General features: G+C 35.2%; 6 protein-coding genes and 2 long non-coding RNA genes across 10 annotated transcripts; 5 read left to right on the top strand and 3 right to left on the bottom strand.

The window, feature by feature from the left end:
* Nucleotides 1-6,515: 6,515 nt before the first annotated feature.
* LOC110601534 (DEAD-box ATP-dependent RNA helicase 14) lies at nt 6,516-14,654 on the top strand. Its single transcript, XM_043951097.1, has 9 exons — nt 6,516-6,678; nt 7,432-7,774; nt 9,182-9,334; nt 10,093-10,161; nt 10,700-10,969; nt 11,497-11,847; nt 12,002-12,279; nt 12,710-13,105; nt 13,578-14,654. The coding sequence occupies exons 2-9, from the start codon at nt 7,457-7,459 to the stop codon at nt 14,278-14,280; spliced, it is 2,538 nt and encodes an 845-aa protein (XP_043807032.1). The 5' UTR covers nt 6,516-6,678; nt 7,432-7,456; the 3' UTR covers nt 14,281-14,654.
* An 8,375-nt stretch (nt 14,655-23,029) lies between these two features.
* LOC110602015 (transcription factor MYB98) lies at nt 23,030-26,212 on the top strand. Its single transcript, XM_021739446.1, has 3 exons — nt 23,030-23,691; nt 23,793-23,919; nt 25,509-26,212. Exons 1-3 carry the CDS (start codon nt 23,030-23,032, stop codon nt 26,079-26,081), a joined length of 1,362 nt encoding a protein of 453 aa, XP_021595138.1. The 3' UTR covers nt 26,082-26,212.
* Nucleotides 26,213-28,246: 2,034 nt separating this feature from the next.
* LOC110601121 (phosphoenolpyruvate/phosphate translocator 2, chloroplastic) lies at nt 28,247-31,496 on the bottom strand. Of its 2 annotated transcripts, XM_021738136.2 has the most exons (9): nt 30,668-31,489; nt 30,105-30,227; nt 29,872-30,024; nt 29,569-29,654; nt 29,299-29,383; nt 29,072-29,191; nt 28,893-28,970; nt 28,552-28,681; nt 28,247-28,461 (listed from the first exon to the last, which is right to left on the bottom strand). In XM_021738136.2, exons 1-9 carry the CDS (start codon nt 31,043-31,045, stop codon nt 28,385-28,387), a joined length of 1,230 nt encoding a protein of 409 aa, XP_021593828.1. In that variant the 5' UTR covers nt 31,046-31,489; the 3' UTR covers nt 28,247-28,384. The 2 variants fall into 2 exon arrangements, with proteins under 2 accessions (XP_021593828.1, XP_021593829.1); XM_021738137.2 differs by lacking the exon at nt 28,552-28,681 and having other exon boundaries at nt 30,668-31,496.
* Nucleotides 31,497-34,508: 3,012 nt separating this feature from the next.
* On the bottom strand, nt 34,509-37,743 carry LOC110601411. Of its 2 annotated transcripts, none has more exons than XR_002485824.2 (4): nt 36,908-37,466; nt 36,308-36,513; nt 34,734-36,199; nt 34,509-34,633 (listed from the first exon to the last, which is right to left on the bottom strand). It is a non-coding gene; the product is annotated as an uncharacterized LOC110601411 (long non-coding RNA). The 2 variants fall into 2 exon arrangements; XR_002485825.2 differs by lacking the exon at nt 34,509-34,633 and adding an exon at nt 37,500-37,743 and having other exon boundaries at nt 34,865-36,199; nt 36,908-37,135.
* Nucleotides 37,744-37,906: 163 nt separating this feature from the next.
* On the top strand, nt 37,907-38,750 carry LOC110602503. The gene is made up of 4 exons (XM_021740037.2): nt 37,907-38,090; nt 38,205-38,310; nt 38,399-38,476; nt 38,563-38,750. The coding sequence occupies exons 1-4, from the start codon at nt 38,028-38,030 to the stop codon at nt 38,652-38,654; spliced, it is 339 nt and encodes a 112-aa protein (XP_021595729.1). The 5' UTR covers nt 37,907-38,027; the 3' UTR covers nt 38,655-38,750.
* A 1,408-nt stretch (nt 38,751-40,158) lies between these two features.
* LOC110601932 (probable NAD(P)H dehydrogenase (quinone) FQR1-like 1) lies at nt 40,159-43,477 on the top strand. Its single transcript, XM_043951253.1, has 2 exons — nt 40,159-40,998; nt 42,924-43,477. Exons 1-2 carry the CDS (start codon nt 40,454-40,456, stop codon nt 43,180-43,182), a joined length of 804 nt encoding a protein of 267 aa, XP_043807188.1. The 5' UTR covers nt 40,159-40,453; the 3' UTR covers nt 43,183-43,477.
* A 1,896-nt stretch (nt 43,478-45,373) lies between these two features.
* On the bottom strand, nt 45,374-47,144 carry LOC122721937. The gene is made up of 2 exons (XR_006348781.1): nt 47,007-47,144; nt 45,374-45,796 (listed from the first exon to the last, which is right to left on the bottom strand). It is a non-coding gene; the product is annotated as an uncharacterized LOC122721937 (long non-coding RNA).
* Nucleotides 46,971-51,789, top strand: LOC110601931 (dolichyl-diphosphooligosaccharide--protein glycosyltransferase 48 kDa subunit). The gene is made up of 13 exons (XM_021739344.2): nt 46,971-47,318; nt 47,397-47,533; nt 47,686-47,811; nt 48,102-48,155; nt 48,257-48,370; nt 48,802-48,857; nt 48,944-48,985; nt 49,529-49,604; nt 49,862-49,933; nt 50,025-50,150; nt 50,236-50,340; nt 51,129-51,212; nt 51,547-51,789. Exons 1-13 carry the CDS (start codon nt 47,048-47,050, stop codon nt 51,592-51,594), a joined length of 1,311 nt encoding a protein of 436 aa, XP_021595036.1. The 5' UTR covers nt 46,971-47,047; the 3' UTR covers nt 51,595-51,789.
* The last annotated feature ends 12,641 nt before the right edge of the window (nt 51,790-64,430 follow it).

The following is a 64,430-nucleotide window of genomic DNA, read 5'->3' as shown; positions in this document are numbered from 1 at the left end:
AGATATGGGCATTTTGAGTTCCTTGTGATGCCGTTCGGGTTAACTAACGCCCCTGCAGCATTCATGGATCTCATGAACAGGGTGTTTAACCAGTACCTGGATCACTTTGTTATTGTCTTCATAGATGATATCTTAGTGTATTCCAGGAATGCAGAGGAGCATGCCCATCATCTGCGATTGGTCTTGCAGACTTTGAGGGAACATGGCTTGTATGCCAAGTTCTCTAAATGTGAGTTCTGGCTGAGGAGCATTTCGTTCTTGGGGCATGTAGTGTCAGAGAATGGTATTGAGGTAGATCCCAAGAAGACAGAAACTGTGGCTAACTGGCCTAGACCCACTTCAGTGACAGAGATTAGAAGTTTCTTGGGTTTGGCAGGTTACTACAGGAGGTTCGTTCAGGACTTCTCTAAGATAGCAGCTCCTCTGACCAGACTAACCAGGAAGAATCAGAAGTTTCTGTGGACCGACCAGTGCGAGGAGAGTTTCGAAGAACTCAAGAAGAGGTTGACTTCAGCACCAGTGTTAGCTCTGCCATCTAGTGATGAGGACTTTACAGTCTTTTGTGATGCGTCCCGTGTGGGACTGGGTTGTGTACTGATGCAGAATGAGAGGGTGATCGCTTACGCTTCTAGGCAGCTGAAGAAGCATGAGTTGAATTACCCCACACATGACCTTGAGATGGCAGCAGTAATCTTTGCACTCAAGATGTGGAGGCATTACCTCTATGGGGTGAAATGTGAGATCTTTACAGATCATAAGAGCCTGCAGTACATCTTGAGTTAGAGGGATCTGAATCTGAGGCAGAGGAGGTGGGTAGAGCTGCTGAGTGACTATGATTGCAAGATTCAGTATCATCCGGGTAAGGCGAATGTCGTGGCAGACGCCCTAAGCCGGAAGTCACTAGGTAGTCTATCCCACATCGCGGCAGAGAGGAGACCAGTGGTGAAGGAGTTTTACAAGCTTATTGAGGAAGGTCTACAGATGGAGTTGTCTGGTACAGGAGCCTTGGTGGCCCAGATGAGAGTGGCACCCGTGTTTCTGGAGCAGGTGGCTCAGAAACAATATGAGGACCCGGAGTTAGTGAAGATTGCCCGGACTGTTCAGTCAGGCAATGATAGCGAGTACAGATTCGACAGTAAGGGGATCCTCCGCTATGGGAGCAGACTATGTGTACCAGATGACATTGGGCTAAAATGAGACATTATGAGGGAGGCTCATAATGCAAGATACAGCATTCACCCCGGAGCCACCAAGATGTATCAAGATTTGAAGAAAGTTTATTGGTGGCCAGCGATGAAGAAAGAAGTGGCACAGTTTGTGTCCGCCTGCGAAATATGTCAGAGGGTGAAGCTGGAACATCAGAAGCCGGCAGGAATGCTTAACCCGCTACCTATTCCAGAGTGGAAATGGGAGAATATAGCTATGGACTTCGTAGTGGGGTTACCGGCGACGTCCAACAGAGTGGACTCCATATGGGTGATTGTGGACAGACTCACCAAATCTGCTCACTTCATTCCTGTCAGGAGTGGCTACTCTGTGGACAAGTTGGCGCAGGTGTATGTCGATGAGATCGTCAGGCTGCATGGGGTTCCTGTTTCGATAGTGTCAGATAGAGGGCCCCAGTTCACCTCCAGATTTTGGCGGAGTCTGCAGAATGCCATGGGTACTAGGTTGGATTTCAGTACTGCCTTCCACCCCCAGACTGATGGACAGTCAGAAAGGACCATCCAGACTATCGAGGATATGCTCAGAATGTGTGTGCTAGACTTTGGCGGTTCTTGGAGGCAGCATCTACCTTTGGTGGAGTTTGCCTACAACAACAGCCATCATGCTAGCATCGGGATGACTCCATATGAAGCTTTGTATGGAAGGAAGTGCAGATCACCTGTTTGCTGGGAGGAAGTTGGAGAAAAGGCCTTGGCAGGGCCTGAGTTAGTAGAGATCACCAGCAGGGTGGTACCCATAATCAGAGAAAGAATCAAGACTGCTGCAAGCAGACAGAAGAGCTATGCAGACATCCGCAGAAGACAGTTAGAGTTTCAGGAGGGGGATCTGGTATTGCTCAAGGTGTCTCCAATGAAGGGAGTGGTTCGCTTCGGGAAGAAAGGTAAACTAGCCCCACGATACATCGGACCCTTTGAAATCTTGCAAAAGATTGGGAATGTGTCGTACAAGCTGGATTTACCTGCTTCGATGGAAATAGTCCATCCGGTTTTCCATGTTTCAATGTTGAGGAAGTTTGTGTCAGATCCGAGCAAGGTTCTTAGTGAGCCTGATGTGGAGGTCCAAGAGGATCTCACCTATGTTGAACAGCCAGTACGGATCATAGACACCCAGATCAGAAAGTTAAGAAACAAGAAAATCCCGATGGTGAAAGTCCTGTGGAACCACCACAACTTGGAAGAATGCACTTGGGAGACACGAGAGTCTATGCTCCAGCAGTACCCTCATCTCTTTTAAGGTTAGATCCCTATGTGTTTATGTGCCTTGTATATGTGTTATGTTCTTTGCCATGCTATGTGTGCTAGTGAGGAACATTCGGGGACGAATGTTTTTAAGGGGGGGAGAATGTAATACCCGGCTAGACTCCGGTATCGGAATTCCTACCGTCCGGTGGAATCTCGGATGTCGGAGACCTCTAGAAGGGTAGAACCATGCTTTCATAAAATGTTTTCATGTTTTTAATGGTTTTAAAGTATGAAACTAAATGAGTTTTTGCATGAAAATAGCATTGGAGGAAAACCCAGGTTCGGCCGCCGAAAGTCAAGTTCGGCCGCCGAACATGCATGCGTTTTGGAGGCACGTTAGGCCCCTGAAAGCATGAGTTAGGGAAGTTCAGGTTCGGCCGCCGAACATTGCATGGATGCGGAGGCACATTCGGCCCCCGAACGTGGCCTGGCCAGCCACCTATAAATGGGGCACTTAGCCGAAATGGGCGAGCTTTCTCCCATTTCCGGCCACAGCAAGCTTCCGACCTTCCCTTTGCAACTCTTGTGCTCTTCCTCCAAATCTCTACCATTTTTCTTGAGTTTTAAGCTTGCATTGAAGGTTTTGAGCTTTTAAACCAAGTTTTGGAGCTTTGGGAACTCAGGAGCTCATTTTCGTGGATCTCCAAGTTTAGGTCGTCTCCCTCTCGATCTTCAAGAGGTAAGAGCCGATCTTAAGCTCCTCATGTGTTTTAAGTAAGTTTTAAGTGATTTTATGGGGTAGAATGGCATGTATAGGGTTGTAAGAGTTTTTAAGCAAATGTTAGGTTTTATGTGATTTATGAACAATGTGGCATGTTTGAGTATGCTTGAAGTGTTGTAGTTGGGGTAATTGATGTTTTGAGGCCCCTAGGATCTTGTATGCATGTTTTAAGTGAGGTATATGCATGATTGGTGAGTTTGGAGACAAAAATGCACAAAGGAACCGAGTTTCTGCCCTTTGGCAGAAACCAGGTTCGGCAGCCGAAGGCACTTTCGGCCGCCGAACATGGCTGGGGAGGCAGGCCTTTCGGCTGCCGAAGTTGCCCCCGAAAAGAGACTTTCGTCTCTGTCTGGGACTTTCGGCCGCCGAAGGTGCCGCCGAACCTACCTGAGTTTCGTCTCTGTCCAGGACTTTCGGCCGCCGAAGGTGCCGCCGAAAGTGCCATGTTCAGCCACTTCATGCATATCTCTATGTGATATTTTCAGGATGTTTTAGGGGATTTTTGGGGAATATATTAGAGTTATGTTTTTGTGTGTTTGGTCCCTCATTGGAGTCCACCTGTGTAGGTTCGGACCCGAGGAACCAAGGACCCCAGCAGTGAGCCAGCTGCTACAGAGTTTGTCAGGGTCAGCCAGAGGTGAGTGGAACTAACTTAACTTTTTTTAAATTAAGAAATGAAATGCTTTTATCATGCCTCATGCATCATGATCATATTATAGGTTGTTTGCATTAGAATTCACGACTATGCCGCATTGTATTGTTGTGATAGATGATAGTGGATGGACATTAGGATGATTCATTAGCCTTCTATATACGAAGTCCTGTGGTGCCCATAATAGGGCCGGGCAATACGAAGACCTGTGGTGCCCATAATAGGGCCGGGCAATAACTCCGAGTACGAAGTCCTGTGGTGCCCATAATAGGGCCGGGCAATACGAAGTCCTGTGGTGCCCATAATAGGGCCGGGCATGGAGTTGAGGGATTTTTGAATCAGTCCATCCGTGGTGTGATTTGATTGTGCAGTGACGCATTTCATGATAGCATGTTTTAAATATTCTTTTTTACAGTTCTACTCACTGGGCATCTAGCTCACCCCTCTCCCCTAACCCCCAGGTTTGCAGGTACGGGATAGATAGAGAAGGCAGACGAGAAAAAGTCATATGTATGTAATAGTTAGTTTGTGGACATGACAATTGTATTATGATGAAATGTAAAAATATTCAGGATGTTATGTAATGAGGTTATTGAGGATAGAGTTGTGCTTGACCATAATGTATTGTTAATCCCTTTTGTATATACATGATCTTATGTTATGATGTTTATGTAAACTAACTCAACACAGGTTGTTTTGCCTTTAAGGCTTGATGAGATCCCACAGAGGGACTATGTTATGTATATGTTCAGAGTATGCACAGGTTGAGTTAGTAGATGACAGTTTGTATGAAGAAAAGTTTTAATTTTTATGCATGTTGTTGATCATGTATGGGATTATACAGGTTTACAGGTTATATGTCAGGCTTGCTACGGGTCCCGGCGGCCTTAAGTCGACCCGGATCCTAGCGCCGGTAGCGGTCCGGATTTCCGGGGCGTTACAGTGGCTGATATCTTGACAAAGGCACTTCCTAGAGAGAAGCATGAGCATCTGAGATTGTTGCTTGGGGTCTATGATTTTGCATCAAGGGGGAGTATTGGAGACTGATGCCAAAATCTTATCTCAAGACAGTTGTCACTGCACATTTTTTGTATTGCTGTTTGTTTATTTTCTTCTGCATGTTAGGTAGTTTCACAAAACTGCTAGGATGTTCCTATTTCATGCAAGATGTGATTTTAATTTTCTGTTGTTATTTTCCACGTTGTAGTACGTGTACTACACGTATTATCTCTTGTTAGCCTTATTTAAAAAGGCATTTTACATTAAATAATAGTGCAGTGGAGTACAAACTCAAAAAGAAAGGTGCAGTATTGTCTCTTTTATCATATTTTATACTCATAATTGATCTAATCCCAACAATTAACTCTCTCGCCTTGTGACACTTCTCTCGGCTGTATAAACCTAGATTTGAAGTGAGAACCATATCTTAGATATCACTTGTTAGTTCTTTGACTCTTGTAAACCTATCACCTCCTTACCTTCTAAGCTCTTAGTAGTCTTCCAAATCCTTTTGTGATGTTTTGTTTAATCATTACCATCAAAATTGTTCGGCAATATACTCAAATGTAGATTCCGGCCTAGATTGAGAAATGCCATACATATAGATGCACTTCATAAAATGACTCATGAGCATTGAATCACACCATCAATGCTCTTCTCAAACCATGAATGACATATGCACTTCATTTAAATTGTTGTTGTAAATTTGGACATATTAAAAATTCAACTATTCAATATTTTCCTAAATCCACATTTTCAATTGAACTAAACCTAATCATTTCTATTTAATTTTCGTTATTCAATTTAGTTTCAATTAGTATTCTAGATTGATATTCTGAAATCCAGAAAAAATAGGATTTACAATAGTTGAGTGGGTTTGGTCTGAGAGGAGGGTGCTCCTCTCCTTTTATTCTTTTTCTTCTGTCTGCTAGTGACGTCTAACGGCCTTGCAGCTACTAGGCCACTTGTCTCTGTTATACGGATCCATACGTACGAAAGCGTCAGACGTCTGCTCCATGCTAAACGACCATTTAATTTCCCCCTGACATGCGTGTAGATAAGACTGCTAGGTGGCTGGGCCTGTTGTCCCCTCTCTTGTTAAGTCTCATGGCAGAGCTTGGAGTGGGGAGACTAAGGCTTAAGGGAAGTCCGATCCGTTTAGCAAGACTGAGTCAAGACCGAATGGGCTGGGCCGGTCCACCCTTGAGGTTTCGTGAACTTTGGACTAGTGCTGCCATTGTGGATCCGGCCTCATATTGGAGTGGTAAAACTCATCGGTCATCATAGATCAATTTAATTTTTAATTTATCAAAATTAAATTGAATTGACCAAATTCATCACCTTAATTTTAGAGCTTAAATTGAGTCTTTATAATTGTTGATTTATTTAATTAAAAAAAGCTTATATTGAAGTTACTTAACTAGCCGTGAATATTTTATAAAAATTTCCATTCTTAATTTCATTGGATGAAAATTTATTTTCCTTGAAGAAAAGAAAAGATAACTTTCCATTATTTCGTTTTTCCATTCTTCACACGTTATGAAGACCTAACCCATGGTCAAAGAACAACTGAAGCAGATTCATTAGAGAAAGGGTAAACTCGGGAAATCAGAGATGTTTCAATCAGCCACCAGTCCCCCACTCAGTTATAAATATCTCATCTTAAGGCACAAATTCTCTTTCTACGCTTCTCTACCCTCCAGAAGAAAGCCTATTTTTCTCTCTGCGAGGTGATAGAGAATCGGGGAGAGAGAGAAGAGAGGGAAGTTCATTGTTACGTTCAAAGGACCAACGCGTTTTTCGCTTTGATTGCTTCTCTCCTCAACCTCTACCGTTTGGTACGATCTCTATATTCTTCTCTTCCTTTATCATTAATCCTCAGATCTAAATCCATTCCTTTTTCCGCTGTTCTTCGCGATAACTGAGCCGAATCTAGGGTTTATCTTATATAGAGCCATTGGAAAATAGTAGAATTTTCGGTTGCATGTTTTCATTAGTCCTCTGTAAGATCTGGCGGACCACTTACTTCTTCGTCCGTTCATAATTTGGGGCGATTTGTAGCTTAGTGTTTTTCATTATAAGGTGATTATATAGTTTGTATGAATTTAGGTCTGCCCCAAATATGTTATTGATGGATTTCGTTTAGGTTTTGCTTGTTATCGGCTTTTTTTATTGTTGCGTGAATTTTTTTTTTTTAAAAATGTGTTATCGCTTATGTTAAAATTTGATGATAAGTAATCATTTTTCACTTTTGTTTCTCCTCATCCTGGTTGGTTTGTCTTCTAGGTGAAGTTGAAACAAGTGCTTCGATGTTGTAACTTGAATTTTTTCTTCTTCCTGACAATTTTACTTGATTGAGTTTGTTAGTCTACTAGTTGTTAGTTGTGTTTTTGAAATTCATGCTTTTTCTATTTAGTATCTCGTGTATAATCATGTTTACTTTCTTATTGGTTTAAATAACTTAGTTTGTTTAGTTTTATGTTTGATTATTGTAGATATGCAATTACTGGTTCAATATACCGGCCTTGTTACTAGTTTCCTACAAATTGATATATGCATATTGTTTTTGTATTGTCATTTTCTTGTTGCAGGCTTGTGTTGGTGGGTTCCTGTGCAATGGCTGCTACTGCAACTGCTTCTTCTGCTGGTCCACGGTATGCACCGGAAGACCCTACTCTCCCCAAACCTTGGAGAGGTTTAGTTGATGGCAAAACTGGTTACCTTTATTTTTGGAATCCGGAGACTAATGTTACTCAGTATGAGAGGCCTACTATCTCAGCTCATTCATCAAAGTCTTCTTCAGTGCCCATAAGTTCTTCGGTTCAAGTTCAGCAATCTTCTCGTTATGGCTACAGCCCTGTTAAAGAAGATGATAGGTATGGCCGAGGCAGTAATGGTGGATCAAAATTTGATGCTGGAGTAAAGAGTGGCCAGGCATGTGTTCTGTTTCATTTTGTCTTTAGACCTGTAACTTGACCTTGTGAGTAGTACTGTGATATGTTTCTGGTTTTAGCTACAAATGACAGCCGTCTGCTATCTATAACCTCTTGCCTATAAGAACTGAAAAGAAGTACTGGTTGTCATGTAACATCTAAAGAACCTGCTATTTAAAGCTGTTTGTTGCTAAGTGCCCTGGGCCTGGACTCACTTTAATCCATATTGTTAGGAGTTCTTGTTCACATGGCAAAAAAAATCTAACATTAGCTTTTACGATATCAATAAAATTGACAGTTCAAGCATTTCTGTATTTAGCTGGTCAGTTATCTCATATATGTTAACTTTTGAGCATCTTTTACCTTCAGCCATCTTAAACAAGTAGTAAATTTCTAACATGTATGTTAAGTGATGCTTTGTCTGTGGTGTGGAGCATAGTTTTTGGTGCTCCTACATTTCGAGGCCAGTAGGCATTAGGCCTAGCACATCAAGTGGCAACTCAATTGGGAGTTAAGGCACACATCTTTTTCCATGCTCAAGAGTGAAGATGTGTGCCTTTATTGTATGTTAGCTGCCATTGTTTTTTCTGTTTTCTTGGATGTTATTTGTTTCATATTATTTATATTGATTGGGTATTTTTATATGGTGTCTTGTCTTGGCACCAATTAGATTGAAAGCAACAAAAAAGGAGCAAAGAGAAGATTGGATAAATGTTGTGACTTCTTCAATTGAAAATAACACCATAAAATGTGAATTGTACCAAAAAAGAAAGAAAGGACGATGATGTTTCTATACCTCTTGTAAAGAGCTCTGCACCCCCAGCATGTCTGTTTGTCTAATGTTCTCTCCATCCTTATGTAATCACTATTCACTAATTAGGTTATTGCCTTCTGTTTTTGCATTCCCTTTTACCTCCCCCCCCCCCCTCTTATATCCTCTCTCTTGCTCTCTTGTACTTTTGTCTCTTCCACTATTTTATTAATTCACCTACTTAATCTTCATTTTTTTTACCATAAGGAGATGAGTGCCATTCTTTTTTTTTTTTTTCTTGAATATTCATTTCAATATTTTTTTCTTCCCTATATCTCTTAGTCCTGTGTTCTAGAATATGGATCCTAGTAATTCTAGCATTAATAATTCCATAAGGGATCCTGCATTGACACATTCTTGTTAAATCCATAGGGATTTGTAACTGCAGATTAATTATATTAGTAGTTGTCTTTTGAATTTATTCTTGTAATTTTTCAATTGGTTTTTTCTTTGGAGCTCCAGTCTCAAAGGTGTGTGCATTTGCCATATGCCTTGCATGTAGGTTCTGGGATTCCATTGCCAGTAGGGTACTTTCACCGATAATAATTATTTTGTGCTAACATGGGCTGATGTTTTGTGCTCTTAAAATTGCATCAGATTGCGAGAGGTGGAGCAGTTCAATCTCAAAATTTTCCAGGTGGAACTGACAATGGACCTGCTGGATCTTCTGCTAGAGGACATGGATCATCTGCCGGAGGAAGTGTTCTCCCTGTGGAGGCTTATCGTCGTCGGCATGAAATTACTGTCACTGTGAGCTTTGGAACTTTTTACTGGACTTTGTTTTGGTGGTGTTTACTCATTTCATGTGTTGCTTACACCGAGCAATTTTACTTTTACATATGAGGCATGAATTATGAGCGCTTAGTTAATTTATCTTTTTGATAATTAGAAGAATTCACTAAAGGGAAATAGTGGAGTCCAAACTCAAATAATTAAATTCATTTGCAGCAGCAGTAACCAAGAAAATCTACAACATCCTAGTTTTCATGTAGAAGCACTTGAACTATTCCAAAAACTAATGTTGCCTAGACTAACCAAATGTTTAGTTTGAACATGGGAACTGCTTCTTTTTTTGCTCTTTTGGCACTTCTCCTGTGTTAAGGCTTATAGAATCTGTAACACTTGGTTGTACCAGATGTTTTGCATGGTCATTATTCCACAGTTCTTATACTATGTTCTGTATAATGATTTCTATAATGCCAAGAATAAGATGGTCCTGTTGTTAGCTTAAATCTCCCTCTTGCCAAAATTCTCTCTTCTTCTTGGTCCTAGTTTCCACATTATTACAACCTGTTTTTTATTTTATTGGGGCATAATAATTTGTCTTTTCAGTGCATGTATAGTTGGATGTAACTACTTCTAACATGATAGTAGGTGGTTGATGGATTGTTTAGATGCATGTTCGTAATTTATTTATTGTCGCTGGCTATTGGTCTTGCTTGTTTTGTTTTCTTTTGGATTTTTTTAACTCTTCCACAGATGCTAATTTGTTTAAACCCTGATGTTAGGGAGATGAAGTGCCCCCACCTCTTACATCATTTGAAGATACTGGTTTTCCTTCTGAGATTCTGAGAGAGGTATGGACTTCCATTTTCTTTACTGTTAGTATCTGCATGCAATTCTTATGGGCCAAGTTTCTTGTAAGTTAGCAAAAATATGAGTTTTTATTTGTTTTGTGCAAAGTTCTGTATTGCTGGAGGTCCAGTGTTGAGTTTCAGATTCGTTAATATGTTTGCCATCTGTACTTTTTGTCGCAGGTGCGATATTTGCTCCTCGGAGGAGCTAATGTCGTACGCTGTGGTGCCCTCTCTTTGGGGGCCTTGCATATAATTTGGAGCGCCCTTATTCGGTCAACCATTTTTGTGAAGGGCTTTCCGAAACACCCATGTTCGTGGCTGGGACTGCTGTTGGTGATGGTTTAGTCTGCCACTAGGTCCAGACGGAAGAAGAGGCCTCCTCATGCTCCAGCTTGCATCAGCAAGCATTTGCCGACTGCATATGGGGGATGATGCTTCTTCTGCCATTACCACTGCTCTATAAGCCCAAAGAAAATCAACCAGAAATCTTAAGCCAGTATATTGGCTTATGGGAGTTGCTGGATTTTTGCTTTTCCAGGTACACAATGCAGGGTTCTCTGCCCCAACTCCAATTCAGGCACAATCGTGGCCAGTTGCTTTGCAGAGCAGAGATATAGTTGCCATTGCTAAGACAGGCTCGGGTAAGACTTTAGGTTACTTGATTCCTGGGTTTATGCATCTCAAGCGCTGCCGTAATGATGCACAGCTGGGTCCAACTGTGTTGGTATTGTCGCCAACAAGAGAGTTGGCAACACAGATACAGGATGAAGCTGTAAAGTTTGGGAAGTCATCAAGAATTTCATGCACGGTATGCCACTCGAGGCTATTTTTTAAAATGTATATATTTGGGTGCATTGTGATTTTTATGATTTATATCATAGATGTCTTCCTCGGATTCTCTTTTTGTGTCAGTTGATGTCTTTGCATATGCACTCAGAGATACAAACACATGGCCAAAAAAAAGATAACTGTTGCTTGGACAAGTCTCCTTTTATTTGTCTTGTTATCTTGCTAAAGTGAAATTATGATCACACGTTACAACCTGATGTTTTAATTAATCCTTCTCTGCTTTTCTTTCTCTTGATAAGTTAGTATTTTACTAAATATCATTTATTTTGAATGAGCTTTCAAAGGAATACAATACTCGTACTTTTGGAGAAAACTAGAATACCTTGAACCAATTCTAATGTGTAAGAATTCATAATATTGGAGTTCAGTGTACTCATGCATTTTCAGAGTCATTCTTTAATTGAGAACTCCTTGATTTAATCTTAGATGTTTATGTCTGTCATTGAGTTATTGATGTTAGTGATATGATTTGTTTTTGTGTTGAAGTGCTTATATGGAGGAGCACCAAAGGGACCCCAGTTGAAAGAACTAGACAGAGGAGCAGATATTGTGGTTGCTACACCTGGCCGTTTGAATGACATACTTGAAATGAGGAGAATTAGCCTTAGCCAAGTTTCTTACCTTGTACTAGATGAAGCTGATCGGATGTTGGACATGGGTTTTGAACCTCAGATACGTAAGATTGTAAAAGAGGTGCCTGCTCGTCGCCAGACTCTCATGTACACTGCAACTTGGCCGAAGGAAGTTCGGAAAATTGCAGCAGATCTACTGGTCAATCCTGTTCAAGTTAATATTGGCAACGTGGATGAACTTGTGGCTAACAAGTCAATAACACAGGTGTGCAATAAACCATTCATGATCAATTCTTGATGTATGTTAAACCAAATAAACATCTTTGCTATGCTAGAAGTACTTGTCTGCCTGCATGGTGGCAATGATTGATTGTTAAATAATTTAGTCATAATGTTCCATTTATGCTGCCGTCTTGCAGTATATTGAAGTATTGGCACCCATGGAGAAGCATAGAAGGTTGGAGCAGATATTACGGTCTCAAGAACCTGGATCAAAGATTATTATTTTTTGTTCAACAAAAAAGATGTGTGATCAACTTGCTCGCAATCTTACTCGCCAGTTTGGAGCTGCTGCTATTCATGGAGATAAATCGCAGGGTGAGAGGGATTATGTTCTGAATCAGTTCCGCACAGGAAGGTCTCCAGTGCTTGTAGCCACAGATGTTGCTGCTCGAGGACTGGACATTAAAGACATCAGGTTGGTTGTTGTGCTGTTGTCATATATGCTGGTATTATTAGGATGTTAGGAAGTGCAAGTTATAAAATGGATCTTTGCTTGATAGAGTGATAAAGTTAAGCAAGTTGTAACTGGATCTTTGATTGTTTTATCTGGAGAAAATAATTTACTGGGTAAGTGTGGGGACTGGGGATATAAATGAGATGATGCATCTTCATTTGAGTTACCAAGCTGTGACCAAGCGAGACAAGGGAGTTATTTTATGCATGCTTAAGAACAATGCAATCCTCTTTTTTTTTTTTTTTTTCATAATTTATTCTTCCTTCCAACCTGATACTTGGGGTCTGCATTTCTCATGCGCTAATGCAATTACTTATGTCATACCTTTTCATTATCCCTGTGGGGAAATAAAAATAAGTCATGGATATAACCAATTGTTGATTTATTACAGGGTGGTCATCAACTATGATTTCCCTACTGGAGTGGAGGATTATGTTCATAGGATTGGGAGGACTGGGAGGGCTGGTGCTACTGGAGTTGCTTACACGTTCTTTGGTGACCAGGATTCTAAGTATGCTTCAGATCTCATCAAAGTCTTGGAAGGGGCAAACCAGCGGGTCCCTCCAGAGATTCGTGATATGGCTTCTCGTGGTGGTGGGGGGATGGGCAGGCCTAGACGTTGGGGTTCTGCTCCTGGTGGACGTGATGGGGGGCGTGGTGGACGTAGTGATTTTGGTTATGGGGGACGAGATGGGGGAAGAGGCAGTAGTTGGGGAATGTCTAATTCCTCTTCCAGCAGGCCAGAAAAAGGAGGTGGCCGTGGATATGAGCACGTGTCCCGAGACAGGTACATGGCTATGTTTATTACCCTCTGAGTTTTTTATTATGATTTGGATTGCTCTTGGAAGTAAAGTGAGTTTAATCTACTATAACAACCCCCCCCCCCCCCCCCCCCCCCTGTTCTTTGACAAGGGTTAGCTGGCAGAGCTTTTTTTTCCCTATTGTTCCTTTTGATTAGTTTATTTATGGAGTAGCACCACTATTTTGCCTTTTCATGGAACAATTGTCTTTTCTTTTGGCCCCCTAAATTGTTCTGTGTATTTAATCTCCAAATTCTATGTATTGCATGGCTTTTATTCTGTAAAATTTTTATTTTTCATGTTGTTATCAGAATATTTCCATTCCTTCTCTTGTTGTGAAAATTGTATTATGGTCTATGCTATGCGCTGTTCTTATTTTGAGTGTGAACATGGAAGTGCTCTCGTGGTGTTTAAATATTTATTTCTGTTGGAAATGGCTTCTCTGCTGTGTATGGACAGATATGGTGGGTACAGTGATAGCTATGATAGAGGTCGTGGTCATAGTCGGAGCCCTGATAGGCATGACAGGGTTCCACCAACACGTGAACGGTCTCCAGTGCAGAGTTTTCACCAGGCAATGATTGAAAGAGGTCGAGCAACCTCACCAGCACAATACCAAAGGGAGAGGTCAAGATCCCCTCGTGGTGGTGGCAACAATTCTCACAAGGTACCCAATCGCGAACGGTCTCCAGCCTGCAGTTTTCACCAGGCTATGATGGAAAGAAGTCAGGCATCCCCACCATCTCATACCCAGAGTGGGAGGTCAAGATCCCCTTATGGTGGAGGCAGCAGTTCTCAGAAGGTATCCACTCGTGAACAGTCTCCTGTTCGCAGTTTTCACCAGGCTATGATGGAAAGAAACCGGGCATCACCACCATCTCATAGCCAGAGTGGTAGGTCAAGATCCCCTTCTAATGGCAGTGGCAGTAGTTTCCACACAGCAATGGCAGAAAAAGGCCGTTCGTCATCAAATGATGTCCAGCAGGATCGAGGAAGATCAACTGGAAGTGAACACGAGGACAGAGCATATAATGATGCGTCAAGATCTCGTTTTGGAGAGGAAGAAGAGGAAGGCATGATTCCTGCTGATGAGGATGGCATAATACCACCAGATGATGAAGGCATGTATGGAGGGGCAGATGGAAACTTCCATTGTTCTTAGATCATAGCTTATAACCTTAATGATGATTTGATATATTCCTGGTGCCATCCTCTTCTCCTCTTCTTTTCTTTTTTTTTTTTTTTTCTGTTGGAAGTAGGTGTTGAAGTGTTAACAGAGGGAAGTGCTGGGATGGATAGAAACTAGTTGATTTTTAGTGATGCTCCACCTAGTTTTAAGGGTAAAAAAACCAAGGCAGGTGCATCCTTTTGTCACTGATTCCGTTGGTTGTTTTTTGGGGGGAAAGTATGGGAAGTGTATGTATCACGAGGATGAAATGTAGTATAAAGATGATGGATAATATTTGTCTTGTAATGTTTTTATCACTCAGCATAATGATATAGAAATCCTCGTCGGATTGTGGAATTCTGTGCTAATCTGTCTGCAAGACCATCAACAAGAATATAATGTTTTGTCGAGTGAGATTAGAACTTGCGCCTTCTTTATACCCTGGCTCTTCGGATGTCACATTCGTGAGCCTTTTTTCAAATCATGCAAAAATGAGAAAATATTATTAAAATCATGCAGGATCTGAAAATATTTTCGAATCTTGTGTGTCAACCAAGTATGTTCGGCAGTCAGACTGTTGAACACGCAAGTTCGACACGCAAGTTCGACAGTGAGAGAGTCGAATTTCATGTTGTTCGCCAGCCATGGTGGCGAACAAGCAGAACAGTGAATTTCATGTTGTTCGCCAGCCATGGTGGCGAACAAGCAGAACAGTGCCGCTCTCTATCTGATCGTCATCTCTCTTTTTCTTCTTCTTCTCCACCTTTCCTCAGTTCGTTTTCTCTGCAATCTCTCTGATCGTCATCTCCCTTTTTCTTCTTCTTCTCCACCTTTCCTCAGTTCGTTTTCTCTGCAAAATGATGAGAAATCAAATATAGTCTCTGCAAATCCCGAGAAACAATCCATCAATCTAATATATCTATCTGATATATATTTTTTATTGAATTTGATGGGCAACGGCGTTACCAAAATCAGCCACTGTTGTGTTGTCTCAGGGGACATCTCTCGCCGGCATGACATCGCCGTTTATGTCAGCGATCACCTTCACAGGTCATTCCTTCTGTTATATACACATACAATCTAATCCATCTCGCTTATCCAACTCAAAAATCCACTCCGACGAAACGACGACATTCGTCTCTATCTCTGGTGCCTCTGTAAGCGCTAATACTTCAACGACTCTGAGGCTTCCGCTTTTGAAAGCTTCGACTCTTTCTTTTCAGTCCCTCTTCAGCCCATCCCTCTGTAATCGCACGTATCGCCCGCTTTAATCACTCTTCGGCACCGAACATGCCACTGCTCCGGTGGCACTGGTGCCGAACAAGCAGTGTTCGCCACCCATGGTGGCGAACAAGCAATGTTCGCCACTATGGCTGGCGAACAACATGTAGTTCGACTCTCTCACCGTCGAACTTGCGTGTTCGGCAGTATGACTGCCGAACACGTATGGTTGACACACAGGATCCGAAAATATTTTCGAATCCTGGATGATTTTAATAATATTTTTTCATTTTTGCATGATTTGAAAAAAAGCTCCACATTCGTCAATTTCGTTCAATCAGACGACTGGATTATGTAAGCTGAAATCTATTGTCTTGATAATAATGGTAGATAGGTAGTTTTGCTTGTTCTCCTACTCTTAACTGTGTTTCGATAAGCTCTTTGTATCTTAAAAAGGTCCCGAACTTTACAAGTATTGACATATTTCAATGTAAGATGTGAAATGAACTGAAATTAGTTCATAAAAAGTACAAATTATTACTTAGTCCAGTGATTAAAAAAGAATCATTAGTTGTTTTTAGATCTCAAAAAATTTATTAAATTTATTAATTAGTTTTTTCTTTATTAGTTTTAATTGTTAAGTGCAATATAAGGTCATAAGTAATTAATTTATCCGTTAATACTTAAAACTAATAAGTTTTTTTTTTTTTTTTAATGTTATTGAGACCGAATAATATTTACTAAGTGTTTTTTTTTTCGATAATTTGTGGTTCAATTCTATTAAAATAATTTCGTCAATCCACTTCCAATTCAATGTTAGATCGACCCGCCCGTTGATAACTCATCTTAGGATGTGCATCGTCCAACTATTATTATTATTATTCTTACCACAATCAAAATATGATTCGACTGAAAAAGAAATCACAGATTTCCTCTGCTCGGTTAAAGAGAATCTCTTCAAACTTTTAAGCTCATTCTCTTCGGGTCTAGTTGAAGTTTCGGATAGGGGTTGCTTTGCCCCATGGGGCAGGGGAAATCAGGTCCTTTTAGCCAAATGGGAGATTTATCTCCCTTGTATTTTCTTTTGCAGATCTAACCCACGGATTGAGAGGGCTCTTTTGGGATCTATTTGTTTTGATGCAAGAAGGCCCTCCAAGCCTGGTTAGTGGTTATAGGAGGCTTGTTGAAGGTCAGAGGAAAACATCTACAAAATGTGTGGAAATGGCCCTCCATAGCTATAGGAGATGCAACTGCACTGCCTCTAGTTCTGAGCTATTGCAGACTGATACTTCATAGCTAGAGAATTGCAATGGATCTGTTCTCTAGGTATATTTGTTTTATGTTTGTTTTTTTGTGCAGTGGGGCATGCATGAGAAAATCTGAAGTTGGAATTGAGGCTCGTTGTGCCAAACCATGGTCGTGAACTAAGAAAAGAGTCCTTCCATTAGGCTGGAAATGGGCAACTGCATAGTCATTGAGCCGTCTTTGTTTTCGGAGATACTTGCGTAGATCTACTACGTCTCGGTCTGGAATACTTGCTGTTCATGGTTGTTAGAGGATGTTTTCTCCAAGGATGTGAGATTGTCGTGAGGAGGATATCTCAGGGATTTCTCTCTGCCTGATCTCATTGATGAATTCTATCCTTCGATATTGAGGCCTTTACCGGTTATTCTGTGGTTTCTTGAGAGCTTGGTTACAAAGTGCAATTACTAATTTGGCCTTCAGTTATCACAAATTCTTTTTTTTTTTTTGGAACGACGTAAAAATGCATTACAAGACCGTAGAAATGGAATTAAAGTACAAAATCTTAATAAATAAAGGCTATTGGTTAAAAAACACCACAATTTTACATTTAATCAAATTTTTAATTTTAAATAAGAAAATTTAAACTTTTAAATTTGTTAGCCAATTATTAAAATAATTTATCAAATTGAATTGAAAATCTAAAATTTTACGTTTAATCACGATTATAAGTATAATTTTCTAACATTGGATTTAAACTTTTTATTTTTTATTTATAATTATAGCCAATTCTCAATATAATTTTGATAAATATTTAGTTAAATACATATAATTAATTGTAATTAACCACAGTATTTAACTTTTATTATTTTAATAACTAATGTTTATAATCTAATTAATTATATACCCTAAGAAATATTTAACTTATTCTAATTCCTAATTTAAAATTTTAAAATTTCTAATTTAAAATTAGTTAGATTTAGAAATTCATTTAAAATGGAGAATTTTTATCATCTAATTAACCATATACCTTTTAAACATATTTAACTTTTATTGTATTAATTTCTAATTTAATTTTTAAAATCCCTAATTAAAATTAGTTAGATTTAGAGATTCATTTAAAATGTGAAATTTTTATAATCTAATTAATCATATACCTTTAAAAATATTTAAGTTTTATTGTATTAATTCCTAATTTAAACTTTTGAAATCCCTAATTTAAAACTAATTAGACTTAGAGATTCATTCAAAATAAATATTTCATATTTCAAATTAGGGATTTGAATAATAAGAGTTTAAGTAAATTATGTGGTTAATTAGAATTAAAGAATTTAGTATATATATTTAATAAATATTTAAAAAGGTAAATTAGTATCATGTAGTATGAGATTTGCACCTATTTCAAATTGGTTAAAATTATTTTGAGAGTTGGCTATAATTACCAAAAAGGTAAAAGTTTAGATCCAATATTAAAATTGTGGTTATAATTGTGATTAAATATAAAATTTTAGATTTTTCAATCCAATTTGATAAATTATTTTAATAATTTGCTATAATTACAACAAATTTAAAAATTTGAGCTTTTTTATCCAAAATTAAAAACTTTTTATTATAATTGTGTTTTTTTAAGCCAATAGTCCATGACTCATAACCAGGTAAAATGAGTTCTGAAAAATTTTTTACATCTTTAAACACATTTTTATTATAGAATGTATCTGTAAATCGCCTTATTAGATTAATAGATATACACTCAAATTATAGACACATTCTAAAATGTCAATCATATAAGTTTGGATATTCCATGGAGCTAGATTAGGAGAATGTGAAAAAGAAAAATATACCATAAAGAAATCTGTCTCGCAAATGATATCGTGAAAACTCTAATCCAATAACCTAACTACTTTTCTAAGCGCAAGAATTTCTCAAACTGCCGGTAAATAATACTAAATTTTTTTTGCCAAACCAATGAGAAAAGTTTCAATTTGATTTCTTGCAACTACAACAATTACTTTCAAAAAAAATTGACTTGTCCAAGTCATATCGTAATTAAGTTTAATGATGTCAAGGAAAATTGACTTGTCCAAATCATATCGTAATTAAGTTTAATGATACCAATCAGAGGAGACTCCAGTTAATCAATTTAAAGACACGATGAAAACAACACTACAAAATACCCGCTAAAATCTATTGACAATACTACGGTTTTAAGTGACACTATTGATTTGGTTCATGGTTGCATAAGGGGCAATAATATATTTATTTTAATAAAAAAATAATGTTGGTATATATTTTAAACTCTAAGTGTTGAAATAACTAGAAGAGAAAAAGGGCTAAGAAGCAGAAGCGGAAGCAGAAGCGGAAGCAAAAGAAGGAAAGGGCGTAGGAAAGGATTTTGCAATTTAGTGACTGAGGTTTGGTAGCATCCGTCGTCGTTTCAGTGTTCTTATCTTGCTTGTTGTTTTTGTTTGATTTCATTTTGGTTGTTTCCCCTGCTTAGGATAAGGGTTTGGCCTCTGTCTCCTCTTAGTTGACCCTCAGCAAGAGTGGATAGGTGTTATTTTTAGTTTAGTTTTGTTCTTTTCATTCTTATAGGCTCCTGGCATTTGGTAACAAGGGAGTCTGTCTTTCTGGACCTGAGATGAGGTGAGTAGCATAGGCCTCCTTACCATGTGACGTTAGCATCTCGGGATCATACTGCCTGCCATGTCCAGTGACCTTTGCTCTTTTGCTCTCGGGTTGAGAATTGTGGATTATTTCATGAGTTGTGGATATATTGTGGGATGGAGTTATGGTCGGTTATATTTTTAATCAAGACACCGAATGGATAAAAAAATAAATAGTTAATGATTTTTTTCAAAACTTTAACTACAAAGAAAATAATAGAATTTAAATGAACTGAGAGGTATGGATGTGAAAAAGAAAATAATTATAAAGAAATAGAAGAGGGCATGATAGTGCTTATCTGAAACCCGCCATAGGTTTTCAAATAATTTAAATGGAATTATATATTTTAATTATAAGTGAAATTTTGATGTTTGGTTTACGAGAAAGTAAAGGAAAAGTAGATTTTGATGAATTAAGGATTTCAATTCATTTAGAGATTTCAATTTAGTTATTTCGAAGGTTTTAAATAAGATTTAACCGTAGTTTAATTATTAAAGTTGTAGTTTAATTGTTCACGGTTTAAATATTGAGATATAAAAATATATTTTTCTGAAAATATTTAAATTATTTTATTTAATAAATTAAAAATATAATTAATTAAAAAATTCACTAAATTCTAATAAAATTAATTTGAGCTCGTAATTAAAATTATAACTAATATTAAAATTATGATTAAAATTAAAAGAACATAAAAGTGTGAAAAAAAAAATTGAATTATTTTTTCTAATATGACATAAACAAAATAAACGAGATGAAACATTCATGAAAATTGCTATTCCTTTCCTACTGCTAGACTCAAGTTTAAATTCTCACTTCTTCGGTTTCTTCCTTAAAAATAAAAAAAAATTATGATAAATTATATTTTAATCTCAATAATTTGATAAAATTTACACATTAATCACTTTAATTTTTTAAATCATGCTTTTATTTTTATAATATTTTAAAATATTAACAAATTATTATCTATACAGTGAGTTAAATTCTTTTATTGTATTTACGATTTTATGAGCGTATACGAATCGAGCTGAATTTAGTTTTGAAGAGTTGTTTGTTAAAATTTTTTTGTGCTCGAATCAAACTTGAGATTTGTTTATTTTAAATTCGAGTCAAATATTAATAAGTTAAAATTTGACTAATTTAGCAAATGAGTGAGTCGAGTTTTTATTTAGTTTAATTTTAAATATTTTATAAATAATTTAATTTATTTAAATATAATGAGTTTTAGTCAAAAATTAATTAAAACTAATAAATTTAAAATTAAATAATTTTAGTTAAATAAATATATATACACATTACATCACAAACTTATAAAAAATAAATTCTTAAATTTTAATCATCTCAATATTTACGAGTTTTAAAAGTATAATTACACTTTGTATAGCTAAATTTTAAAAATTTTAAATTTGACTAAAAAAATATATACAAGATTTTGAATTTATTTCTTTTATAATATTAATCTTAAACTATTTAACCAAACTATTCACAAACTTATTCCTTAACTTGGTCAAAAATTTATAAACGAGCAGTATACTATGGAGATTAAATTTGACTTGTTTACTAAATTAGCCTAAAAATTAAATTTGAGTTTGACTCATTTAAAAATCGAGTCGAGACCGATCAAATTTTTATCAAATCAAATTTCAAATATCTCACAAACATATTTATTTATTTATTTATAGCCCAACACCATTTAATCCAGATAATTTACATTTCAATATTTTAATTTATATAATTTAAATATATAAAACAAATAATTAAGTGCTTAAAAAATAATACAACAATATTGATTAATTATATTTTTCATTGATTTTTTCTTAATTAAAAGAACGAAATGGCTGGAATGAAAACTAATGTGTAAGTTTCACAGTAATTAAATTGTAATTTACCTAATAAATAATAAACTAAACTGAATTTATATCTTTTTTAATTTTCCTATTTTCATTTTTATAAGAAAAATCAACCAACTGAATATATAATTTACATTATTTTTATAATATACTATTTATATTATTAAAGTTCAGTTAATCCAACCAAATTTCTTACTGAAAATATTAATTTTTATTTCATTTGATTAATTAGTCTAATTCATAAGTTGTAATCACCTCAGATATTTTTTAAAGAAAATTTAATTTATAAAAATATCTTATAAATATAAATTTATAAATATTTAAACTACAAAATAAACTTATAATGAGAAATAGTGTAACCGTATATATTTATTTAATTATGATTTAATTTAGTAATTAATGAGTGAGGGATTGAATTATAAACCAAATAGGAAAGGCATTAATGATTCAGTTACAAACAGAAAGATGCTTTTGCTTTGACAAATGGCTCAGACAATCCTTCTTCCAGGTTTTTCAACCTCCTCAATTTAAAATAAAATAATAATAATTAAAAAAAAAAAAAAAAACAAAAGACAAAGAATATGGTTACAATTTTTCAATAAAGAGCTACCTACCAAATTCCTCAATTTCCCTGTCATAAAAAAAATATTTTTTCTATTTATACGAATAAGTGAAAAATATCGAATTATTTATCTCAATATTTATTAATTTTTAATAGTAATAAAAAAATATTATTAATATTATCTAAATATAAACATTTTATTTTGAGATAAATAATAATAATTAGGTATAGCATAGACTTGGAATTTTTATAAATGATGGATCAAATTAAGTATATATTTGTTGGGAGTAATTTCATTTTTTAATAATAATAATAATTTTACAGTAATAATCAATACTTTGACCAAAATTTCCACTTGTCATATAGAGTCTTTGACCACATACCTTAGTTTCCAAGTATGAAAAAATAGCATTTAAAGCAAAAATAACAATTTTCCCTCAAGATTTGTTTCAAAGGGAATGAGTTGGCAACTGTAAATTAACTTACCATTTGGGAAAACTCATTTAAAAAATTTACCCAGTTTTCACCAAAATCAAAATTCAAGAAAACTATTTTCTAAATTTTTTTTAATAAAATAATATATAAATTAAAATTATGATATCTCCTATCTATAAGTAAATTTTGATAACTTAATATTTTAATAAATAAACGTATAAATACGGGTAAGAAATTTCCATAATTGTATTCTACATCGTTTAATCTTCACCCTGTGATGGTAATCTATAGTCTTTGTGATCATCAAAAAGCTGAGGTTTAAACGATAAACAATTTTATTTATTTATTTATTTTTTATTACTTACCTATCTGTTGAAGCTGTAACCAAGGGCTGCACATGGTCGCCAAGTGTCCTTAAATCTGACCCGTAATTTTCCTAAAATACAAGACCTTATAACGACCTAATGATTATCGAGTCTTTTTATTTTATTTTATTTTATTTATTATTATTATTATTATTATTTATTTTTTGGTCTAAGCAGCTAAGTAATACAAAAAGATGGAAGCTCAAAAGTCATTAGCAACAAGCAATATTAACCCTTGCGGTATAGTATCATCAAGGGCTAAAAATTTGCCAAATGTGCACTTATTATGCCCATTTTCATACACAGAAAATTAGAAATTAACCCTTATTGCTCAAATACATTAAACCCTCCTTCCTTTCTTGTTCTCTCACTCTCACTCACTCTCTCTCTCTCTCTCTCTCTGCTGCATGGAGCTTGACAGAAAGTTGAGAGAAGAATTCCCTTACCTTTCAAGCCTTCTCTCTGATTTTCCCTTGAAACATGAGATAGAAAGTGGATTTTCCTCCCATGAAGCTCCCTTCTCTTCTAATAAGGGATTATTTCAGAGCATTCACCATCTTGATCATCATAATCTCCACCTACCATCACCTTTCAATTCTCAGTACCATCTTGATCATTTTACCATTGAAGGCTCCTCAAAGAATCCCTTTCTGGGGGTTTCAGCGACATGCATCGATCCTTTGGAGCCTCTTCCAAATGGGTTCTCTAGTGATCTAAATGCTTTTGTTTCTGCAGCTTTGTTGCCAGCCAATGGTGGAGAATCTGGATATGATCACAGGCCCTTGCATGGAAGTTTGCAGAGAAGATCTTTTGGGGATTATAATCCTCAAAAATTTGATGAAGCTAATGATCCATTGGGTCAAAAGCTCACTTATCATCATCAGTCTCTGAATATGAGATCGATGAATCTTGCTAAGTTACCAGATGAGGTCTCATGCATAACTGGAGATAATGGGTATGGCAAGGAAGCTGATCACAGGAAAGACCAAAGGTTTCAGATTAAAAAAGATGGAAAAGTTCACAAGAAAGCGCAAATAATCAAAGGCCAATGGACTCCTCAAGAAGACAGGTACCAGAATTTTTCATTAGGGTTTCATGTTTAGAAGTAATTTACATGTATTTTTTGAGCTGAACTGAGCTTGTGAGATGATTCTTCTTCTCCATCTGCAGAATGTTAGTGCACTTGGTGAAACAGAATGGAGTAAAGAAATGGTCTCAGATTGCTAAGATGATGGAAGGAAGAGTAGGGAAACAGTGCAGAGAGAGATGGCACAATCATTTGAGGCCAGACATCAAGGTTAATTTCTCCCCCTCTTCTTCTTCTATTGCTTTTTCCCCCATTTTTCATAGATCAATTTTACCTTTCTGAATCACATCGATACACATCTGTGTTTTAGAGATGATAATTACTCTCAATTCGACTACAATCACACTCAATTTATTTAAGTTTTAATATTTTGAGGTGATTATAAATTTTTTTTTGTTTTAATTCTCAAAAAACTTTTTTCCATCTCTCATCGATCAAATTCACTTTCCTGAATCATATCTGTGTTTCGAAAATGATAATTACTCTCGGTTCGACCATAATCACATTCATTTTATTCAATTTTTTTAATCATATTTTAGCTTAATATTGTGATACGGTTATGAAAAATTTTCTTCATTTTATTTTAGAATTTTTTTTTCGTAGATCAAATTCACTGTTCTAAATCATATCGATGTATATTTACTTTAGAGATATATTTTTTCTCAATTTGACTATAATTGTACTCAATTTATTTAATTTATTTAATTCTTATTTTATTTTAATATTATGATGCAATTGCAAAAATATCTTTTTTACTTCAATTCATAAAATTCTTTTCATCATTTTTCATCAATCAAATTTACCATCTTAAATTATGTCGATATATATTTATCTTTTGGAAATGATAAATATTTTTAGTTTGGCCACGGTCATACTTAATTTATTTAAATTCTATTTTATCTTAATATTATAATGTAATTTTGAAAAAATCTTTTTGTTTCAATTCTCAAAAATCCTTTTTCTATTTTTTATCGATTAAATTAACCTTCTTGAATCATATCGATAAATATTTATATTTTAAACAAAAATGACAGTTATGTTTGATTCGAACACGATTGCACTCAATTTATTTAAAATTTTGATGTTATTTTATGTTAATATTATAATGCTATTGTGGAAAAATCTTTTTGTTTCAATATGCTTTTTCCCATTTTTCATCAATCAAATTTACCTTTTCAAGTATAGAGAATCTCTTTGTTTCGATTTTCAAAATGTTGTTTTGATAATAATATAAAAAATCAATTTATTTTTATAGTATTTTAATATTATAATTTTAATACAAAATGCATTGTTATTTAAGTTTATATTACAAATCAAAATTTTAAAACATTTCTTAAGCAACTTTTGTAGATTGCTTCACTGAAGAATTAGCGAAATACTACACAAAATTGATAAAATGGTGTTAAATAATACTAGAGAAGACCTAAAAGAAAATGAAATGAATAGAGATTATTACATTGGTTTTGTGTCCTTTTGTGAAGGATGTAAACACTTGCCTTGTTAATTATTTTGTCTTTTCGAAATTGACAACGCATGGACATGCAAAGTGACGAGTGCCAGATTGGACTAGGATTATCTAAAACAGATTTCGTCAGAATAATAAACTATAAAATGCCAAATTTATCCTTAGAAATTCTTCTATTGTCATGTAAAAACTCTCCATTTCTATGGGTATTTTAGGTAATATACTCATCATAAAGTAAAGAACCCTAGCTACCTAGAAACCTTTTTTTTTTTTTTTTTGGAAGTTTTTAAAGGTTGCTAGCTAGATTGATGACAATGTGTTGATGAACATGCAGAAAGATGCTTGGACTGAAGAAGAAGACGAAATTCTAATTGAAGCCCACAAAGAAATAGGAAACAGATGGGCTGAAATAGCCAAAAAATTACCTGGAAGAACAGAAAACACCATCAAGAACCACTGGAATGCAACCAAAAGAAGGCAATTTACCAGGCGAAAAGGGAAGGAAGCAAACTCAAAACCCACCATCTTGCAGTGCTACATCAAGAATCTAACTTCATCTTCAGCTACTAATCATCATCAAGAAAACAATAATCCACAGGATTATCTCCACAAGGAGACCTCTGTTTCCTCAGCTGATCATCATCATCACCTGCTGAAATTCCCATCATCATCACTAATGCATTGTGATCACAACGAGGGACCCAACAAGTTTTGTGTGGACACAAACTTCTTGTTCAATGATAGTTATGGGTTTGCGTCGTCGTCGCTTGAAGAGATTCCCTGTACTTCTGTGGTTGACGAGAGCAATTTGGAGTATGAGATATCCTTGGAACTGTATAGTCTGATGAAGGGCGCTGCCGCACCGGCGAAAGAGGAGATGGATTTGCTGGAGATGATCACCCAGTGAAGCCATTAATCAGTTTAAGTTCTTGTCGTGCTTCCATGCATGCAGTCTAGAATTGGCTTCAAGTAGTACTAATGGTACATTTGTTCGTCTGCTTTTTTTTTTTCCTTCTTTTTTAGTTGATGCTTTTTTGTGCTGGCTTGTTTTAATTTCTGCTCTTTATAAATATATATATATAATATAAAGAAATATTTCTTGGACTTCCAATTATTCGAGGGATTTTAATTATTAATTTAACTATTTCATTCGTTACAGAATTAGCGTTTTGCCGGTAAAATTAATCCGATCGTAAATATATCTAATTAAATTTAACAGATATCATATTTTACTCTTAATTTTCATTTAATAAAAAAACTATTTCATTGGCCTTCCATAATTTTTAAAATTCTTAGATTCGTGAATCATATTAATAATTTAGTAATTATTAAGTTTTTGCACACAGATAAGTTTTAATCCCTTTTCCTATAAGAAAATAATAATTATTTAATCATAATAAGTGACCACGTAATTTTAGATATTCTAAAGATAATAAATAAAAAAATTAAAATAAATAATTTATAATTTTAACAAAATTAAAATAAAAAAAAATAAATTATTAAATTTTAAAAAGATATGAACGTATATATTAATTTTGATATATTTTTTATATATAAAAGCAAATTATTTTTTTACTATTTAAAGCATATATTATAATATAGTTATGAAAATCGGACCGTACCAAATGGTACGTCAGACCAATTTAACTTGCAAACCGGCTGGATTTTGTGTGAACCAAAAATTTGGACCATTTGATTCTAATTTTCTTAATCTAACCGATCTCTCCAATTTACAAAAAGAAAATGCTTTTTGCGGGTACCAGAAATTCATCCTGATACCTCCTAAATCCTAATGCAACCATTAGCCTTTGCCATCTAAATAAATCCATTAATTTGATATTTGTTTTGCACTTAATTTTTATCATAACAAAATTTATTATATACTTTTTAAATACACTCAAAATAATTTAAAAAAAAAAAACATTTAAATAAGTTGTTCTTTTAGCCTTTAGTTGTCAGTCTTTAAAATAAAACAATGATAGTAAAATTACTAATGTGGTAGTAACTTATCGCTGACATCCTCTCGATAGTGGCACCACATAAATACATGTCGGCTGTTACTTAATTTGTCGTAAGCGCTAACGGTTACATAAAAATCTCTTTAAAAAATTCATGTTATTTTTTAAAAAAATTGAATTAGAGGATATCTAATTTTATTTTTATCTAAAATATTTATAAATATGTATGGTGTTTCATAAATATTTTATCATTATCGAAATTAAAGTTTAATTTTTTATTATAAATTAATTATTAGGAAAAAATATGTGCCACAATTTACTTTTATATTCTACATATGGATAGCCTAATTCAGACTTTATGCTTTCAAAATTTTATTTTAATGATTTATAAATATAATTATAATGATTTATTTGTATTATCGAGAAATATGAAAATATATTCTAAAGTATGATATTTAATAATTTTTATTTTAATTTTTATTTTATCGTAAAAAATATTGATTTAAAAGTAATTATGATAACACACTTACAGATTTAATTTATATATTCGAATATGAGATATTTTAATTTATCCTCGATCTTTCATTTTTCTTAAAAAAAAATTGATAATGATAACTGATTGTAACCATAATAATGTATCATTAACAAAATAAATTTATTTTTATCTAAAACTTTAATAAATTAAAGCTAGAAGATTTTATTCAAAATTGGACCACAACAAATTCCCAAGTGTCGCATTCCCCTCAACTCGTGGCCACCATCACTTCCTTTTCCTTTTTGGATCAATTGAAGAATTCTATTACATTTTTTTTATTTTATTTTATTCATAATGATGACAATTTTTATTTATTTATTTTTATTTATATACCTCATGTCTCTCTTTTTATTTTTGGTCTAGACTTGTATTATCTCTTTTTCTTTTTTTTACGTGAAATTCTCACTTCTCCGACAGTAATAGTACAATATTTATTTTTTAATAAACATAGGTGACATTGAGGTTCATTTGGAAGAAATATGTAAAGTACAATATTTATTTGATAATAAAATCAATGCCTAAAATTGCAAAAATTTAGAAAGTACAGTTTTTTTTTTTTAAATTAATGAACTCTTTAGAAAACTATTAACATTGTTGACTATAATATTTCTCAACAGTTGTATCAATGGACAACCTATTTTTTAACAAATTGATTGTCATTTCCTTTGGACCATGAATATACAAAGAGACCCATTTTGTTGGGATAGACTAGAATTTTCATGAAGCTTTTGGCATTGGTTTTATCTGCTTTGCCCTGGAATACAAAAACACCCCAGCAAGAGCCAATACAGTCCCTGTAATTCAAAACCAGCCCAGAATTTAATAAAGAAAATACAAAAAGCAAATTATCATTAACACAAATTAGTTCTAAGAAACTCAATTACCAAGGGAGTTTATGGGTGAAATTGGCGTTTGGAAGAAGATGACTGAGGCGATTATCACAACTACACGCTTCACACTATTTCCCACAGCATGAGTAACAGGATTCACCATGGACAATATCATATAAGAGATCTACACAATTTCCCACAGCATTGGTGACAACCTTAGCATGAGTTTAAGGTTATGTGCACAGTTCTTAGAATGTACTATTTCATGGCAAACATGCTATTATGATATGCTTGATAACCCATAATACAATGTAATGCAATCGAAATTTTGACATGGCATTAGATGTTAAGTATGTGGAATAAGCAAAGCAAAAACTGTGGAAAGAAAGACTCACTTGTTGATAAGAGTGGAGGCAGAACCCAGTGAGAAGAGCTCTTAAACATAATTCTCTGACATTCAGACCTTGGTTTGCCTGAAAAAACAGAAAAAATAAACAGTTTTATGGGTGTGGTTTCAGAATAGTGAACTATGATTATTGGGAGTCTCAATCAAATTTTAGGATATATTACTCACTGCAGACTGAAGGTAGGCAGGAGTAAACTTGATTCCATCCATTAAAATAGCTGTGGGAGCCAACAGGGTAAAAGAAATGATGGTTATTACCGAGAAGAGATTGATGTTGTCCAACGTTTCCTGTCAGGAACACACTGCAAGTTATGACCAATCTCATAGGAATGCTATGCAACAAAAAATTAATGATGAATTGGAGGAATTTCAAGAGTCAAAATAGTGTGTATTACCTCTCTATTAACCATCAACTTTTTGCTAAGTACATTTCGAGATTGATTTGTCACATTGGAAGCCATAGCACTGCAGAATCCAATCCTGATTCATAGCAGAATAGTTAAGCTGAAAGCTCAAGCTTTTAGGTGATCACCCAATAATGGGTTGTAACATCTCTATGATATAGAAAGAGACACGTCTATGTCCAAAAGTTCCACTATACCCAAGATTTCGGCCTGTAAGAAAATATACCCAAGGTTCAAGCTACATGATCAAAAATCTCTTACCAGTTAAAGGAGGCCTCAGTGAATGATGCCAAAGCTACTCCACCTACTATTGGCACAAGGGAAGAAAGCACCCAGAAATGGGCCCTCTGTGCACATAAAGAAGTAAAAACCAAGTTATTATTTTCTAAATTTAAATTGTTTACAGAAATGGAAGGTCTTTCATGCTGATTAGAATTAATTCTACGGGAACATCTTCTCATTGCTGAAAAGGGCTAACTTTTAACTCTTCTCTGCCATCCTCAACCAGAACACAAGAACATTTACTGCAAGCAGCTGATGATATTAGAAGATAATTTTGCTTACTTCACCAAGAAATAGGCCTGCAAATAAGACTGTGAAGAATGGCTCCATAGCTTTGATTGTGTGAGTGAACGAAACGGCAACTTTTCCAATACTAACATTCGTCAAAAGGTTTCCTACTGTGTGCATTACAGCTAGTGGCATGATTGCTGCAAGCTGAAAGTGAATTCATCAGAAGCAACATACAACTGTTGCATTAAAAAGAAAAAAAAGCAAAGGAGTGATAATAAAAGTACCTGAGAAGGAGTCAGCTTTGGTCTATGGTAGAGATTTAATGCCCACATTATGATAATCATCACTGTCCCACAGCCAAATTGGAAAGCAGTAACTGTTGCTGGAAATGGATACACCTTAAGAACCTATATACAAAGAGTAAATACAGATTCTTGCATTCTTGATAAACATATAACTTTAGTTTCTTCCCCTAAAATTCCATTAGTTTCTGACTTCAAAGTTTTGAACAGGATGAATAAAGAAAGCCATTTTCATGTTTTTTGGATTTAGGAAGAGCAAAATAATTGAATCCTATATCTTTTCCAAGAAAATAGAGGAAATGGGAAGTATAAATTCAATAATTTGTTTATGTCCAAGTGTTTAACTTTGGGATAATTCCTTTTTCTTCTCAGAAATGTAATGAAGATGCTATTTCACAGAAAAGGTAGAGAAGACAAAATTTAGACAATATGTGACATATGTAAGAAAATGAAAGCAACAGATTACAGATTAATTTCAGACCAAAAAAAAAAAAAGAAAGAAATGACAGGAAGAGATAAATTATAAAGGATAAGAAAACAAGGACCTGCTTGTTGAAAATATTGAAGTAGATATTCAAAAGATACCAAATTCCAAACATAGCTCCAAGCTGTGTAATCCTAAATAAATCACTTGTTTCATTCTCACTTGTGCTCCCAGGAACTGAAGCAGCTCTGACCCTCAGACTCTGACATCCATGATTCGAACATATAATTGAACTAGAGACACGAGACTTGAAACATTGACAGGAAGAACTTAAAAATGAAGTTCTTTGACATGAGAGGCCAAGAGAACAGCTAGTTTGAGGTTGTCTGAAAGAAGTGAGTTTCACTGTTGGATTAAATCTGGGGATGGAATTTCCATATAAAAGCTTCTGTGGGATGAGAAATGGGGTTGAAAGGGACAAAGCAAATCCTGTATGCATTTTCAGGCTGAAGAACAAGCGAGAACAGCAAGAGTTTTCTCTGGAAAAGAAGAGGCACAGAATCTAAAAGTTGCATGAATGGCAGAAAGAAATATTAGCCTTGCACTTGGCGGCCTGCAATTAATAGTCATTTTTAACTAGAGATCACAGCTCATAAGCAAAAAATAATGGTGGGTCACTTGATAGTTAATAGCTCATCACAGCTGGAGCTGGGGGTGAATTTTGCAGCTCCATGATTAGCAAAAGGGTCACGTGAGTGGCACATGAAGGCAGAGAACGTGGTGGTGAGGGTGGTAAACCAGGAAACTGATTGGTCTGCAGCTACTTTCAATTGGTTGGTGCGACCAGTTAAATATCAAAAACAAGAAAGCTAAATGGTGGAGTTATTGAGATTTATCCATTTTTGTGTGTTTCGAAGATTGCAAAGCAGAGATGGTCGCTTTGAAAGTAAAAGTGTATGGATTGGATTTGCTCTCAGGGAAGAGAAAAAATTTTGAGGCAAAAGATGTGGCTAGAAATTCTTCACATTCAGAAATGCAGCTTTCAGACGTTTATGGACCGTGTTCATTTTACGTATAATATTTAAATTGAAAAAATTATTTAACCTTTATATTAAAAAAAACTATCAAAAATTTTACTATTTAACTTATATACTTTTAAAAAATTTATTAGTTAATCTCTAAATTTTGTAATTAGTTATAGGAATGATAAGGAATGAAGTATTTTCAAATACCTAATTTAATAGAATCTAAATTGAACCTATCATGTTTGGAATAGATTCAAATTTAAAAAAAATAATAATTATTGCATATTCTGATTTTATGTATAATATTTTGTTTGAATTTGTTTATATAAATAATTAATTTAATATAAAAAATATATTTTATAATAATATAAATAATTTTTTAAATAAAAATTATTAATAAAAAAATATTTTTTATATAAATTATTAATTAAAATATATAAAATTAAACCGATTCAAATTTATTTCGCTAATAATACTCATATAAAATTAAGTTTAAATAATTTAAATTAATTTATATTTAAATTCAAATATTACTCATATAAAATTAAGTTCGAATGGTTTAATTACCCTCCCTTTTACATCTCTAATTAGTCATAAAAAATCAAGTTCGAATGGTTTAATTACCCTCCTTTTACATCTCTAATAAATCTTTCTGAATAATTTTTTTAAAATTTTAATATATTTTTTAAAATTAAAAGATTCAATTTTTTAATAATATATAGATTAAATAATAAATTTTTAACTTAAATTTCTGTCAAATCTCATGATTGCATTTTTAAGATATTATAAAAATATGTTTTTAATCATTAAGGAAAAATCCTTTCATGAACAGAAAATAGAAAAAGTTAAAAAATTACATTTAATTTGGATGGAAGTTTCTGAATTGCATGAAAAGTCTTCATTAATCCTTCACATGATATTATCATCTGCACTATCCTCAGACTTTTTAAAGAAAAAAAAAAAAGTGTACCTTCATTATCCAAGAAATTGGGAGAAATATCTCAATTTGTGGACTCCATTTAGACCCAAAAATGACTCTAAAACAGCTTAATCTTACCAATTTAGTATACTTTCAACTTTTTGTTTTTATTTTTAGGCTAAATCAACAACTCTGAAATTTAGCTACAAAATTTAAAAATATATATATATTCTTAAGTTTTAGGCTAAACAAAGAAATCTTTTAGTAAAAATTATGTCTTGAATTTTAAATTGAATCTTCTAAGTGAATTTAAAGGGAAAAAAGAATAAGGAGCTACATCAAATAAGGAACTGGAAATCTTGATAAAAAATATGACAGGCCAAAATTTTCTTTCAAAATGAAGCAAAGACAGAACAAAATATGAGCACAGTACAGAACTCTTCTAACCTACAACCTACAAAAGTAGATGGATGAGTGACTGCTCTTCTTCATCATAGACATTTGAGTCTTGCAAATGTCAAATAGCCGGTCACTACAAAAAATTTCAGGATTACTAACGGATTTTTCTGTTGGTAATTCTATAAAAATCTGTTGGTAAACGAATTATCAACGGATTATTAACGGATTATGATCCGTTGTTAAAAAATTCGTTGGTAAAATTTTACCAACGGCTTTGAAGCCTGTTAGTATTACTAACGAATTTATTAATGGAATTTTCGTTAGTAATACTAACGGATTTACTAATGGATTTTAAATCCGTTAGTAAACTGAGAGAAAAAAAATTTACTAACCGATTTTAAATCCGTTAGTAAATCTATTGAAAATTTAAATACTTTTAAAATAATTATTATTTTAATTAAATAATAAATTTTATTATTAATATTATTTTTTATTACTTCAATAAGATTTAAAATTATATTGTTATTGTTACTAAGCTTGTAATTTATGTCCAATATTTATTAGAAATATATAGAAAGTAGAAATAAGAAAAAAGTAGATGAGAGAAAATGATTAAAAAGAAGAAAGAAAAAAGAGAAAAGAAAAAAGAATGATAGAAAAATAAAAATTATGAAAAAGAAGAAGAATGAGAATAGAGTAAAAAGATGATAGAAAAATGAGAAAAAAAAAAAGAGGAAACAATTAGATAATAAAATAATAGAAAAAGTATAGATAAAAAGAAAATGATAGAAGAAAATAATATGAGAGAAAATAATATGAATGATAATTATAGAAAAAATTAAGAATAAGAGAAGAAAGGGAAGAAAATGATGGAAAGAAAATGGAGAAAGTGAAAGAAAAATTATGGAGGAAAATAAAGAAAATAATTGAAGATGGAAGAGAATTAGATAAAAAAGGATAAGAGACGAAAGGAAAATAATAGGGAAAAAAATGAGAAGAAAAAAAAAAGATAAGAAAGTGAAATGAAAGAAAGTAATAGAAAAATAAAGAAAATGAGAAAAAGGGAAAGAAAATGGAAGAAGTAAAAATAATAAAATGAATGAATGATAAAAGGAGAAAATGTGGTGTTATATTTATAAAAGTATATTACTACCAGATTTACTAACGGATTCGAATCCATTAATAAATTTTGAAAAAAAAAATGGACTTTTTCCCTCCAAAAATTATTAACAGATTTTAAAATCTGTTAATAATACTAACGGATTTACCAACGGATTCAAATGCATTAGTAAATTTAAAAAAAAAAAAACCGGACTTTTTTCATCCAAAAATTACTAACGAATTTTGAAATCCGTTAGTAATACTAATGAATTTACGGATTTGAAATTCGTTGATAAATTTTTACATAAAAGTTTTTACATTAAAATTTATCAACAGATTTATAAATCCGTTAAAATTACTAACGGATTTTTATCCGTTAGTAATCTTCAATATTAATTATTTTATATATTTATAAATTGCCAAAATGAATTTTAAAATTCGTTAGTAATACTAACAGATTACCAACGAATTTGAAAATTCATTAAAATTATTAACGGATTTTGATCCGTTAGTAAAATCTGTTGGTAAATCACAAATTTCTTGTAGTGGGTCTAAATCTCTAGATTCACGGCATGGCCTAGCCAATTTACTCCCTTCATTTGAAGGCTGCCTTCTTTTGTAAGGAGGCAACTCAAGAGAATACCTTTGGGTGTAAATCTCTAGATTCACCGCATGGCCTAGCCAATTTACTCCTTTCATTTGAAGGCTGCCTTCTTTTGTAAGGAGGCAACTCAAGAGAATACCTTTATCGCCCTGGCCACAATCCATTTTCCCGTCACGAACTTCGTATTTCTGAAGGTGCACCTCAAATGTTCTTATGTCAACTTTTACAGCACAAGCCACATGTAATAGCATTCATAACATGCTATTGAATGACGAAAAGATCAAGCAGTCATTAGAAGATTTGTACTTCTAAAGAAAATTACAAACTGGGAGAGAAAGGACGAGTACAAGATACTATATAGATCAAAGAGTATGATCCTGTAAATACACATTACTAGATTTAGAATGGAGAGGACTCGTTTATAATGTACCTGTAAAATTTGATCCAAGAGTTGCACAAGAATGTTGTACTTACTCAATGCATGGTGAGAAAGAGCACAAAGTGCTATCTTGTTACAACACTTCCCCAGCTGAAGAAATGGCTGACCATGGTTCGGGTAGATCAAGAAATACAGAATCAGCCAATCCATTATATTCATCTGGAAATTCCTCACCCTGAATGTCTCTTAACTCCAGCTGTAACTATGCTGCTTACTCCTGTCCTCTCAAAATCTTCCCCATTTACATATTTTTAAAAAAAAGAAGAGAAAGAAGAAAAACATAGTATCCCAAGAAGAAAAACATAGTATCCCTTCACCTCTCCCTGTCTTTCTCCATCATTACCACCCTCCCCTTCTTTCTCCCTGCCTACATGTTTGTGCGTCCCTCTATTCTCTCTAGGGTCCTCTGTTACACTTTCTTTCTGATTATCTTTTTAAATAATAAACAATCTCAACAACCCAAATAACAATAATAAACTCAATTCAACAAAACCAATATTTCATTCAAAACCAATATGCATGCAGCACATATTGGGGGGAGGAAAAAGAACAGCTCTATTAAGATAACTTGGTCATGTCCAATGATTGTTGGAAGCAGTAAAAAGGGAAAGGAGAGACTCAAAATGACATGCAGGGGACGTGGTTTCAAAACGTTTAAAATTTTTGGATACTGATGCAGAATTGATTTCAAACAGAGTTGAATAATGAAAAAGGAATTATATAGCAACCCAAACCAGTTGAAAGTTAAAACTTTTTGGTTGTATGAAATGGTTCTTTTACTTGTAGAGAAGGTGGAATACCCTCGCCCCTCTCACATTACAGACACCAAATATAACAAACAATTTTTATAGACAAGGTAAGCTCTTTATACTCTTAAATCTTAAAATTACACTTAGAAGACTTGCCAATCTACTTTGAGCTTTGGATTTGAAACAGAATTGGAGAGTAATTCAATGCAATACAAAATTCAAACAATTTATACTAAAATGGGATAACCCGAATTCTTACCTTGCTGAGGTAGCCCTTTGTTCATGGAAATCAAACATAGGAACATGTTTTAGGAGCCACAGCCCTTGCAAGTGAGGATGTTAAAGATCCACTACCAGTGCCAGACTCAAGTACCAAACAACCAAAACTTCCATATTTGTATAGCATCCAATTTCATTCTGCATCAATAAGTAAAGAAAATGAAATTAAGACATGATAAATAAACAACTAAAACTTCATCTTTTTTGTGTCAAAAAAACGTTCTCTAGGAAAGAAGCAATCTATACCAATCACATGTAAGAGATGGAAGGCTTATGCAATCCAACATAAAGCCAACATCTAAGAGACTATGATGTAACAAAATTGACGTGTTGCTTGCTGCCATGTCCCCACTGCAATCAATAGAAGGATCCTTCTGCTTGAATTCTCCAGGTCCTTGGAATTGGGTTGGGTTTCGGGTAATCATTGTTGAGTCTCAACTCTCACACATCCCCTGATGTTAAATTCAAAAGCAAAATTCATAAGTTCCACTTTTCACCAATGTAAAACTCAACTCAAATCAATCAGAATTCCCCTGCCGATAGTTAAATGTCAACGGACAAACACAGCTAACCAAAGTATGCATTTTCTAAAGCCAAACAAAGATTATAAGCAGAACCAATACTAACAAAACATGAAAACAAAAAGCTAAAACGCCAGATTATACAAACACATCCAACATACATCAAATTACAAGACAAGTTGTTCGAGAAATAGAAGATTATACAAACACCAATCCAGGAAAGACTACAGAGAAACTACAAAGTACAGCATGTAATCGAACTGCAAGTGATATAATTTAGATAGTTGGATTGAAAAAAAAAAATGATAAACAAAAGAACACTCACATAAAATGGGTAATGAGGAGAAATTAGACAGGGTAAAAAGGCCAATGGCTTTGTAGCTTTTGGTTTGAGTAGGGTTCTCTATTCTCTTTGGCCTATTTCATCAGTTCTCTCTCCCCTCTATTATCGACCATTTTGCTTTTGAGCTATTGGGTTTTCTTCAGGAACCAGCAAAATCATGACCCAGTTCTTGGTTCTTCGATGCATCTTCAACAGCAATTGAACTTCAACCTTCTTTTTGGAATGGGCCATGGATGCATTTCATCAAGCAAAATAATGCAGAAAAAAAAGGAACATCAAGTTCAAATTCTCAAAAAAAAAAATTTTATTAAATAAAATTCGTAAAATTTATAAGTGCTCGTTTCTTCTTTTTTTTTTTAAATCAAATAAAATTATTTTATTATAACAGTAAATGTTAACCGAATGGGTTCATACTAATTCGAGTTAGTAGGCTTCCATTACAAACAAATACATGCTGAATTTCTAAATATTATTATTTAATTTCATAATTTTATTATTATTTTTGAGATTTTTGATTTTGTTAAGTAAATAGTGTATTGTAAAATATGAGAAAATCTCTTTAGTCCTGTAATACCTGTGCCCTGTTCTTTCACTACTATCTTTTTCTCACCTCTATTGTTCTTGTCTCTCTCCTTCCTTCATCCAACTTTAGTTATTTTTCAACCTCATATATGATATATCAACAATAATTCTTAAAATTAGATTAAAATTGACAAAATAAACACTAAAATTTTGGCTATTTTTCTCTATTGGAATGTATTTTATTTTCAGAACACCAAAATGAATAGGAATTTGTTGGTGAAATAAAATGGCTAAACGGGTGAGTGATCACTATCATCATTCATTCCCCATCTCAAAAATTCCTTAATATATAAAAGACATTAAAGAAAAAAAAAAAAAAAAAAAAAAAACTGGGTTCTTATCACTAGAGGATGAGGTGAGCCCTTGCTTTAGATTTCTCATGCACTTTTGGCCCTTCACTTGGATATCTGTGGATAACAGTCACTCTTCTTCCTACGTATATATCCAACTCATAAATATCTTGCTCTCAAAATATCTAGCAACCTTTACTTTTCTGCATTACCCTCGTTTCTCTCTCTCTATGTTCGTCCACGAGCATGGATTCCCTTGCTTGCATTGCCAACCACAAGACTATATTAGAATGGTAAAAATGATTTAGATACTGCAGAATCTTTGATTTTGTTTGGACATTGTACTTGGGTTCTTGATATTGATTTAGTATTGTTACTGCATGAAGTTGATATATGTTTTTATTTAGGTTCAACATCTGATAGAGAGGTGTCTGCTGTTTCATATGAGCAGAGATGATTGCATCAAGGCACTTGCAAAGCATGCTAATATTCACCCAGTTGTCACTCTTACAGGTTAATTTGCTTGCTCTCTCTCTCTCTCTCTCTCTCGTCTTCTTGTTGTCTTGAGCTTGATAAGCTTTTGCTTCGATGGGAGTTGCAGTGTGGAAAGAGCTTCTCAAAGAGAATAAGGGATTCTTCAGAGCTTATTTCAACGGTATTTCTCCTAGACACTCAACCAGTAAGCCATCGAAATGGAAATTTCACCAACTAATTAATTAAACTTTCTTTCCTTTTTTTTACTAATGTGTGGTTTTCTTTCCCTAGGTAGAGCTGCTGCTGCTGCTGCTGCTGGTGGAAGGGTAGCTCCCTTGACCCGTGTGGCTTGTTACACGTCCAGTTACCAATATCATAAATAGGCTTATATGCTGGTGTAGATAGCTGCAGATTAAGTCGTAAATTATATGAAAATTGATATCAAGCACATGAGATTCCAAAGCTATAGTTCCTTCTCATTTGTGTTGTTTTTGTTTAATTAGAAAATATTCCACTGGATGAAATCAATGTATAAGCCGGAAGCCCACAAAAACTCCCCACCAACTGACGTCTCCCATGCTTATTTCCCACCATACTACGCCATAGGATACAGGGGAGATTTTCAGCAGAGTCACTATAAGGCTAAGAGCTCAGACTAGGGTCGGAAGAGCCGAGTAAGACTTGGCAAACATGGTCTCCTACTTGCCCTATAAGAGAGAGCGATAATCTTAGTATCTCTCCAACTGCCGGCTAAAAGCTTATAAAACTTCATATCTACCTTTTAGGTGGTACATTGACTGCATGCAAGAGCAACCCATAATGATTTCAAATACCCAACAAAATCCCCGGCTAAAATGACGAATTAGGACTCCAAATTGGAGACTGAAAACTAAATTTAAATCGATATAACCATCCATGCGTTTATCGATAAATATTTGATATTTTATTTTTTTATTAATTTTATAAATAAAATAAATATTTATTAAAAATATTTTATTTTTAAATGGACCGACTCGATATAAATAAAATAATATACGCAATAATAAAAATAATATATCATTAATATATTTTGAATTTAAAGATGTTATATCATGAAGTCATTATCACTGTTAACAAACATTCTGCTGAATAAAAGCAATGGCAATAAATTGATTTAGTGAAGTCTTGACAACTAAGGTAAGTCTTGACAACTAAGGTAACGGAAAATAATTTATATTTAAAAAATATTTTTTATGAAGAAAAGGAAATATTTTCTAACAAAATTACATATTTTTTATTATTTAATTTTAATTTAAAAATAAAATTTATTAAAATTTTAAAAATATCTTTTAAAAAAGGTTATTTTCTTTAAAATAAATTAATTTCTCATTTGAATAATAAAATATCTTTATTAACTAATTTTTTAAATGCTAAAAAATATATAAAAATATTTTTCATAAAATAAACAGAATTTAAATTAAGGTTACTTCAGAAAATAATTTATATTTAAAAAATATTTTCTATAAAAAATATTTTCTGTCTATAAAAAAAATACTTTCAATAAAATAATTTATTTTTATTATTTAATTTTAATTTTAATTTTAATTTAAAAATAAAATATATAATTTATATTTAAAAAATTAATAAAATTTCTAAAATATAGAAAATAACTCTATTTTTTAAAAAGAAAAAAATATTTTTTAAAAAAATAATTTAATTTTTTTAACTCAAAAAAATATTTATCATATTTACTAATTTTCATGAATAGTTCAATGTCAAAAAAATATTGTTTTGAAACAAATAAAACCTAAATACCAAAAACTCAGTTGCATGTTCTCGGACGGGTGTTTTTAAATACTCGGGACTGATACGTCGTCGTATAAAAGCAAAGTATTTTACTATTTTGTGGACGAAGTACCGGCATGAACAGCTAAGAAGAGTAAAGTCAACAGCCACAAGCACTCATCAGGTACCTAAATGGCCAAATTCTTGATTCCCATCTTCATGTACTAGCTGTCACCTCTTTTGTTGTGTTTGAGAAAGAAAAAAGAAATCTTTTTGGGTTTTCTCTTCTGAGCTCAATACCATTCTTTGATTAATTTTCAAGTGGAACCAGAAGAAGCCAACAATTCGTGCTCAAGATTCATAGAGCTTTGAAGCAGCATATCGTCCCAGAAAGCTAACACCCTTATTGAATTCTGATATGGGTAAGGGTGGTGGGTGTGTGCCAAGCAAGAAGAAGTTAATTCAAGATCCTCGCCTCCCAGAAAGAGACTCTCCGATTATTACCCAAAACCAAAGCCAAAATCAAAGTGCAAGCCAAACCCAACCCATTACAATCCAGAATAGCATCACTCTACCACTTAAGAAGCTTAAAATCTTCATAATTTTTTACTCGATGTATGGCCATGTGGAGTTTTTGGCAAGGAGAATGAAGAAGGGTGTGGATTCCATTGATGGGGTCGAAGCAGTTTTGTACAGGGTCTCAGAGACGCTACCAGTAGAGGTTTTGGAGCAAATGAAGGCGCCACCGAAGGGAGATGAGATCCCAGTAATATCAGTTAATGAGTTAGTCAATGCTGATGGGTTCTTATTTGGATTCCCAACAAGGTTTGGTTCTATGGCATCTCAGATGAAAGCGTTCTTTGACTCCACAGATGAACTGTGGATGGAACAAAAGCTTGCAGGACTTCCTGCTGGGTTCTTTGTGAGCACGGGCACGCAGGGGGGCGGGCAAGAAACAACTGCGTAAGTATGGGATTTGATTTTTTTTGGTTAGATGTATTTATTATTTTCTGCTACATTTGGTCTCTGTTGGTACAATGGGATAAACAATCAATTTATTTTATCTGTTGATGAATCCACAGTACATTGATATATTATGAAGAAAGTGTAAATGAGTGTTGGCACTGTGTTTCCAACATCTTAATTCTATAAGTACATGTTGACTGCAGTGCAAGAGAAAGAGGTTATTCTTGTTAGAATCGTTTGCATATTAGGCCTCATTTGGTGGGGATTGAGTTAACTCGGGAGCTTCAAGTTATCAGAAAGATGATATATTCGGCTTGTTTGGTTGGTATTTTCTCCAAACTTCCCATAAACAAAGGTAATGAAGCTACTTCCTTCCCTTCAAGGAAGTAACTTACTTATCTCTACGTGAGTAAATACTTCTGGGAACTTCCCAAGAAATAGAGAATTTAGAGCAAACCAGGCCTTAGATATGAATCTTATACATCTACTCAAAGAAAGAGATTTAGATGTGTCTCTGCTTGAGTGGATTAGCCTTTATTTTTTCCTTCTCCAATACCCGGGCTGTGGTCCTGTGGATATTCGAAAGGGATCCTGAATTAATATATTATATCAGATCAGAAACTATTTGATTTCATGATCTGCTTTGAAATCATTGGTAACTATAAACCTGGAACTTTCAAGTGGAATTTAGATGTGATTTTCACCTTTTTATATGAGAATTTGTCATGATTGCATTAAGTGTATGGGTTTTACACTATAATTGGTCAATGTTGATAAATTTTCTATTGTACTGAATTTTTTGTTAGATTTCTTAGATGAATCAATATATCCTTCTTTAGGTTCTCATATGAAAACGCCCTGTCAAAGAACCTAACTTTTGGAGAAGGTTTTCCTGAGTTTACCAGTAATCTGATGAAATAAAAGTGTATTACTAAGAAACTGTTGGTATTTTCGGAGTTGTACAATTTGAGAGGTTAAGAAACAGTTAATGCTTGGATTCAGCTTAATGATCATGCAACTAAGACTTGGGAGATATAAAAAATGATAGTGTTATAATCATTGCTCGCCAATAATTGGATTTTGTGAGCTCGCCTCTTTCTGTTTCTCCTGCACTACTATTTTTTGTGCTAATTTGCTAAATCATTGGTATTCTTGGCAAAGGCAGTACGTTGATATTATAATTTTGAAGGAAACTTACAATTTGATGAATATGAAAATCTTAAGTTGTCTACTTTTTCCAAATAACATAAATATGGAATTTTTGGGTAGTCACTGGCTCCTCTCCCCTTTTCAAGAGCCTTAGGTGCTCTACATCTTTTACTCTCAAGGACTTATAGATATTTACTACTATAAACTTGCATGAAGCTTACAAGCTTGACTGGTGTTTCAATTTGTCAATATTAAGATTCTTTTTGGCAATTGCTTATCAAATACAACAATAATGCTTTCCTTTCCTACCTTTCAGTTAGGAGACCTTTTATCATAACCTCTGTCTCTGATTCTACATCTGGAGATTCCCACTTATGCTGTTGAGTACTCATCTGGACCTGTAACTTAATTTGAACCCAAGTAAAAATCAGCATCGAGTGGTTTTTCCACTTGGATATATTCATTTTGAAAGTATCATTTATGGTTGGCTTTCTAATTGTATAGTGTGCCTTAGTTGTATCTTCTTTATTTTTTTTTTTGGGTACAAATGGAAATGGTTCCGACAGAGACTTGAAGACCTCACAGCCTTAGAGATAACTCCACTACCAATGAGTTACAATCGATTGGCAGTTGCATCTTTTGATTGTCAGAGACTATGTTATTCAAATTCAAAACTCTACATATCTAATATTGCTTATTTTGAGGGCAACTTCCTTCATGTTGTAATTTGAAACTTTTAAGTCTCCAATTTGTTTGTTTTGTTTATATTGCAGGTGGACAGCAATTACTCAATTGGCACACCACGGGATGCTCTATGTACCAATTGGGTACACTTTTGGAGCTGGAATGTTTAGAATGGATTCCATTAGAGGAGGGTCTCCATACGGTGCTGGAGTCTTTTCCGGAGACGGCTCGAGGCAGCCAACTGAAACAGAGTTGGCTCTTGCTGAGCATCAGGGAAAATACATGGCCACAGTAGTGAAGAGATTTGCTAAGCCTTCCTCGCCTGTAAATGGTAACAACCATAGCTAGTGTTAACTAAGCCAAGATCCAATTCCATATCCACCATGTTTGTTCATTAGCTTTGTGCATGCTTTTCTCTATTCTTGAGTCACTAGAGCTTATCTAAACGTTCGAGGAGCTATGATTTTGTAATTAAATGTGCATTTGCTTCCACTTTTCGCTGGTTCTTCGCGTCTACTCTCTTATTGTTTGGAAAATTTTTACATATTTGTATATGGTTTGAAATTGTCTATTATTTTCATGTAAACTATTTGATTGTAATGTCATAATGATCAATAAAAATTTGAGGTTGGTTTTTTTTTTATTTATTTATTTTGAAATTGTTTCATTTTTATTCATATTATGAATAGATCCTATTATTCTGAAAAAAAAAATGCAAAATGCAATTGAAATGATGTTTCTTTCTCAATTAGAATATATAATTATTTCATTTGATCAAATTATATTTTTTAAAAAAATTGAAGTAAAATAATATCCCTGTTATAATTATTAAGAGAATCATATTTGTTGTTCAATTGGTTAGATCAATAGTTCATTTATGGGTCACTAAAAATTATATATATATTTAAAATCAAACTTTCAACATTTATTACATTATATTTTTATTTATAGAATTTTAAATTTTGAATAAAAATAATTCATTTTTAATATATTATTAAATATTTTTTTCAATGTTTATGTTTAATAAAAAAATATAATATGCGATGACGGTTGGGTTTTACCATCCAATACTAGGCCGAGCCTACAATGACAGATCCAGTCCAAACTTACGAAGTCCTTTAAGTGGGCCAACTCAGACCGTCCGACTTTGGTATTGGGCCTCTCTTGAGTCTCAGCCTTTTTACCCCAAGCTCGGCCATGAGACTTGGCAGGAGAGGGGACAACCGGTCCAGCCACCTAGTAGTCCTGTTTACACGTGCACTACCACACTAGGGGGAATTAAATGGCCGTTTAGCATGGAGTAGGTGTCTGACACTTTCATACGTACGTATCCGTATGACAGGCCACCTAGCTCACAAAGTCTCTCAAGTGGACCGGCTCAAACCATCCGACTTTGAGATCGGGCCTCCTTTGAGCCTCAGCCTCTTTACCCCAAGCTCGGCCATGAGACTTGGCAGGAGAGGGGACAATCAATTTAGCCACCTAGCAGTCCTGTTTACATACGCACTCCCTCCACTAGGGGGAATTAAATGGTTGTTTAGCATGAAGCAGGCGTCTGATGCTTTTATACGTATCTATCCGTATGATAGAAACAGGTGGTCCAGTAGCTGTAAGACCGTTAAATGTCACTAGCAGACAAATAAAAAAGAATAAAAGGAGAGCGGCACCCTCCTCCCAGATCAAGTTTACTCAATTACTGTAAACTTTTATTTTTCTGAATCTCATAACATCAATAAGTATGTATGTATGAGAGTCTCATTTCTATTTATGGAATAAAAAATTATATAATAATGAAGCTAGCTCGCTTTGCCAAATCACTCCCTTTGGGCACGCATGTTCTGCAATCTCCTCCTCATGGAATAGCTTCTTGTCTGCTCTGTGATCTTGCAGGTGTTGTTTATCTGTGTAAGGTGTCTTCTTTTTCTTCTTTGTTCATTAAAAAAATTTAAAAAAAAAAAATAAAGGTTTTTTAAAGAGCTCTTGATTTTAATTTTATCTCTAATACCACAATAACTTTTTATTTTATTTTCTTTTTAGACCCTATTGACTCGATCCATTTGTCAACAGTTAATCGATTTAACCGCTAAGTTAACTATTTATTTGGTTCAATGACAAACTCAAACCAATTTAACGTTTGATTTATTGGTCCAACCGGCTTGTTAATTTGGTCTTTCATTCATTATGAATGATATAACAAAAAATTCTCATACCTTTTGTGTGGAATAAACATTTTCACCAAAATTTAATTAAATTCAATTTATTTCTTTTTAATTTGAAATGAAGAATTCACTTTTTTTCAATTACAAAATTTTTATTTTTTTAAAAAATAAAATTATACATGATTTTATTAAAAAAAAAATTTTACAAAATAAATTATGACAAACTAAGAGATGAGGAAAAAATTAATAGTATGAACTAGTTTTGACAAAAACTAGCCTCCAATTAATTAAGCATAATAGATTGTTTTAACATTGAATTATCTAATTAAGCATTTTAGGTTTTTTTTTTTTTTTTTTTTTTTTTTGCAATAGATTGGATCTTCATTAATAAAAAGCATTAAAACCCATTATAAATTTAGCTTACAACAAGAAAAGCTTTTGAGCCCAATAAAATAAAACAAACGAACAGAAAGTCACAACTTAAAGCCTACACAGAGATTCGGCACATGGATTCAAGAAACTCTAACTTGCTTGAGGAGTCTTCTAAAACGCCACTGCCTCCTAAGGTCAAGAAAACAGTAGCACTGATCTCTGTATTTACCTGAAAATAACACAAGAAGCACAAAACCACCAGAGGCCATAAGAGAGACTCCTCAGGCATAAGGACTACATAAACCAATCACATAAAGTTAAAGCCAGTTGGCCTTCCCCTGGATCAAGGAAGAGGATGTCAACAGAGCTTCTAGTAAACTTTATGCCTTTAGGATCTCCCATCCGCAATAAAGGGGAATCGATACTGCAATCTTGGAGAAAACTTGACATTAAAGATAAGATTGATTTTTCTACAATCAGAAAAGATGAGAACCCATCTGAAGTGCACAGACAAAGGAAGAAGATCAACTGAGTAAGGGGACCTCCCGAAATAAGAAACACATGCATGCAATACAACCACAACGGAGAAAACAAAACAAAGAAACCAAATCCAAAAAGAAGTTTCAACCTAAATTTTGATCTGGATAAAAACAAAAAGAAAAGATTATTTATCCATATATCCCAACAGAGGTGGAAAGAGACCAAATTCACCTTTGAGTAGGGAAGGAAAAGGTCATCTCCTGCCTCAAAGGGGTAGAGGATGGCTGCACACTGACGGCAAAAAGAGCGGATAAAGCCGCAAAAAATAAACGAGAAGACGAGAGTTTCTCTCTTTAAACAAAATAAGAGAAAGAACAAAGATTTAAAGTATTGACAAAATTTATGCCATTAATTAAGTACGACATTAAAAAATTTTTGAAAAAATGCACATGAACAAAATCTCAAATTCTATAAAATTTATTTTTCTACGAAGAACGGCGGATATTCAAGATTAAAATTTTATGGATAAATTCGTGTTGGCTCCGATTTATTTAGATAAATCCTGAATTTATAAGAACTTAGAGCTGTGTATTGAGTTTTCTGAACTTTAAGCCCAATCCTTTTAATTTGAATTTCCTATGTCCTGAGTATCTGAAACCAGATAGTCATCAAATCTGCTTCAGTTTTATCAATATTATATATTTAATCACAAAGTTTATATCAATTCACTTATAAATTAAACATATTATGAATATGTTATACATATAATAAAAAAAATAAAATGTTATAATATATTTATAAATAAAATTATTAAATAGATCATAACAAAAATATAATAATTATAATATATTTTTAATATAATTAATTTTGATTATAATTTTGAACTAAAACCTTAATAATAAGTGTGTGTATATATATATAATTATATTTAAAATATATAATATAGTAAAAGAGGAAATATATGTATGTGCGTAAATAATTTTGTATTTATGTTTGTTTTAATATTTAGATTTAATTGTAAGTACAAAATTAAAATTAATTAGTAAAATAAGTTCAATTTTCAATTCAATTCACGACACACTTCTAGAGTGGGCTTGATTTTGATATTTTAATTTTTGAAAATAACATAAAAAAAAAAGAAGAAAAAGGAGGAATCAAAACCTCAGTCACCCTGCAATTCCACTGAACCTCAGTCTCCAGAGATGGCGAAAAAGCTCATAATTCTCCTGACTGTACTACAGCTCCTTCCTTTTCTCTGCAATTCCTTCACTTCTGAATCTACCGCAGACCGTCGTGTACTCGTTTTGTTAGACGACTCCGCCATCAAATCCTCTCATTCTTTGTTCTTCAAGTCCCTGCAATCGCGCGGTTTCGAACTCGAGTTTAAGTTAGCAGACGATCCCAAAGTAGCGCTCCAGCGTTACGGCAAATACTTGTATAACGCCTTAATTCTCTTCTGTCCCACAGCAGAGCGTGAGTTTCTATCATAATTTTGATGATCACTGACAAAAAAAAATGACAACCATTTATGACTTATTAATTTGTTTTTAGTGGTGGGGGCACCTATTAATGTCGATGCAATTCTCGATTTTGTTGATTCTGGTCATGATTTGATTATGGCGGCTGATATCGACGTCTCTGATTCGATTCGTGAGATTGCCATCGAGTGTGGTGTCGATTTCGATGAGGTCTGCTCTAGTTAATTATCATTATCTGTTTCGGTTTTATCTGTCGTTTTATTTGTTGAATTTAGTTTTTGATTCTCATATTATTATATTGGTAATTTAATATGCATATGAATAGTTCAAAGATCATGGCACCTAATAATTTACGCATATAGGATCCTGCGGCTATGGTTATTGATCACACTAGCTACGCGGTATCGGAAACTGATGGAGATCATACCCTGATTGCTAGTGATGACTTCATGAAGTCTGATGTGATGTTGGGCAGCAACAAAATTGACGTAAGTAAATTGTACAGTCTACACAATCATGAGCTAGAGGCACTTAAGATTATTCCCCAACTACTTGGCTGATGTTCCTTATGGTATTTGGCTCTTTAAGGCAATTTCAGCTTCTGGGAGAGTGGAATAATTACTTGGGTCAGTGAGTCTGGTGTTGTATTAGTTGGAAACAGTCGATTTGTTTATGCAGCCGCAGCTCTATTGTATTTCAGGGTTTTCAGTAGTTCTGAATCAACTTGTGTGAATTTTATCTGCCATTTCTTATGAATTCCTTAATGAACCTGGCACAGGCTCCGGTACTTTTCCAAGGGATTGGTCATACGTTAAATCCTGCCAGTACCTTGGTGAGATGCCTTTTTATCATTTATACTCTGTTATTGCCGACAGGACCGATAAATTGGATCCTTATTCGAACGCCAACTGTTGATCAATATTCCATTTCCAGGTGTTGAAAGTTCTTTCAGCTTCTCCTTCATCCTATTCAGCTAATCCCAAGTCCAAGTTGTCAAATCCTCCATCTCTTACTGGATCCGCTATCTCTTTAGTATCTGCCGTGCAGGTATAATGTTTTCTCCATTGCCTTTTGCTTAAGAAGTTTTAGAACTGGCATAGTGCTTTTGCATTTTGTTGCACGCGGTTAAGGTTTCTGCATTGTTTGTTTTGACAATATATATATACGGTGAACTGTTAATAATAAGAATGTTTTGAGTAACTGCGAGGTTTAAAATTATTTGGACTGTATACGTATCCCTGCTGGTTTAATAGTGACAATTTTGCTGAATATTTTTCTCATCATTATATATATGGGGAGCTGCAAAAAATTTACTCCTTTTCTCTTCCAAAAGTAGGAGATGATTTTTTGAATTACATGGGTGCAAATAAAAGTTCATGATGCCAATGCCATTTTTTCCAGGATATCTTTGTTATTATGCGTTTTTCCTGTGAGTGCTGACTCAAAGTATAGATGAGTTTAAATCTATTTTTTTGCAGGCAAGAAATAATGCTAGGATTTTAATTGCTGGCTCATTAAGCATGTTCAGCAATCGGTATATAATAATAGTAGTTGCTTTCTGAGCTAAGTTTTCCTTAATATATATGCTCTTTTTGCTCATGAACTTTGGCTGATTTCCAGATTTTTTAGATCGGGGGTGCAGAAGGCAGGGAGTTCAACAAAGTAGGAGAAGTTTTATTTTTGTCATCAGTTCCTTAAATATTATGCTAAGAGTGCTCAGTTACACCTTTACTGTACTGGTCTTAAGGCTGTTTGGTCATGAGCACAAGATCATGCTTTGGTCTTCTTAAGAAACATGTGACACTGGTTCTACCGTTCTAGAAATTTCAGACCTCTTATAAATACTACTTAATTGATATGCAAATATCATAGAAGAATGAAATTTAACCTGATGAAGATTAATTTTTATATCAATTTGTGATTACCGTACTTGATATGATGTTGGTTTACATTTCAGAGATCTTGATTTGTGGTAGGATGATAACTGAACATATTATCAGTAGGTACTTAATGTGGAAATTTCAATTCCTTATTTGGCCTTTATTTCTCACATCTAATTATCTATGAAGATGACATTTCAATGAACCATATTATTATCCTCCTCATCTTCACAACTGTACTTGATGTGTAGTTCTACAGATGCTATTGATGCTTGTGTTGCTTATAACAAACGCTGAATGCACTTTCTTTTTCTAACAATAACAGACATGAGAAATCTGGTAATGAGCAATTTTTGGTTGAACTCACCCAATGGCTTTTCCATGAGAGAGGTCATCTTAAGGTAAGGCATATCTGCAAGCCTATTTCTATGTCATCTCTTTGTATTATTAATATCATCTGATCCTGATGTTTAGAAAATGAACATTGCTGAGGATCATAGCCTACTAGCTGTATCCATCTTCATGTTTTATTATTTTATACTGTCCAACCTGCTTGCTGGGTTAAAGTGAAGAGTCAGAGCAAAGGCCTTGTTATTATTGAATGGCATAACCTTATGTATCCATTTGACACAAAAATTGATAGGCTTATGGTTTATAGGCTGTGAACGTAAGACACCACAAAGTTGGGGAAGCAGATGAACCTTCATTGTACAGAATCAATGATGACTTGGTAATATCATTTTTCTAATTTTATATATATTCATTATTTTTTTTAAAGCCTATGAACTGTATCCTGGAAAATGATTTGCCTTTGACTGCAGGAATACTCGGTCGAAATTTATGAATGGTCTGGAACAAGCTGGGAACCATATGTAGCAGATGATGTTCAGTTGCAGTTTTACATGATGAGCCCTTATGTGTTGAAAACTTTATCGTCTGATAAGAAGGTACTTCATTTAATTATTAAGCTTGTTTACACTTATGATTTTTCTATCCTCCATTTATGAGATTTTCAATAACATGTTCGTGCAGGGTCTTTTTTATACTGCTTTCAAGGTTCCCGATGTTTATGGGGTTTTCCAGTTTAAAATTGAGTACCAAAGACTTGGATATACGACCTTATCCTTAGCAAAGCAGGTGTTTACTTGCTCATATATCATAGATTATCCGTCCAGAAAACATCTTTTTGTTCAAAGCATCTTTCCATTAACTACTATCAATATTTGCGATTTTACTAATATGCTTTCAAGTTCCATCCTTGAATGATCTCATATTGGTAATACATATCTGTACTCAATGCAGTACATCCACCCATAGACATTGGACTACATAACATAATCTTTGGGCACAATAATCTTAGAAAATAGTTTACACCTTTGCTATTATATTGTGAAAGATGGCAAAAATATCCTTTGATTATTGAATTAAACATCATGTACATCAGACTTCCCCGTAATGCATGGGATCAAGTCCCAACTCTATATCTAGAACCATTTGACTGAACTGAAGAAATCCCTCCCTTCTTATTGTGCCAGGTCTTCATAATTTTACTTTTTGATTCTTATGAATCTTCAAGAATTCTTTGGTATTTGTCTTTGTAAATTTACCATGGTCTTTTGGCATCTTGGCATGAAAATAAACAATGTGATATTAACTTGTGCTATTATTTTATGTTGTGAAAAAAAGATAAAACTTATTCATTTGGCTTGTAATCTAATCAAGTTGTTCAAAATGATTTACCCCCTTTCTGAGTTTAATTTGGCAATTTATGGTTACTTTGCAATGCTTAATTTTATTTTATTTTATTTTATAATCAGAACAATGACAAAAATTGTTGCTTATGCAGTGAATATATATGATGATTTTTATATGATATGGGACAGTTGCTAATTTTGTTGATTGGTAATATCAAAATTGATTAGCAGATTCCAGTCCGTCCTTTTAGGCACAATGAATATGAAAGATTCATTCTTGCAGCTTATCCTTATTATGGAGCGGCGTTTTCTATGGTACAGTTTACTGACTCTCTGATCCAGTGTCTAGAAGCATTTTTTAATATCTGATATAAAATATAAAAAAAAAAAAAATCTAAGCCATGGCAGTGCATTAGCTTGGCCATAGATCTCTCCAGATCTTCCGCTAGTGCTCCTTTTTTTCAATTGAAACAGAAATGAAATATTAATCTTTGAAGTTTTTGTACTTTTGACCTGTATCTTTTAATCTTTGAAGTTTATAGGCACAATGAATAGGGTGGGAATGTTTTCTGTGAAATTCTGATTTGCGCTTTTTATGATTTTGATTTGAGGTTTTGTTGATGAGTTTTGTGTGATTAATGATGTGCAGATGGCAGGTTTTTTCATTTTCAGTCTAGTTCATCTCTACAGCAAGTAGCTCGATAGAGCGTTGTATGATGGGTGAGACACCCTAGTGCGGGCATGCGGCACAATCCTTGCTACACCTTCTTCCTTCCGTCTCTGCCTCCCTCCACTTTCCCCCATGTAAAGAAAATGCAACATTATGAGTGAGAAATTTTGATATGGCTCAAATAATTATGAGGCTTATGCACATATGGCCATCAAAAACTGCATACCTCTCTCTCTCTCTCTCTCTCTCTCCACACACACACACATTACGTCCGCAACATATATGTGAAAAAGGAAAAAGAAACTAGTTGCAAAATTGTCTAAACAACATATGGGAAGGTTGTTTTAGAATTAAATAAAAACACAAATGTGGTCTATCTATAAATTGAGTTAGAAATGTTGGATTTTGTAAAATTTAAGAATTGAAAGATGAAAGACGATATCAAAATCCAAACTACTGTAGCCTGTAGAAATAGGACAGGCTGAATGACCTTACGGTATTTGAGCTTTTCCCGTCCGAGCCCATGAAATAATTTTCGTTCCAGCAAATGGGTTGCGGGGAAGAAATCCGTGGCTCCATTGATTTGTGATTAGCTTTTAGCCTTAAATTGTTGGTTTGAGATAGTATGACAAATGTTAGCACATTGTTTTAAGTTATACATTGTTACCTCGATGTTGTGTCCCGCTCTATGCAAGTATGGAATCTTTGTTATCATAGCATATTCAAGCTACAGTAGTTGCTATGCCTGATGTGTCTTCTTGCATCCAATGGGCCTTTATTTATTATGTTCTTAGACAGGCTAAATGTTTATAGGAGTTATTGGACTTGTTGCAATTAGTTTGCGCGTTGGCAGGGGCGGATTTAGATGGGCTCTCATGTTAGTTCAGCATTGTCCCCTCTTAAAAATTGGCTTTTGCCTCCATATATTCAAAATTTTCTTTTCAAATATAGGCATTAATAAAATTTGCTCCATTAATATATTAAAACCTCAATTATTATACTTTAATAAATTAATATTAATATTTTTTAAAAACTTGAATAAATTAGTCATTTTTCTAATTTATTTTTATTAATCATTACTGCTGGGTTACTGGCATTCAGGAAGCGGATGAGCTTTTATGTGATCGTTAAATTTAAAATCATTAAATTCAAAACCCACCAAAATTTATTACGTAAAATGATCCAATAGCGTGCAACCTCATTCCCAATAGAGCAAGCTGGGATTAGGACTCTTCTGGCGTAACCTAATTCTCAATAAAGCAGGCTGGGACTAAGGCTCCTCTGACGTGATAGAGAAGTAGGAGAACATACACAGTTATATTATGGCTCTAACAGCACGAGTGCCGGAAGAGAATTAAATAGCCGCTTGACAGTAATGAGAAGAGAGGTACGTCCGTAGATATGGTTTTATGAGACTACCTATAGTAGGGTGACGATTATACTTCATTAGAGGATAAAGAAAAAAAAGAGTAAAAAGAGAAAAGTATAGATCGTCTAAGCTAAATTTTTCACGCAAAAACCCTTTTTTTTTTTATCAATACCACATTGCATGCAAAAAAAAAATTATATATTAATTTCAGTTAGATATGGATTTGAGATTTTTTTTTTTTTCTGTTTTGTTGTTTTAAATTAAATCATGCGAAAATTATGAAAATGAAATATTTTATTGACAAAAATTTACTAACTTTAAATTAGTAAATGTAATACCCGGCTTGTTCAGGCGTCGGAATTCTCACCGTCCGGTGGAATTTCGGATGTCGGAGTGGCCAGTAAGGTTTTCAAAAGGCTTTTTACATGTTTTAAGTGTTTTGATGGTTTTTAAGTACGAAGGTTTTGAGTTTCTGAAGAAAAAGGCTAAGGAGACAAAATGCAGTTTCGGCCGCCGAAGGTGACATTCGGATGCCGAAAGTGCTTGAGGTTCAGCTTCCGAAAGAAAAGTTTGGCTGCCGAACGTTGCATGGTTTCGCCTGCATGTTTGGCCGCCGAACGTAGTTGACCAAGCCCTCTATAAAAGCCCCTTAGGTCGGTTCAAGAGGAGAGTTCTCTCCCTCTTCCCACCCAAGGTGAGCTCATGTCCTCCTTGGCATGATTTCCTAGTTTTTCCAAGTTCTTTCAAAGTTGTAGTAAGCTTTTAACTTGGGTTTGAAGGTTTTGAGCAAAAAGGAGCTAGTTAAGGAGTTTTAAGCTTTTGGAAGTGATTTCTTCACGTTGTGAAGATAGGATCTCACCAACTCTAGTTCTTCAAGAGGTAAGTGTTGATCCTTGTGTTTTATGATGTTTTAAGCATGTTTTATGGAGAGTTTTAGGAGTTTTATGGGGTGAAGGGTTTAGATATGCATGGTTGTGCTTGGGAGGGTTTTATGGACCCTTTATGCACTATATGTTTATATGTTGATGTTGTTCGAGTTTAAGAGTGTTTTAAGCATGTCTAGAGGTTTATGCATGGTTTTATGAGGTTATATGCAAGTGAAGTGAGTTAGGAAGGGTTAAGGGAGTGTGTTTGTGCATGAACTGGGTTCTGGAAGAACTCAGGTTCGGCCGCCGAAGGTGCCGCCGAAGGTTGAGTTTCGTCTCTGGACGAGACTTTCGGATGCCGAAGGTGCACCCGAAGGGATAGTAATAGGACTTTCGGCCGCCGAAAGTAGAGGTTCGGCCGCCGAAAGATGTGAGTTTCGTCTCTGGAGGAGACTTTCGGCCGCCGAACGTGTCGCCGAAGGTGCTCTGTTTTGCCTTCCTTTGCATGAATTTTCATGCATGTTTATGAGGCTTTAGAGGGGTTTTGGGAAGGTGTTTTAGAGTTATGCTAGAGATGTTTAACACCTCATAAGAGTCCTTTTGTGTAGGATTTGAGCAGAGAAGAGGTGTTTAGCTACAGTACAAAGTTGGCCCAAGTAGTAGAGCAGAGGCTTCAGGTGAGTGGAACTAACTATGCATCTTTGTAAAATGTTGTTTAAAGATTATAATGATATGAGCATGAGACACGCATCATGAATGCCATGAGATACTAGGTTGCTTGCATTAGAGTTCACGAAGGTGTTGCATTGCATAATTTGTTGAGTATGTGGATGAATGTTGAGTGATCCTGTAGCCCTCAAAATGGTATGTTATGACATGACATGAAAAGAAGTAAAGAGTCAAGTATGATGAGTATGAACAGGGAGGCCTAACCGCCCCTGTTATTGAGTCAGTATAGTCAGGAGGCCTGATCGCCCTGACAAAACGTTTTTAGAAGCCAGTCAGGAGGCCTAATCGCCCTGACAAAATGTTTTCAGGAATTAGTCAGGAGGCCTAATCGCCCTGACAAAACGTTTTCAGGAGAAAAGTGAAGTGATACATGAGTCAAATATGTGGAGGGCTATAGGTGACAACTTCTTCCTTGATGTGTATTGTTGTGATGTGATGCATAGCATGAGAGCATATGTTTTTATGAACTGTTTTCATGGTTTCCGCTCATTGGGCTTTAGAAGCTCATCCCTCTCCCCTATTCCCAATTTTGCAGGGCCAGTTATAGTGATGGATGATAGGAAGGAGCTATGAGAAGTTAAAGATGGTAGAGACTAAAGTAATGAAGAGTTATGTTTGAGATGTAATGGAATAGATGGTTATGTAAGGTTAATGTAAGTGAGGATATGTTATGTTTGTATGCATGTATAGTATAGTTGTGGACATGAGAATGTATGGACATGAGATGTATGAATGTAAAGAGATAAAGTAAAGCTATGAAGAGTATATGAAATATGGTATAGAGATGTGCTATGCCTAATGTATAGAGTTATGTTTTGTCTATGGTTGGCTAATCCTAGAAGTTGTACATGATCATGAGTTTTGGAAGCAATGTTTTTATGATGTATGAAATGTATTACAGAGGTTTTGATGGCCAAGCTTAATAAGTAAGAGCATGCATGGGTTAAGCTTGGAAAGAATGAAAGAAAAGTTTTTAGTCACAGTCCCTCGGGGTTACCCTGGGGTATTTAAAGGTAAAAGTTTTATAAACCGTTGATCATGTAGGGGATTAGACCAGATGTATAGAAGAGATGTTAGGCTTACTACGGGTCCCGGCGGCCTTAAGCCGATCTGGATCCTAGTGCCGAACAGTTTGGAGCCGTTACAGAAGGGTACCGGTTTTCGGGCTGTTACAGTTGGTATCAGAGCAGAGGGCCTCATACGTACGGTGTGTTGAGCAAGGTCTCTCACATCGGAAAGAGGTTGTTTAGTAAGGCAAGCACAATAAGAAAGATTAAGAGTAAGATCATGTCCACTAAGATAGGATGAAGAGTCATGTCTTGCATGTTGATGTGCAATGCCATGTTTGATGCATGTGCATTTTAGATGTATTATGAATGTTAACGGATCCCTGATTTCTCAATATGCTATGTTATGATATGAGATGAGTTGAGAGACCAGAAATGGCTTTTGGCACAGTTGGTCATGGCATGTATGCTAGGTTGAGGATTAATGGTAACAGATGCATTCATAATACATATGTTATAGGAAAGGTTATGTGATGTAATGATTGCATGTGTGCCTGTGTGTTTCAGAAAGAGCTGAGATGCAAGGTGGTAATCGATCTGTAGAGTCAGATCCATCCGAATGGGACGATATGGATACTTCTTTCCCTGAGTTGCCAGAGGCAAGGGCAAGTAGAGAGAAAACAGCAAGAGACCCAGAAAGGTCTATGGAGGTTGACAGGGAAGGAATGGTGCGGAGAAGGGATGTAGGTTTGCAAGTAAGTATGGATGAAGAAAGTATGAGAAAGTCAGAAGATGATGTTCGGACCAAGGAGTCCAAAAACTCAAGTACAGGAGAAGTTGATCCCTCCACTCTGAGCACAGCCGCCACAAGAGGAAAGAAGAAGATCAGAGGCCTGAGAAGGGTGAAGAGGGCTAAGTTTTGGCAGAGGCTGAAGGCTAGTCTGGATGTCTCAGGTTCAGGCCCTATAAGATGTAAGAGATGTGGAAGGTCACACGGAGGAGTGTGTCTAGCAGGGACAACCGCTTGCTACTGGTGTAGACAAGAGGGGCACTTCGCACGTGAGTGTCCTACGAAGCTTAACAGAGCACGGTCACCACGGACAGTTTCAGGAGGAGCAGCTCAGCCAGCAGTTCCAGCTTTGGATCAAGCTAGGACAGGTATGTTCACTCTTGGATACGCTGATGGATGTTAGAAGGTTTTTGTTCAAGTCGAAGGGTTAGCAGGCAGGTTTGAGAACTAGACCTAGTATCATAGACAGTAAGAATAGTTAGAGATGTAAGAAATATAAGAGGGATGTATGAGTAGTGCAGTGCAGCAGCTAGTAGACGACGGTTTATCTGACTTAGTACCTCACCTTGGAGCGTTCCGGTGATGTGTGGGAAAAGCAGAATAGATCAGAGATTCAGGATCAGGTAAGTAAAAGGTTAGAGCAGAGCTTAGATAAGTACAAAGAAAGAGTAAGAATAGAGAAGAAAGAAGAGAAAAGAGGAATAAAACAGAAATGCATGAGAGAAGTATAACAGACAAGAGAAGAACGAGTAGAAAAGAAGGCAGAAAGTAAGAAGTAAAAGCAGAGAAAGAAAGAAAGAGTAGAAAAAAAAGGTAGAAGAAAAGAGTAAAGGCAAAGAAAAAAAAAGAAAAAGAAAAGAAGAAAAGAATAAGTAAGTACGAGTAGGAAGAAAGAGGAGAACAGAAAGGAGTAAGAGCAGAAAAGGCAGAAAGGAAAAAGGTAAAAGCAAAGAAGGAGAAGGAAAAGAAAGATCAGAGTAGCGCAGCAGAATGCCATGAAGTTCAAGAACAAGTTTGAAGTTTTACGTTTTGCATGATTGCTTTACCTATATGTTATATGTTGTTTTAACATTTGAGGACAAATGTTTTTTTTAAGGGGGGTAGAATGTAATACCCGGCTTGTTCAGGCGTCGGAATTCTCACCGTCCGGTGGAATTTCGGATGTCGGAGTGGCCAGTAAGGTTTTCAAAAGGCTTTTTACATGTTTTAAGTGTTTTGATGGTTTTTAAGTACGAAGGTTTTGAGTTTCTGAAGAAAAAGGCTAAGGAGACAAAATGCAGTTTCGGCCGCCGAAGGTGACATTCGGATGCCGAAAGTGCTTGAGGTTCAGCTTCCGAAAGAAAAGTTTGGCCGCCGAACGTTGCATGGTTTCGCCTGCATGTTTGGCCGCCGAACGTAGTTGACCAAGCCCTCTATAAAAGCCCCTTAGGTCGGTTCAAGAGGAGAGTTCTCTCCCTCTTCCCACCCAAGGTGAGCTCATGTCCTCCTTGGCATGATTTCCTAGTTTTTCCAAGTTCTTTCAAAGTTGTAGTAAGCTTTTAACTTGGGTTTGAAGGTTTTGAGCAAAAAGGAGCTAGTTAAGGAGTTTTAAGCTTTTGGAAGTGATTTCTTCACGTTGTGAAGATAGGATCTCACCAACTCTAGTTCTTCAAGAGGTAAGTGTTGATCCTTGTGTTTTATGATGTTTTAAGCATGTTTTATGGAGAGTTTTAGGAGTTTTATGGGGTGAAGGGTTTAGATATGCATGGTTGTGCTTGGGAGGGTTTTATGGACCCTTTATGCACTATATGTTTATATGTTGATGTTGTTCGAGTTTAAGAGTGTTTTAAGCATGTCTAGAGGTTTATGCATGGTTTTATGAGGTTATATGCAAGTGAAGTGAGTTAGGAAGGGTTAAGGGAGTGTGTTTGTGCATGAACTGGGTTCTGGAAGAACTCAGGTTCGGCCGCCGAAGGTGCCGCCGAAGGTTGAGTTTCGTCTCTGGACGAGACTTTCGGATGCCGAAGGTGCACCCGAAGGGATAGTAATAGGACTTTCGGCCGCCGAAAGTAGAGGTTCGGCCGCCGAAAGATGTGAGTTTCGTCTCTGGAGGAGACTTTCGGCCGCCGAACGTGTCGCCGAAGGTGCTCTGTTTTGCCTTCCTTTGCATGAATTTTCATGCATGTTTATGAGGCTTTAGAGGGGTTTTGGGAAGGTGTTTTAGAGTTATGCTAGAGATGTTTAACACCTCATAAGAGTCCTTTTGTGTAGGATTTGAGCAGAGAAGAGGTGTTTAGCTACAGTACAAAGTTGGCCCAAGTAGTAGAGCAGAGGCTTCAGGTGAGTGGAACTAACTATGCATCTTTGTAAAATGTTGTTTAAAGATTATAATGATATGAGCATGAGACACGCATCATGAATGCCATGAGATACTAGGTTGCTTGCATTAGAGTTCACGAAGGTGTTGCATTGCATAATTTGTTGAGTATGTGGATGAATGTTGAGTGATCCTGTAGCCCTCAAAATGGTATGTTATGACATGACATGAAAAGAAGTAAAGAGTCAAGTATGATGAGTATGAACAGGGAGGCCTAACCGCCCCTGTTATTGAGTCAATATAGTCAGGAGGCCTGATCGCCCTGACAAAACGTTTTTAGAAGCCAGTTAGGAGGCCTAATCGCCCTGACAAAATGTTTTCAGGAATTAGTCAGGAGGCCTAATCGCCCTGACAAAACGTTTTCAGGAGAAAAGTGAAGTGATACATGAGTCAAATATGTGGAGGGCTATAGGTGACAACTTCTTCCTTGATGTGTATTGTTGTGATGTGATGCATAGCATGAGAGCATATGTTTTTATGAACTGTTTTCATGGTTTCCGCTCATTGGGCTTTAGAAGCTCATCCCTCTCCCCTATTCCCAATTTTGCAGGGCCAGTTATAGTGATGGATGATAGGAAGGAGCTATGAGAAGTTAAAGATGGTAGAGACTAAAGTAATGAAGAGTTATGTTTGAGATGTAATGGAATAGATGGTTATGTAAGGTTAATGTAAGTGAGGATATGTTATGTTTGTATGCATGTATAGTATAGTTGTGGACATGAGAATGTATGGACATGAGATGTATGAATGTAAAGAGATAAAGTAAAGCTATGAAGAGTATATGAAATATGGTTTAGAGATGTGCTATGCCTAATGTATAGAGTTATGTTTTGTCTATGGTTGGCTAATCCTAGAAGTTGTACATGATCATGAGTTTTGGAAGCAATGTTTTTATGATGTATGAAATGTATTACAGAGGTTTTGATGGCCAAGCTTAATAAGTAAGAGCATGCATGGGTTAAGCTTGGAAAAAATGAAAGAAAAGTTTTTAGTCACAGTCCCACGGGGTTACCCTGGGGTATTTAAAGGTAAAAGTTTTATAAACCGTTGATCATGTAGGGGATTAGACCAGATGTATAGAAGAGATGTTAGGCTTACTACGGGTCCCGGCGGCCTTAAGCCGATCTGGATCCTAGTGCCGAACAGTTTGGAGCCGTTACAGAAGGGTACCGGTTTTCGGGCTGTTACAGTAAAAGAGTTGAAAGTTATTTTAATGGTACTATAATTTTGTTCAATAATAACTTTTAGTTTAGTGTTAAATACTGTAATATTTGAAGATAACAGAAGTAAATTATGGAATGTTACTGCTTAAAAATTTTAATTAACTATCATCAAAATCACTATATGCTAATTACTTAAATAACTAATATTATTAAATTATTAAAATAACTAATAACTACTAAAATAATTAATATTGTGACAAAATTTAAAATATTAAGATGTGAAATTAAAAAAAATTAAGATTTTATCTGTTTACAAAAAATAAATTGTATTCAAAAATTATTTTCTATAGAAAATATTTTCAACAACATAGCTTATTTCTATTGTTTGATTTTAATTTAAAAAATAAAATATATTAATAAATTTATATATAAAGTTTTAATAATTTTAATTTAAAAAATAAAATATATTAAAAATTTATATGTAAAAATTTTAATATGTAAGATATAATTTTTTTTAAATAAAAAATTATTTTTCTTAAATTAATTTAATTTTTTTATAAAATAAAAAGAACCTAAATTTACAAATTAATTCAAAATTAACAAATCGTAAATGTGCGTAATTCATTAAACTTGCAATGCGAGGGTGATTCTACTTGAAAACTACAATTTCAAGCAAGATAAAAATAATGAGAATCATGTTTTACCAATATATCACTTATCAATTTTGTTGAATTAATTACATTCAATTTTAAAAATTGAGTTTATTTTATCAAAATTAAAGAATCTCGAATAAAAATACAATCACATGTAAATATCAAATTCATATGTATAAAATTAGACTTCAATTAGAAATATTTTTTAAGATAGCCAAAATTAAAATTATACATGATAAATTCACAGTTAAATTTGAGATAGTTAACCCTTATTCGTGTGAACAAGTATATTAAATATAAATATAATTGATGATCTGAGATTCAATAGAATAGGGTTTTACAAGGGTTTTGGTATTTGAAGAATAAAGCTTGGTCCATCTCTCTAGAAGGGTATCCCTTTTATCCTTTCTGTCTGCTTGCTGATGACGTACTACGGCTCTCCTATGATTGGGCCACGCGTCTCTACCATACAGATATGGGCGTACGAGGATATCAAGCCTGCTCCATGCGTAACGGCCTCTGATTCTCCCCCGTGCGTACGCTCGAGCGGATCTGCCAGGCTGTATGACGAGTCTCGTTCTGGATCCTGGGCTGGGCCGAGAGCTGGGCTGGACGCGGAACCCAGGAGGAGAAGGAATCCGTGGGGAGGTTATACGGGCTGGGCCGATCTCGATTAGGAAGAATCTGGTGGAGTCCGGCCTCAGGGGTCTGATGATCCGGGCCTGTTTTACTTGAGAGAGCATGCGGGCCTTCCTTTCATGGGCCATGGCCTTAATCTAGGCCCAGGATTGGGGGTAGGGAAATCCAGCGGTCATCAATTGCCCCTTCACCTTCTTGGCAGTTATTGCTCTGACTGCCGAGGGGGTGAATATCGAGAACCATTATGACCGCGTCTGTTCGCGTACAGATGCCTTCATAACTCCCTTTCATCTTTTTGTCATTCCTCATTTCTTGAATCCTATCTGCCTCTTTCCCTTTCTGGCCTTTCCTTACCTCTCAGATACTCTGCTCTTCTTTACTTCCTTGTCATTATCGCCTGGACATGCTTCTTTTTCCTTTTCCATGAATATCTTTTAAAGATCCTGACATCGTGGGCTTAGAGTCTAGAGTTACTTTGCGCTAAGACTTCAGATTTTGAGTATATATCAGTGTTGACTCTTCTTCACTTCTAGGCCCTTTGTCGGAGAAAAGGAGTCTTTCCTTCCAGCGAGATTCTCCTGTTTTTTCCGCAAAGGATGTATTTGACGCCTTCTTCAAACGGATTAAGGTGAGCCTGGGGCTTCATTGCTTTGCTGCCCCAGGGGTTTGCTTTAATCTTGCTTTCATTATTTTGACAAAAGATTATCCTGACTTGTCTCTGTTTGGAACTTTTTGCAGTACCTGAGATAAAGATGGATCAGTCCAAACCTCTTGAAAATCTGATATTACCTCGAGGGAGTCTGAAGGTTGCTTCTGAGGTCCTTCTAGCAGGGCGGTTGATGGGTGGAGTCATTTGGCAGGTCGTTGAAACTGTTTTACCCAGATCGTCTGGCTGGCCTCCTCCTCTGGTTGTTGTTCGGGCTCCAAAGAGGCTATGGGCTGTTGGGAGGTCTGTTTTGACTTTATCTTCCTTCGAGAAGGAAATTTCCCCGATGTCCATGTTGTCTGCTTTTGATATAAATGGAGGTGGCGAAAATGATCAATTTATTGTCCCCTTTGGTGTGGAGTACTTGTATTATGAGGGGCTGAAATCTGCTGCACTCAGTCAAGCTTCCGCCGATGCCTTCGAATATATGCTCTGTGATCTTCTTGAGGCCGTAACTCGAAGACTTATGTTTTTCATGCGTGACATACGAACAACATATAATATCTGAGCTTGTTCGAATGTACCGTGCATCACATTTGGGCAACCGAATGTTTGTCCATAGGGGAACAGTGAGAAATGCTTATGGGAATCAACTTATTCAGTTCTCCTATAATAACGAAGCAGGGTTCGGCCGACCTACTGAGCTCGTTTTCCGTATTCAAGAGTTCCTCTGTATCGAAAACTAGGATAGTGATAGGTGATAGTGATGTAAACGTAGACGATGTATCTGGTCATGTAAATCCTCTAAGGATAGCTTTTTGTTCTGTAATGTGGGTATTTGTAACGCGCTGTAATGAAACTTTCGTTTTTTCGTTCATATCCGAACTGTTCTTTATTATGCATGAGATGTTGAGACTCTTTTCTTCGTGGTTTTCTCTGAGAAGTCTACGATATTGTTTTTTCCTTCTTATTTTTTAATTGATCCGACCTGGAATCCATTTAGCCAGTCTGAGTTTTTAGTTTACTCTTTCCGAGCTGTACCGACCGACCTGCGAGCTTGCTTTCGGTTTACTTTGTCCAAGCGAGACTAATCCGACCTCCGAGCTCTGCTTTTAACCAAAGGGTTGAGCTTCTGATCCATAACTTTCACTTTTCTGTTTTCGAGCTGGACTATCCGACCTGTGAGCTCTGTCTGTGTTCAATGATCCGAGCTCTAAGTTTCCTTAGCTTTCGATTTTACTTTTTCCGAGCTGGACTAACCGACCTGTGAGCTTTGCTTTTAATCAATGGGTTGAGCTTCTGACCCATAACTTTGTAAGATTCCGAGACGTCTTCATCACTTCGTTCTGGGCTCCTGGCCTTTGCTTAATGATGATCCTTCTTAGGTGATAGGCTGGTCTGACCTTTATCATGCTTCCCCCTGTTTGTCTCCTTGGGTCTTTCTATGACTTACTCTTTTTCCTTAGTTTTTACTGCCTGAGCGGTGATGATGTGCATTTTGCGTGTCAGGTCGTCCTGAGGGAGAGATTCGACTGGAGCTCGGTTTTAAGGTTTTGACAACTTGAGTTTGTTTTATGCGAATAGCGTGTGGGCCTTCGGCTGATGGGCTATTGTCGTGGGCCTGGCCCTTTGTAGGGGTGGAGAAGCCCAGCGGTCATCTCCTTGCCCCTTTACCTTCTCGCCGGTTATTATCTAACCGTTGAGAGGGTAAACTTCGAGAGCAATTAATGATCGCGCCGCTCCAAGACAAAACTGCTCAGAACAACGTTTCATCTCATTATTGCCTTTCACTTCGAATTCTCCCTGTCTTCTGAAGAAACTCGCTCTCTTCTGCTCTCTGTTTTCCTGCAACTTCTTCTGTTTTTTCCATCCTATTGTGTTTTCAGGTACGCTTCTTTGCTCTTCCATGGAGGGTCCAAAGCTCCCGGATGTCGCTAATCTTAGGTCGCATATCACTTCTTCTACCATAAATAAACATATTTCTCGGAGGTATCTAGATACTCCGCTTTATCTTATTCGAGCTCCTTTCCAAAATGAAAGGATAGTTCTTCCAAACCCTCTCCCCCTGGTTTGATGGATCCCCAGAGGGGGCGTTGCATAGTCTTTTTTCTCAAACAGAGGGATTTCGGTCTACCTTTCCCTTTTACTCCTTTTTTTGTCGAGGTTTTCCGATACTTCGGAGTAACCCCCCGGATGTTATCCCCAAATTCTATTCTGTTCATGAGTTGTTTCGAATCCATCTGCCGAAGCTGGGGTTTCACACCCACGGCCTGTCTGTTCGTCACTTTCTTCCGTCTCGTTAGGGCGGTGCAGAATTTCTATTATTTTTCCCCCCGTAGTGGGTTGTCTCTTTTCACGGGCTACAAGGATTCCATAAAGGGATGGGTTGAGAATTTCCTTGTGGCGGAGCTGAAATTAGAATCCGCCTTATCATGGGGAGTGGATCTAAGTTGGGAGGATGTTCCTCCGGGTTGCAATGACCTGCCCCGGTTGAGCCTTATTGAGCAGGTGGGATTGCTTCGACTGACTTCTGTTGAAAAGAAGTATGACGTCGAGAAGTGTATGTTCGTGTCTAATCTTAGGGATATCCGGGACACGGGTATAGTGCCTCGTCCAATGACTCTGTTTCTTCGTTGTAAATGATA

The sequence above is a fragment of the Manihot esculenta genome, chromosome 15, assembly GCF_001659605.2.
Source record: "Manihot esculenta cultivar AM560-2 chromosome 15, M.esculenta_v8, whole genome shotgun sequence".
Classification (NCBI taxonomy): Eukaryota; Viridiplantae; Streptophyta; class Magnoliopsida; order Malpighiales; family Euphorbiaceae; genus Manihot; species Manihot esculenta.
Note: the sequence above shows the minus strand (reverse complement) of the source record. Positions and strands in the feature narration are given on the sequence as shown.

Coding starts and splice junctions, on each gene's coding strand:
- LOC110602015 (XM_021739446.1), top strand. CDS start 23,030: ATGGAGCTTGACAGAAAGTTGAGAGAAGAATTCCCTTACCTTTCAAGC. Junction 23,692..23,792: donor TGGACTCCTCAAGAAGACAG/GTACCAGAATTT, acceptor CTCCATCTGCAG/AATGTTAGTGCACTTGGTGA. Junction 23,920..25,508: donor ATTTGAGGCCAGACATCAAG/GTTAATTTCTCC, acceptor ATGAACATGCAG/AAAGATGCTTGGACTGAAGA.
- LOC110601534 (XM_043951097.1), top strand. CDS start 7,457: ATGGCTGCTACTGCAACTGCTTCTTCTGCTGGTCCACGGTATGCACCG. Junction 10,970..11,496: donor CATCAAGAATTTCATGCACG/GTATGCCACTCG, acceptor TTTGTGTTGAAG/TGCTTATATGGAGGAGCACC. Junction 11,848..12,001: donor CTAACAAGTCAATAACACAG/GTGTGCAATAAA, acceptor GCCGTCTTGCAG/TATATTGAAGTATTGGCACC.
- LOC110601932 (XM_043951253.1), top strand. CDS start 40,454: ATGGGTAAGGGTGGTGGGTGTGTGCCAAGCAAGAAGAAGTTAATTCAA. Junction 40,999..42,923: donor GGCGGGCAAGAAACAACTGC/GTAAGTATGGGA, acceptor TTTATATTGCAG/GTGGACAGCAATTACTCAAT.
- LOC110602503 (XM_021740037.2), top strand. CDS start 38,028: ATGTTCGTCCACGAGCATGGATTCCCTTGCTTGCATTGCCAACCACAA. Junction 38,311..38,398: donor CCCAGTTGTCACTCTTACAG/GTTAATTTGCTT, acceptor TGGGAGTTGCAG/TGTGGAAAGAGCTTCTCAAA. Junction 38,477..38,562: donor TTCTCCTAGACACTCAACCA/GTAAGCCATCGA, acceptor TTCTTTCCCTAG/GTAGAGCTGCTGCTGCTGCT.
- LOC110601121 (XM_021738136.2), bottom strand. CDS start 31,045: ATGCATACAGGATTTGCTTTGTCCCTTTCAACCCCATTTCTCATCCCA. Junction 30,025..30,104: donor CAAAGCTGACTCCTTCTCAG/GTACTTTTATTA, acceptor ATTCACTTTCAG/CTTGCAGCAATCATGCCACT. Junction 29,384..29,568: donor ACTGAGGCCTCCTTTAACTG/GTAAGAGATTTT, acceptor GCTATGAATCAG/GATTGGATTCTGCAGTGCTA.
- LOC110601931 (XM_021739344.2), top strand. CDS start 47,048: ATGGCGAAAAAGCTCATAATTCTCCTGACTGTACTACAGCTCCTTCCT. Junction 48,156..48,256: donor TAAATCCTGCCAGTACCTTG/GTGAGATGCCTT, acceptor TTCCATTTCCAG/GTGTTGAAAGTTCTTTCAGC. Junction 51,213..51,546: donor ATGGAGCGGCGTTTTCTATG/GTACAGTTTACT, acceptor AATGATGTGCAG/ATGGCAGGTTTTTTCATTTT.